The following is a 54,749-nucleotide window of genomic DNA, read 5'->3' on the forward strand; positions in this document are numbered from 1 at the left end:
CGCTGGGGGCGAGGAAGCGGCGGTCTCCCTCCAGCCTCAGGAGGACCCAGCCCTGGCTTGTGAGCCTTCCCGCGGACTGCGCTCCTGAGGCCACCTCCAGCAGCCAGCGGTAGTGCTGCTCAGCTGGGCGCAATACTTTTGAAAACTCCAGCCAGGGAGTCGGTGAAGTGTCTGACTCTTTATTTCGGCTCAGGTCCTAATTTCAGGGTTGTGAGATGGAGCTCCCAGCCGGCCTCCACACAGGAGGAGCCTGTTTAAGATTCTCTCCCACTGACCCACCCCGCCTCTCACTTGCATGCTCTCTCTCTCTCTTTCTCTCTCAAAAACATAAATAAATTAAATAAATAAAAACTCCAGCAGGCTCCTTTCTGCAATTTGACAAAAGATTTAAAAGTGACATGGAAATGCAACAGCCGAGAGCCATCAAAGTACTCGTGAGGAAACAGGCGGGAGGGTGTGCGGCCCGGATGGAGGCTGGACTACATGCCTCCAGTAACTAAGATGGGGGTTATGGCCACAAGCCCAGACCCACAGACAGACCCAGGCCCATGGGGACGGGCGACACTAGGAGGCCGATGATATTGCAAGTCAGGGAAAAGACCTTTCCTCTAAGTTTCCAAATGGGTTTTCAATCAGCGGTGCTCAGATGATGGTTATCCAGAGACAGGAAAATTAAATCAAATCCTGACATTAAAAGCACACACAAGTCAGTATCAGTAGATTAAAGACCTAAGTGTGAGGCAAAAACATAAAACTTCTGGACACTATCTTCTAACAGAAGACACTATCTTCATGATTTTGAAGCAGGAAAGGAGTTCTTAAATTCATCCATGTTAAAAGAGTTGTAGTAGCAACATAAAAACCAGAAGAAGAGATTCTTAGCTCTTGTCTGAGAAAAGTAATAACACCTTAAGCAATAACAAACTCCCACAAATCCGTAAGAAACAGAAAAACAACCCAAAGCCACCAGCTACCGATACACACAAACCAAACCCAGAAGCGTGCTTTCAGGCTGGCCTCACCCATTGTCTGGGAACAGGGTCCACCGGGCTTTGAGGGGTCATGTTTCGAGAGTCTCTGGGCATCAGGCACTGTGTGGGTACTGGCGTGTACAAAGAAGAGATCCTCACCTCTGCCCTCAGGAGCCCACATTGTGAGGACCAAGACCAATGGGAAATGGAGGCCGAAGGGCAGGGCTCGGCCAGGAGGAGACGCTCTGGGCTTCACAGAGACGCAGCGAGGAGCCGCGCATCTCAGTGGTAGGAGGAAGAGTCAATCAAAGAAGGCTTCCCGGGGAGGGCGACCTTGCAGGCACCTTGAAGGACAGCCCGGTTTATACTGAGGATGAAGGGGGAGCCTCCGGGGAAAAGGACTCTGAGACCCAGGCGCTCAGGACAGCACCACATCCCCCGTGCCTTCCCAGGGGAAGCCCTGCTAAGGCGGCCGCCTTGTCGGGAGACATCCCGGGCCCCCGGCTCCTCAGTGGCGGATTTCGGCGTGATTCTTGGGCACCGCCACGTAGCGCAGTTTCTTGAGGAAAGGCGGCCTCTGCAGCATCTGTTCGTCCCACAGGTACTCCGGGGACAGCACCTTGGTGGGCTTGTGGTAGAGAAGGTACCTGTTCAGGTGGCTCTCGTCATGCCACACGGCCTCGATCCCATTGGCCTGATCGACCACCATCGCCTGGTGACAGGCCGAGGTCAGCCGGAGAACCTCGGCCACTGATCCCCCAAAAAAGCCTCCTGCGTAGTAGAAGTCACCCTCGTCTCTGGGAATGTAGGCCTGGGACTGCGGCCGGCGCTCGTAGGTGAAGGACTCGCGGGCCGCCCTGAAGAAGCCGGGGTGCAGGGTGCTGAAGAGGGGGGACAGGATCTCCACGCCCACCTGGTCGCTGAACTTCATGTCCACGTCCATGCACACCAGGTAGTCCACCTCGCGGAGGAAGCGCTGCTGCGAGAAATTGCTGATCATCTCCATGCGGTGCATGGACACCTCCTGCCAGCGCGCATAATTCCGGACCTTGAGGACCACCAGCTGCCTCCCTTCGGCGAGGGGCACGTTGGGCACATCGGCTGGCCGGTCAGTGAAGATGTAGTAGGTGACCCTGTGTCCCACCATGAAGTACCTCTCCGCCGTCTGCAGGAACAGCTCCAGGAAGACCACGTACCTAAGAGCAACAACAGCACCGCAGAAAGAGATGGTGGGCATCACACAGACCAAACAGCCACCGAAGAACAGGCGAGCGTGAGCAGCTTATGGCACCACAGCCGCACCTCAAGGGCACCCTGCTCAGTGAAATCAGCCGGTGGCGCTGTTCAGGCACTTCCTGATCGCACTTGCACGGGCATCTAGAATGGGCAGATTCATAGAAACACGCAGCAGGAGGCGGGTGCCAGAGGCTGGGGGCGGGGACACAGGGAGCCAGAGTGTAAGGGTACAGAGCTTCATTCTTCCCAGAGGAAAATGCTTGTGAAGGTGGGCGGCCCACGGAGGCACAACCATGCGAATCGTGTGTCAGCTGTAGAGTAAGAGGAGGCACGCAGGTCCTTTCCTATTGATCACGTAGCCTCAACCATAAGGTATTTTCTTAATCCATGAGATTGGCAAAAATTCAAAGGATGGGTAACATCTAATGACCAGTCTCTCCCGACTAAGGACCCACCAATGGCTTCTCCTTAAAAAAGAAAATGAGAATCGGGCGCCTGGGTGGCTTAGTGGTTTAAGCCTCTGCCTTCGGCTCAGGTCATGATCTCAGGGTCCTGGGATCGAGCCCCACATCGGGCTCTCTGCTCGGCGGGGAGCCTGCTTCCCCCCCTCTCTCTGCCTGCCTCTCTGCCTACTTGTGATCTCTCTCTGTCTATCAAATAAATAAATAAAAATCTTAAAAAAAATAAAAAAGAAAATGCGAATCAAGATCCTACAGTGGTCTACCAGACCACACAAGGTCTGCCCCTGACCTCGGCTCCTTCCCCACTCGCCTCCCTCTTGCTATCGGGGCAGGCGTGTCTTGCGCCTGGCACAGGGCCGGGCCTGCTTCTCTGAGCCCTGGCACTTCCTGCTCCCTCCGGCTGTCCTGCAGTGCTCACCCCTGCCGCACCTTGCACCCTCTGACTGGTGCCCGGAGCCGTCCGTGCCCCACAGCTCCTCCTGCTGGCAGCAGCACAGGTGCAAGCCGACGGGAAAACGCAGCGGGCTGTGCACCGGACCCGTACATTTTTCCAGGTGGAAATCAGAACTCAATAAAAAGGAGCGAAGAAGTCCACAAAGAAATGTGCAAACAAACCTCTCTCCACCCCTGACCCAGCCTGACCTGTCTTAGAGCCCAAATGACCATGGAGCATATTTTATATTTGTGTTTTACTGCCTTATCCCTAGAGTCCACACACAGGAAGTTTGCAGGAAAGACCTTTGTAACAGATGAGAAAGTGGCTACTTCGCTGTGTGGTTGAGGGCAAGGGAAGGCAGGTATTCTCGTATGCCACTAATGAAAATACCAATTTTTATAATCCTTTCAGAGGGCATACGAGAAAATATATCAACACTTTAAAGATTTATTTATTGAGAAAGAGTTTGTGGGGGTGGGGAGGAGCAGACTCCCCGCTGAGCACAGAGCCCAACGTGGGGCTTGATCCCACAACGTTAGGTCATGACCCGAGCCAAAATCGAGAGGTGGACGCCCTACTGACTGAGAGCCACCAATATACCAAAGCTTTAAATGTGCCCATTCTCCCCCAGATTCACTTCCAGGACTCCTCTCCACAGATCGGCTCATATGTCAGAACAAAGACCCAAGTATAAAGGTTTACAGGCGACTCACATCACAAAATTCTGTGGCACATGCGGAGTGGTCAGAACCTCCCTAGATGGTGGATGGGGATATAAAATAGTACAACCAATATGCGAAAATATTGGGAATGTTTTACCATACTATACATGATTTTGACCTAGGACTGAGCAATTCCACTCCTGGATGTTCGATCAAGGAAAACTATAATGTACGTCCACAAAAGATCTGTCCGACTATCCATATTTATTCATAATGTCCAAAACCTGGAAACGGGGTGTCGGGCAAAAGAAAAATGGGTTAACCAACTACAGTACACCCACGTGATGGATGGAGTGCTGCGCAACAAAACAGAGCTGCTGATTCATGCAAAACTGCGGTAAACCCCCAAGGGATGATTCTGAGTGAGGAAAGACAACACTGAACAGTATGTACTTTACAATTCCATCTTAAAGAGTGGGGAAAAAAGTCAAAACACTCATGCGGGGGAGGTAGGAGAGGGAGGCATTGGCTGGGAAGGGGCCCGAGGGAACTTTATGAGGGCTGGTGGGAATGGCGTATGAGTAGAAAGGATTCTGGTTACACAACTATATGCATTTGCCAAAACTCAGCAAACCTTTGTGTATACAATTTACCTGGAAAGAAGGAAAGCCATCAACGCATCTCGAGTTCTAGTTGATGATCACTGCTGATGTCCCAGATTTACCTTCCGTGTATATCACAAGCAGTAAGAACTGACAGGTGGACAGAAGGGTGACAGGTGGGCAGATGAGCGATCATGCCAGCATAATAAAATGTTCCTCGCAAAGCTTACAGATTTATGGGAAACCATGAAAAGAAAGAGTGTATGCAATATGGGAATCCCAAAAGGAGAAAAGAACGAGAAAGGGACAGAAAATACATTTAAAGCAATAATGGCTGAAAACTTCCCAAATGAGCCAGGGACATCCAGATTCATGAGGCTCAAAGGACCCCAAAAAATCTGAACCTGAAAGGAATTAGAGAGAGATACATTAGAATTAAATTGCCAGAAGTCAAAGACAAGGAGGGCGCCTGGCTGGCTCAGTTGGAAGGCCGTGAGGCTCTTGATCTTGGGGTCGTGAATTCGAGCCCCACATTGGGTATAGCCATTACTAAAAAAATGAATAAACTTTAAAAAGTCAAAGACAAGGAGAAACATGTCAAAGTAGCAAGAGAAAAATAAAGTCACCATGTATAAGGTAACCCTTCTCTGAAGACTACGGGAAGCTTTCTCAACAAAACACTGCAGGCCAGGCGAGAGTGAGAAGACGTATTCAGAATACTGGGGCACCTGGGTGGCTCAGTCGGTTGGGTGTCGAAATGACTCTTGATTTCAACTCAGGTCGTGATCTCAGGGCTGTGGGATCAAGCCCCTCGTCAGGAGCCTGCTTAAGATTCTCTCCCTCTGCCCCCCCTTCCCACTCCCATGCTCTCTCCTTCTCCAAAAAACAAAAACAAAAGTAAAAATATTGACAGAATCCTACCCCAGCAAAGCTGCTTTTCAGAAACAGAGAGATAAAGCCTTTCCCCAAAAAAGCTGAGGGGGTCCATCAGCCCCAGCCACGCCTTACAAGAAATGTCCCAGGGCATCCCACTCTTCCAGCAGAAAGAAACCGGTTCCAGTGACTTCCTATGAGCCTACTGATGCATGTAGACAACTCATTGGTAACGGTAAGCGTCAATCAAAGTAAGACGCCCTAGTGTCACAGCAGTGCATACGTCACTTGCAACTCTTCCTCGAAAGTTAAAAAAAAAAAAAAAAAAAACCATAAAAACAAATCGTAACCACAATAATTTTTTCACGGAAACACCATATTTAAAAATGCACAAATTGCAGCATCAATCACCAAACATGCGAGGGGCAGAGGATGAAAACCAGAGCTTACGGAGGCTATTGAAGTCAGGTTGTTATCAGCTGGTTATTGGGAGAAGATATTTTATGTAACCCGACAACCACAGCAGGAAAGCCGGTCACAGACGCCCAAAAGATTATGGTGAGGGCGTCAAAGCTAAAGAGAAACGAGCAACGAAGGTCCACAGGTAGAAAACCGTGAGCAAACCGGTGAAAGTAAGTCTTTCCCTCTCGATAATTACTTTAGACGTTTCTAAATGTAAAAGGATTCTGCAATTAAGAGACACTGAGTGGTAAATGGATATATATATATATATATATATATATATATATATATATATTTTTTTTTTTTTTTCCCCAAAGATCCAACGATATTCTGCCTGGAAGAGACTTACTCTAGCTTTAGACACACAGAGCAAGAGCAAAAAAAACCAAAAAAGCTGTTTCAAGCCAACAGTGTCTCCAAAACGGGGGTAGCTATCCTGACATCAAAGTGGGCTTCGAACTAAAAATGATCAAACAAGACAAAGAATGTTATGATCTGATGATAAAGTGCTCGATCCCGGACGAAGAAATGACAACTGTAAACTCTTATGCACCCGACATGGGCGCACCCAAACCCATAAGGCAAATACTCACAAAACTAGAAGAGAAATAAGCAGCAATACCGCATTGATTGGGGACTTTAGTAACCCTACTCCCAAGCATGGACACATCATCCAGACAGAGACGCAGTGAGGAAACAGCGTCTTTGAACAATGCTGCAGACCCAGCGGACCTCCCGCACACACACAGAATGTTCTATCCAACAGCAGCAGAACACACGTTCTTCTCAAGGGCGCATGGGACACTTTCTGGGTAGACCATATGTTGGGCCACGAAACAGATGTTAGCAAACTCAAGAAGTTGAAATCAGACCAAAGAAAATGTTCAAATGGCCAGGAGGTCCATGAAAATGCTCAACGTCACTCATCCCCAGAGAAATCCAGTTCAAAACCACAACAAGATGTCACCTCACACCTGTTGAAAGGCGAGTGTCTGCAAGACGGGAGATAACACGTGTTGGTGAGCACGTGGGAGAAAGGGAACCCGCGTGCTCCGTTGGGAGGGAAGGCAAACCTGTGTGGCCACCGTGGGAGGCAGGAGGGAAGCTCCTCCACAGTTACAGAGAGAAGGGCCCTGGGGCGTCCGGGGGCTCAGTTGGTTCTGAGTTGGACTCTTGGTTTGGGCTCAGGTCCTGCTCTCAGGGTGGTGAGACTGAGCCTGCATCGGGGTGTCCGTCGGGCCCTGTGCTGAGCCAGGATCCTGCTTGGGTTTCTCGTTAGCTCTGACTCTCCTCTGCTCACAATCTTTGTCTCTCTCAAATAAATAAAATCTTTTTTTAAAAAAAGATTTTATTTATTTATGTGACAGATGGAGATCACAAGTAGGCAGAGAGACAGAGAGAGAGAGGAGGAAGCAGGCTTGATCCCAGGACCCCAGGATCATGACCTGAGCTGAAGGCTTAACCCACTGAGCCACCCAGGTGCCCCAAATAAAATCTTTAAAAAAAAAAAAAAAAGAACTACCAGAGGATCCAACAATCCCACTTCTAGAGGCATAGAGGTAGGTGACAGAGACAGGGATCGGGACAGAAGATCAAAGCCGTATCTCCAAGCGACGACTTCTCTCCCACGTGTGCTGTGTCATCGCTTACCAGAGCCAAGACACGGAAGGTACCGAAGTGCCCATCAGCAGCTGACCGGACACACAAGGCGTGTGCGCATGACATGCGTCACTCCACCACGATAAAGAAAACAGCCCTGCCAAGTGCAGCAACAGGCTTGAAACCTGAGGCCACGAGGCTCTATAACATGGGTCAGACAGACGGACGAACACCGTACAACCTCACCCGCATGCGGAACCTAAGAAAACCTGACCCACGGCAACAGAGAACAGGCGAGCGGCTAACCAGAGGCAGGACAGCAGGACTGGGAAGTGGTGGAGGGGCTGCACTGTAGAATCTTCCAGACAGAAGGCGGGTGGGACGCCTGGGTGGCTCAGCTGGTTAAGCAGACAGAAGGCGGGTAAGTTCTAGGAACGAGACACGCAGCGGCGACGGCAGCTAACGTGCTGTGCCCACGCCCGTCAAATCACCGTGCCGTTGGCTCACTCTGCACCTGCTCGAAGTGACGTGTCCGTTATAGGCCAATGACACTCTAGGGAGAGTGTCATTGGCCTATAACGTCGGGGTGTCGGCGGCCGGACGTGCACACGCTCCCGGGACACTTCCTGCCACTCGGCCGCACGGTTAGGTGTCTCGTGCCGCGGTGTTGTTTGTCACAGCGCCGCGTGGGCCTCTGCAAAGCAGCCGGAGCCGGGCAGGGCACCCGGGCTGGAGAGCGGGCTGCCCACCAAAGGAATGAGGATGGTCCCCCGGCGTCCGAGGGCAAAGGCGCCCGAGCAGCGGCGCGTGAGGGTGAAGATGTGCTTCGTGAGACACGAGGCGGTTTGCAGAGCAAACCAGCCATCCTGAAGCCCTGCCTGCAGCCTGGAGGGCTTGGATCCAGCTCGGCCCCCGCCCCCCCCCCGGTAAACCCGCTGAGGCCAACTAGGAGACGAAGCCTCGGGTGGCGTGTCTGGGACGGGGTTGGGGCGACAGAGCAGCTGCTGAGGGGCTGGGGGGGTTCGGCTCCCGGCCCGGCGGCTGGCCCCCGCGGGCGGTCAGTGGAGGCTACCAGCCCTCAAAGGCCGGCGCTCTGAGCTCTGGGGCGGGTGACTCTCGGGTGTGCGGCTGCTAATTCGAGCAGGGGTGTGCCTAGAGGCCCCTGCAAGTCCCACGGAGTTCACCTGCACCCCAAGCCACCCCTGCCTTCCTGCCCCCCAAGAGCATCTCATCCTGGAAAAGAGCGACACCTGGTGACACGCGCCTCTCTTCAGCACGGCTGCCCAGACCTTCCTTACTTTTTGATGGCGAACACGGTCAGCCCGATGGTGGTGTTTCTGAACTGCGCATCCAGCACGGTAGAGTCGAAGACCCCGTCCCAGACGATGGGAGCAAACCAGGGGGTCATGACCAGCACGTCCGCCCTCCTGGGGGAAGAGAGCCGCACGGGTTAGAGCCGGGCGTGGACAAGCGTGGCGGAAGGGAAGGGTTTGTCCAGAGGGTCACCGTGTGGGAGCAGCAGAACGAGAAGCAACAGGACCCCAACCTGCAGCCCTGCGCCGTGACACTCCCGCCCCTCACTGCCCTTGCTTGGAGTGTGTCCTGTGCACCCGCCGGGGGCCGGGTCCCACGGGACACTCCTGCTGGGAGGCTGCCACCCTGATTCTGGGGAGGAGCTGCATCTCCGTGAGGCAAGAACTAAGCCCCTTTCCCAGCAGACGGCAGAGTTTACATCCTGGAGGAGGTTTTAAGTCTGGGGGTGCCGAGTGCTTCAAACCCAGCGTGTTCCCCTACAGCCCATCTCTCTCCAGAGCGGTCACGTGTCACGTGCTCGTGGCCTCACGGGGCTGGTGGCTCCAGAATGTCCGGGAGAGGCGGGTGCCGCTTCCAGAAGGGCAGCGTGTGTCTCCAGCTCTCCCGGCGGGGAGGAACCGCGGCGGGGCTGGATCCCGCCTGCCTCTCCCCAGCTGCGGGGCCTCGGCGTGTACCTTCACCTCTCTGAGCCTCAGTTTCCCTGCTTGTACGGCGAGGGCTGACCAGGGAGGCCTCTGGGTGACCTTCCTGTCTGAGGCCCCCGTGACGGGCTGCCGCGCTGTCTTGGGCAGAACAAGCAGGGGCCGTGGGCGCCGGCTCCGGAGGCCTGGCTGTGGGGACTGGCCCGGAACTGTGGTCCCTGTGACACCGGCAGCCTCGGAAAGACCTCAGGGCCCAGCCTGCGCAGGCCCCTGTCCCCCGTCCCCATGAAGAAATAAGAGGACACGCATGGCTCCCGGGACCAAGGACGAGAGGAGCCTTCCCTGGCCCCGGACCCAGGATCCATGAACCCGGCCCCCGTGAGACAGTGCGAGGAGGGAAGGAAAGGCCAGGAGAGGCCGCGGCCCCGGAGAGGAGCCAGGGACCTGCGAGCCCGCGGCGGCGGTGACGGGAACCGAGGGCCGGGCCACGGCAGGGACTCGCTCACTTACGTGGGATTGAGGACCTGGGCCTTGGGGTAAGCCAGCCTGCGGAGAAATTGTGCGTCAGGGACAAGGGACGGGCGCACCGAGACACTGCGCGGAGCCCGTCAGTCTGTGCCCGCAGCTGCAGGGTGCCGGCCTCCCCGTCCAGCTGGCCTGCTCGGGGGCAGCCGGCATCCAGCCCCAGGCCCCCACCCCCTCCTGCGGGCCTGCCTCCCTGCTCCCTCCCCCTTCCTCCCCTGTTCACTCCCAGACCCCCACGGCGCTGCCCACCCAGCCATAAGGATGCTGCAGGCTTCCCAGGGATACAGGGATGAAGCTAAAGCCCCAGCAAAGGGAGGGGCCGCCCCTCACGGTCTGTGAGGGCTGCTGAGGCTCTAGACCCCCGCACCTCCTCCTCTCCCTGGGCGCTCTAAGTTCTCACACGGGTCCGCCTCATTGCGGCTGAAGTCCCGGGTCCTGCTCTTACCTGCGGGCTGGGAGCATGAGGGCCGGCCCGGCCCACCCCATCCACCCCTACACTGCTGGCATCTCCCTCACCGCCCCACCCAACACCCACCCACTGGCAGCCTCCTTGGTCCCCCAGACCCCGATGACCACAGCCTCCAGTTTTCCCCTGAGCTGAGTCCCCCACAAGTGCCACACCTGAGCTGGGGCGGCCACAAGGCCTGAGGTCAAGAAGAGACTCCCGTGACTCCCACCGTCGAACGTCTCCCCTTGTTTTGCTTTGACCCTCATTCTCCTGCTCTGCCCGGGTCCCCTGTCCTTCCTTCCCTGTGAACCAGCCTTGGGAGGGGCTGACGGGTGACGGAGGGGACAGAGGCTCCTGCTCCCTTACTTGGAAAGAGACACAGAAACAGCTGAAAGAAGTGTCCCCCTACCTGGGTACCTCAGGGACTCTGCAGGTGTCCCGGTGGCAGTCGCTTTCGCTGAGAGAAGAAAACAGTACTCAGAGCCCAGGGCCAGGTCCCGGGAGAAACGCTGCCGAGCCAGACGGGCAGGACTCCTGCAGGGGCCCCCACGCGTGGCCCCTGCAGAGGAAAGCTCCCGTGTGAGGCAAAGCTTAGGCCGTGTGGCCAGGCGAGAAGAGTAGGCATCCGCCACAGGACAGAGGGACCCTGGACACGCTGGCCTTGTCTGGGAGCTGGGGCGCAGCTCCGCCCAAGGGGCCTTCCCACCGGAGGGGGACAGCAGCCCGGGGAGAGCCCCTCTCTGCAGGGAGGCGGTGCGGAGACCAGAGGGTAGAAGCTGGGGTGCCCGGGGGGCCCCTGGAATCCCCAGGAACCTGGCAACAACCCCCAGGACCTCCCGACCCTGGGAGCCCCGCTCCCCGCCCCTCACCTGGATGGCTTCGGCTGTGGGACCCCAGGGTGGTCATCCTGGCTGCGGAGAGGAAAGGCGTCAGCTCACGAACAGCAGCGACCGCGAACACCGTTCCTTAAGGGGGGGCACCCCGGGCGAAGGGGAGGAGCACACCCCTGCCCCAATCCCTGCGGACCCCAGCCAGCCCTGGGAAGGGTGGCGGGCGGAAGGCTGAGGGAGGCGCATCTCAGCGAGTAGAGAGGAGGGACGGAGAGGGGCCATCCCTTAGCGGCGGCTCTCCCTCGGGGGGCCTGCTGCAGAGAGCCGTTGTGGCAGCTCGGCCCCAAGAGCCCCCCGTCCATCCATCCTGCCTTCCTCAGACAGAGGGGGAAGAGCTGGGGTGGGGACTTGGCTTCCTCGCGCTGCGGGCTGGGAGCACCAGCCAGGAGAAATCAGCTCCGGAGAGGACAGCGGGGCCTCCCCTGCCTGGGCCCTTGTGGGGTCAGAGGGTGCCCCATCCCCGGTTGGCCTCACTGACGCAGCTGGAGGGAGGCCGGAACCAGCGCGCAGTCCCTCCCGGATTCCCGTGCATCCGCTGGGCCGCGAGTTAACTCCGTGACCGCGACCGCTCCCACGGAGCCCCGCCCTGTCCTTTGTCACGGTTTGAGAAAACACGGTGGAGGGAGGAGCTCGGAGTCACTCTGGGAACCGAGGGCCTCTTTGGCTATAATTACCTCGAGTTTGATACATACGTGTATTTCTACTTCGGTTCTAGATCTTTCTAGAAGGAACCACCCTGACTCCAAAGACTCCGCCATTACCTTTGAGATGCTCCTCTCTGCCCCCATCCGGGAATCAGCCTGAAAACATTGCTGGGGACAAACAAAGGCGAGAAGCTGAGTCTTCTCCGGGCCGGGCACAGACCGGGCTGAGACTTGCACACACGTACTCTGAGCCTTTCGGCCTCTGGCTCCTGAGGGAATGGACGTGGGGCCCAAGCAGAGCCCTGCTGACCTCCCCCCCGCCCTGCCAGGCGACCGGGCCATTATAACCCTATCCTATCACCACAGTCACCCATAGCTTGGACGGGGACCCCGGCATCAGATTCACCTAGATGCGACCCCAGGCCCCGCACAGCCCTGAGCAGTGAGGAGGGCCTGGGTAGAAACCTCTCTTGCGAACCAGCCCCCGGGGGCTCTGCAGGCGCTCTGAACTCAGAGCCCCACCTCCTCCGTTTTCTAACAAGTCACATAGAGGGCGGAAGCCGAAGGGCAGGTCACCAGCTCTGTGGCTCACCAGCTGAGCGACAGGGCAGGGAGGAAACCTGGGGACGCAGCGGGGGTGTGCCATGTAGCACTCGTAACCCCAGTCTTGGCGTGACTCGCTCTCCTGCCCTCCCCTCCTCTGCCCTGGCTTCCCCCATCCAAGCACAGCTGGTTCCTCCTCCAAGAAGTTTCTGTGCGTCCCTGTGAAGGGGCCTCCCCCTGCACTGTGGGTGGGATTTGGGTTAGGGTGCGAGGGCCTAACCTCGGCCCCTCCACATGGCCGCTTGGGGGGGCAGGGACAGGGCCTGAACCGCCTTGGGGTCCCAGGTACCCAGGCTGGAGCCCCACAGGAGTGGAGGGAGAGAACATGTGAGCAAGACAGGGGTGACCGCACGGAGGCAGCTGAGCTGATGATGGCAGCTGAAGACGCCGCACGGGGAGAACAGGGGGTCTCTATCCCCCGCGACCTTGCCCACCTCGTGACCTCATCTGCTTTCGGACAGCAGCACCCACCGGTGCGGACAGACCGATCGCTGGAGGTCCGCAGCCTCCTCAAACTCAAAGCGGGCAAAACAGAATTCCCGTCACGCCCTCTCCCCGACTGGACCCCCTGCAGGAACTACGTCCCCTGGTGACACCGCGCTCCAGCGGAACTGCAGAGGAAGGGGGGCTCCGATGGGCACAGACCAGACGGGAGAGGTCACGACCCCCCCCAGGAGCCTGGGGGCAGACCCCTGGGGAGTCAGAAAGGAGACCTGGCTCCCTCTGAGGCTCTGTCCGTGTGAGACTTTCTTCCTGCTGCCAAATTAGATGGTAATTTTCCCGTCGAAGAATTCTGTCCTAGGATTTATCCTGGTTTGTGTTAATTAAAAAGAAAAAAAAAAAAGACGTCGAAAGATTTTAAAATCACTCTTTGCATATTGAGGTCATCTTTTAAAAATGTAAGTCTTCATTTGAAGAAAGAGCTCTTATTGTGAGCTCTTGAAAAGTGCCCTAAAGTATGTTATTTATATCCAGAAGGAAATAATCAGATGAATCTTTTGGTTTCTAAACTTTTACCAGTCTAAAAAAATTAACAAGGCAATGCAGGGTATGTCAAAATGAGGGGAACAGAAGATAAAATGAAATGTAAACATGGAACAATGCAGAGGGAGAGGGAGCTGGACGACTAAGTCAAATGAACCCCTGCATCTAGGTCAAGAAGAGAGGCCAGACCCCTGACCCAGGGTCCCAACCCAGAGCCATCGGGCCACCGTTCTGGGCACCTGGCTGTCACATCCATTGTGAACAGCAAGGCCAGAGCGGGTGAGGGGTTCAGAGCTGGGTCACAGCAGGAAGCTGCAGGCCACAGGGACACGGGGCTCCAAATTCTTAAAGGCGCGACCCGGGAGGCACCACGGGCTCTCTGCGCTCCCCGGGGTCCTTATGTTATGGGAAGAACAGGTTCTCACAGTGAGAGGACGCGCTCCAAATCCGACTGCGGGACGGGCTGCTTCCCGAGGGCGCGCCTCTCCTGCTGCATGAAGCTCCAGGGGGACCCGGCTCACCTGCGGGACAGGCCGTGGAGCCAGTTCAGCCCCCGTGACCCCAGCACGACACAGGCAAGCCCCGAGTGGGGGCCAGGGCCCCCGGGAGGACAGCACGGCAGCTCAGGAGGTCCCCCTGCAGCTGGGCAGCCCCCACATAGTGGGCAGAGGCCCCCTGGAATGTCACGAGCCCCGTCTCTGTTCCACATGTAGCGGCTGCCCTTGTTGCTTAGGCCAGACTCGCTCTAGGAAGCCCCAGCAAGTCTCCAGCTCTGGCAGGTCAAGGGGTGTCTCCCGCCCTGGCCAGGAGATCGCTCACGTGACAACCTATCTCTGTCCACTCGCCCTGCCAGACCTGACGTTGTTCAGCACGGGGATCTGGCCACTTCCCGCCTTGGAACCTGGGTGTCACCGGAACCTCTGGGGCCTCGGTTTCTCGGGAGTAAAATGGGGACAATGATGCATGTCACCCTCTGGGTTGCCAGAGAAGGCACAAGAGTGTCCATCAGCGTTTTGCTCAGAGCCTCGCACAGAATGAAGGTCCGGCAGATGGAAGCTCCCTCGAACAGATAGATTCCTTTTCTTTTTTGGAGAGAACATAGGCGTTGTGGGGAGGGGCAGAGGGAGAGGGAGAGACGCTCAAGCAGACACCCCTACTGAGCGCGGATCCCAACATGAGGCTCGATCTCACGATCCCGAGGTCACGACCTGAGCCAAAACCAAGAGTCGGACCCATAACCGTTGGAGCCGCTCAGGCGCCCCAGTAACCGATTTCTTTACGGAAGTCATCAGTGACGACGTGTAGAGCTCTGAAGCTGAAGCCCGAAACGCGAGCGCCTGCTTATGGTCTGAACTCCACCTGTCAGCGTTCAGCATCTGCCGCAAATGGGGGCGGGGACAGTGTCACCTCGCGGGTAAGGACAGTGAACAGAAGAAGGATCCACCAGATCCTGTTTTTCTAAGGGGATGCAAGTTACTAAGTTTGATTTAAAACATAAAATTTACTGTTTCTTTTAAGCTAATAAAATGCGGTTTTAAAAAGAAAGTCTTGTCCGTCGTCCACAGGTGTACGTCAAGCGTCATGGGAGTTCCGTGCGCTGATGTTAGAAACGGGGGTTTCTAACAGGCTCTCCAGCTCGGCTGTCGAAGCCCTCCACACCCCTGGCTCCTACACGAGCCCGTAAGTCATCGGGGAGCCGAGCAGGGTGCCAGCTGCGAGCCGGTGCCCCGCCGAGTGGAGGGACCTGAGGTGCTGGTCACGCCTTCTCCAGGGTCATTGCTGTGGGCCAACCCTAGCTGGTTTCGGGAACTTCAGTCAAATACGCCATCATAAATCCCCACCTGGGAGCGCCTGGGTGGCTCAGCGGGTTAAAGCCTCTGCCTTCAGCTCAGGTCATGATCCCAGGGTCCTGGGATCGAGTCCTGCATCGGGCTCTCTGCTCAGCACGGAGCCTGCTTCTTCCTCCCTCTCTCTCTGCCTGCCTCTCTGCCTACTTGTGATCTCTGTCAAATAAATAAATAAAACCTTTAAAAAATTTATTTAAAAAAATTGATAAATCCCCAGCGGCCATTGGGGCCCCAGCCCCGCGCCCCCCTCCATCCCTGTTACCTGTAGAAGCCCAGGAGAGCGGCGAAGAGCAGGAGCCCGCACAGCCAGAGGTTGGCGCTCTTTCCCCAGGAGCCTGTGGAGGGAAAGCCTCAGTTACTCGGGGCTGGGTCACCTCAGTCACTTTGTTGAGGCCAAAACTGGGTCCTGGCCAGGGATGGGCTCAGGACGGCTCCAGCTGGAAGCCCTCCTCTTTGGGATTCCCAGGGAAGGGGGGGTCATCTCTCCTAGAGGCACTGAGCCTTGCCCTGCAGCCCCCCAGCCCCTGCCCCGGTGCCCCTCCTTGCTGACAAGCCCCCAGGGGATGGGTCCCCTCTTACTGCTTTATTCTAAAGAGGGAGAGTGAACAAGCAAGAGCACAGGGGCTGGGGGGAGGGGCAGAGGGAGAAGCAGACTGTCCGCTGAGCAGGGAGCCCGGTGCGTCTCCATCCCGGAACCCCAGGACCATGACCTGGGCTGAAGCCAGAGGCTCAACTGACAGCCAGCCAGGGGCCCCGGGGCCACTCTTTATGCTCCAAACGGTGGGGGTGAGGGGGAACGCAGCGTTAACTGACTGATGACAAGACACATGAGGTCGGACAGACAGGGTGCACCAACCCAGCAGCATCGAGGGCCTTCCAGACCCCACGGGCTCCTCCCAGGCCTGACGTGGTGGGAGTTCTCGCTAGAGTCCCACGTAGGACGCCCCGGCCAGAGAGCCCCCTGCAGCGAGACCCCTGCCGGAAAGACGCACGTCGGAGGGAAGCCACTGCATGCGTTGGTTAAATCTCAGCTGAGGGCAGTGGGTGTGGCAAGACCCTCGAGGGAGGAGTCTCCTCCTCCACGGCCCCCTACTGTTGGTCTCACAGCACCCAAGTCCCCGGTCCCAGCAGCCAGAGTCTCCTTGAGCACTAACGTGTCAGGGGTCCCAGGTCATGCGCTGAGAAATAAAACACTGTGACCACGGACGGCTGGGGGCAGCCCGGAAACCATCACCAAAGAATTCCACTCGGTCCAAGACAGATGTGTCTGTCTCCTCTGAACAGGAAAATGTGAAAACCCAGGGACGTATCCCAGTGGGGGATCTCAGAGACGTACGCACAAATAAGAGTAGGTTTCGTGGCCTTGGATGAGTCCAGGGTTTTAAAACTGTGACACCAAGGGGCGCCGGCTGGCTCTGTCGGTGGAGCGTGTGACTCCAGATCTTGGGGTCTTGGGTTCGAGCCCCACGAAGAGTGTGGAGATGACTTAAATAAATAAATAAATAAATGAGCTTTCAAAAAGAGAAAAATATAATACCCAAAGCAATACCCATAAGAGAAAAACGCATATGTGGGGCTGGATGAAAATGAACAAGCTCTGTGCTTTGAGTGACACAGTTAAGAAAATAAAAAGCCAAGCTGGGCCAGGAAAAAAACTATTGCCAAATCCCATATAGGGGAAATGAGGTATATCTCAAAACTCAATTCCATGAAAACACACTCCACCCCTCTACGGTACACATCTCATGGGTATGTAAGTTCTGACCACGCGCTTCACTGAAGACGATCTGCAGATGCCCTGAGCAGGTTTCACGGGAAGCATCCTGCGCCGGCAGGCACGAGGCACTGCACGTGCAGACCACAGTGACTTCCAACGACCTAACTCCTGGAATCAGACAGAGTGACCACACAGAACGCCGACGAAGATGTGGCCCAGCGAGTTCTCAGATGCTTGTGTGGGGACACACGCCGTGCAGCTGCTTTGAAGAACAGCCGGTCATTTCCCACGGTACAACCCAGTCGTTGCAGGAGAAACAAAACCGTGTCCACGCAGAGACGTGCACACACGTGTCCACCAGCAGCCTTATGGGTCAAAGCCCCAAACAGCAAACCACCCAGATGCCCACCACCTGAAGAGTGGGTCACCCAGTGGGTCACCCCCTTGAGATGCGACCACAGGACAGCCAAAGGAAGGGACTGGGGATACGCCCCCCCTCCGCGCAGAGGGATCGCAAGACAGGGCCGCCGAGAGACGGGGGGATGAAACGAGTAGTCACTGTCCAATTCCTTTTGCGTCAGATTCTAGAAAATAGAAACTAGTGAGCAGGGATGGAAAGCCAGCAGTTGCTTGGTACGGCAGGGGTGAGGCAGAGTTGGATGGATTGCGGAAGGGCAGGAGGGAGTGTCTGGGGGTCTGGTTATATCTTGATTTGGGTAATGACTTCATGTATGTACGCGAATGTTAAAATTTATCTAACGGCACACTTTATGCGTTGTTTGTTATAAGTCAATTAATCCCGGAGCTGGCAAAAAAAAAAAAAAAAAAAAAAAAAAAAAAAGCCACAGTGAGGTAGGATCTCTCACCACTGAAAGGCGACAACATGAAAGCCCTGTCCCGGGCTCTCTGGGGGCTCCTGGGATCATGGCCTGCCTGCACCGGGGGTAGCTCTAGCCTTCTCCAGGCAGGAACAGGGCATAGGGAGCAAGGTCAGCGGATGCCACCCCTGAGGAGCTGAACATTGGTTCTTGGGAACACAACAGCAAAATCTTACTCCTTAGTACTGCTCCTTTTAGGGACTTTATTTTTTTTTTAAGTAGGCTCTGCACCCAACATGACCCCAAGATCGAGAGTCCCGAGTTCCTCCCACCGAGCCAGGCGGGTGCCTCTCTCTCCTCAGGGGCAACTTAAATTCAATTTTGTCTTCCTCCTTACAGTGCCGTCGCCCAGGAAGGGTGAGGCTTGGAGACGCCGCGGGAGGGCGCGGAAGGAGGCCGGGCCGGTCTCCACAGGGAGGGACACCTGGCCGTGTTTGCCCAGAGCCAGACTCACTCCACATCTGACCCGGCGAACCCACTTGTGGGGCGCGACACTCCCGAGACCCCTGCCCGCGTGAGAAGCCACTGCTGCTCAGAACGGCTGTTTGCAGAGCGGAAGCCGGGAAGCGGCCGCTGTTCCTCGCGAGGGGCTGACTGAAGTCGCCAGCGGGCGGCCACCGAGGCGAGGCCGTGTGGCTCTAAGGAGGGGCGGGCGGCCTTGGCACAGGCGCGGTGGGGAGAATGCGAAGTCCAGAACAGCAGGAGCAGCACCAGCGCGCTGCCTCTTGGGTGTTATTCATGCTCACCTGGAAACCCCAGAGTGTGCACCGGCGTAGCCAGAAGCAGTTAGCTACGAGGGGGAGACCCTTTCTGAGTTTGGCCCCGGATTTTTTTTAACAGTCCCAAACGAAGACAAATGAATATGACCCAGTGAAAATAAAAATTGGAAGCAAGGTTGAAAAAAAAAAATCGTGGAGACAAATTAAAAAAAAAAAACAGTTTCGAACTCTACCCCCAAAACACTACACCCTTCACAACAGCAGCTCCTATGATTTAATCAGTAACAGCAGCTGGTGAATTGGGTTTTATTTTTAAGATGTTTACCTCTAAGTCATGTCTACACCTAAGGTAGGGCTTGAACCTACAACCTTGGATCAAGAGCCTCATGTTCCACCCACGGAACCACCCAGAGGCCCCATGAGCTGTTTTCAAGGGCAAGTGCCACGGGGCGACAACTCACATTAAAGGCATTCCAGCTCCCCACAGTGAGAGCAACACAATGGAGACAGTCCTGAGAAGCCAGGTGTCCCCCGTCAGGTGTGCCCGGGGCACCGGCCAGCCAGCCCAGGTAAGGTGTGTGCCAGCAGGTGAGCCGGGAGACCAGTGAGCAGAGCAGGGCCCGAATGGCCCAGCCGCACGTCTGAGAAGCATTTGCTTCCCTCCTGACCTTCCCTCCCGGGGCCCTCCCCGTGCTCCCTCTCCCCGCAGAGGACAGCTTGAAACGTCATCCCCAGGCCCTCCGTCCCTCCTCCCAGTCTCCCTAACCAGCCTGTCACGCCAGCCTCCCGCTGGGACTCCTCTGTCTCTGGCTGGTTCCGCGCCACCTGCAGTCCTAACCCCGCACTCTCCCCTCTGCCCCCGGCCAACTTGACTCATCAACGCCATTGCACTCTGCTCCCTTGGTCTGCCCTCTGGACACACCTGTCCGGCCACCTCTGCCCCTCCTCCACGGGAGCACAGTTGTTGGAGGCTCCGTGCGTGGTCCCAGCCTTCCTTCTGTCCCCACCGTGCAACAGAGCAGTATCTGTCCCATCTGGGCTGCTGTCCCCCTCCCGCTATTCCCCAGCCTCCACCTGTCTGCGGACCTTGGACTTGGAGACCTAAGCACTCATGGGCGTTCCCCGCAGAAGGGACCTCAGCCCTTTCACGGACAAACAGGCCTGTGGGTCCCCATCACCCCGTGGGGAGCGCTTCCTGTTTCAGGGCACGGGAACCCACGGAAAGCTCGGGGCCATCTTTCCACCTTGTTTCCTTCTACCCCGAACTCAGCCCCGCGGCGCACTGAGTCAGCCACACCTTCAGAGCGCGGGGGCAGCTGCTGGGGCGCGCGGCCAACGGCGGAGAAAGTGCGGCAACCCTCCACGATGGAGCACGGGATTACCTCACCACCCGGCAGTCCCACGGCCGGCTCTCTGCTACTTGCCCCCGGGGTCCTGCGTGGTCTCCACCCTGCCCCGGGCACCAGTGCCGTGGGCTCTCACGCTTCTCTTGTCCCCTCTCTGGACAGTGCCAGCCCACAGTCTGAGCTCAACAGACGGCTGTGGGTGGGACACGTCCAGCCCACACCTGGAACAGCCCAGCGGCCCATGGCTCAGAGCAGGGTCCGGGGTGTCCTGGCCCTTTCCAGCTGACTTTCTGCCTGCCCCTTCTGACACAGAGCAGGCCGGCCCAGGTGAACCTGAAGGCCCATCAGCTCACTGGTCGGGTTGGCCGCACGCAGGGGGCTCTCCTGTGATCCCGGATGCAAGGCACACACGTCCCGCGCACTCCGGAAGAAAGGAGGGAGCGCTGAGGCGGCTGCCCTGCTGGGGTCTAGCGAGCCACCCGGGGAGAACACAAGGAGAGGCAGGAGGGGCGCAGGGGCGGGGGCAAGGTCAAGGGAAGGGACCGACAAAACCACAGCAGCAGAAAGTACCTGGTGTCCAAGGACCTGGGGGTTGGGGTGGAACAGAGGCCCTCCCCAGAGGGACTGGAAGCCAGAACCCCGGGCCCCAGGGGGGGGCCTGCAGCACTTCGACCAGGGCAGGTCTGAGCAATCGGGGATGAACTGGGCGCCCCACCAGGTCCTGACTTTCAGACCAGAGTCCCCTCCTGTGAGGCTCTAAGGAGAGGTAGCCCTGGGCGAGGGACGGCAAGTCGGAGGCTGCCAGCCTTGTCTCCTTTGAGAAGCTCGGCATCAGAGCCAACGCCTGCCCCTAGTGGACTCCACCAGGGCGTGACTGTCCCCAGAGCTGTGGTCCCCGCCTTCCAAGGAACCAGGAAGCCCTTGGATGCTGCCCAGGGGCTCATGCCTTCCGGCCATGGGATTCGGCCGGCTCTAGGATGTGCCCTTCCCACCACCGACCGCCCACACCAGGTCTCTGCGTTGGTCATGGAGAGCAGACACACTCTAGAGCGAGGACGGGAGTAAACAGTGACGGCCCAGCACGTCCCCCCCTGCTAGCCCGGGGGAGGGCATCTTCAGGGAGCCTGGCTCCAGGCCCAGCCCCCGCCTGGCCGCGTCTGGCTGCCTCCTATCCACAAAAGAATTCTGATGACTAAATATCAGGAAATGCAGTGGCTTTTGTCTCTGGTTTTCTCTTCTGGGAAGACATGTGCAGTCCTGCCCCGGCTGCACCGTGACTCCCGCAGGGGCCGGAGAAGCCCATCCCACTCTGCGCCTCCTCCCAGGCTCTGGGGGGCACCCAGCCAGCCAGCCTGTCCCAGGAGGCTGGGGGGAACAGAGGGAGGACCCCAGGGCTCTGTCCTTGCCCCCCTGGATGTCTCTCCAAAGCCCCTTCCTCCTGCTCTCAGGGGAGAGGGCTGCTGAGCAGAGCGTGGGGAGCCTTCCTAGAGGCCACCAGGATGTCCTCTCTCTCCTCGGGCCGAAGGAGGGGTGACTGCAGGGCCTGGGGTTCGTCCCCAGCTGTGGGAGGCACCTGAGAGATCTGGTTATACAAGGCCCAGTCACTTCCATTAAGCTGGGCTTCGGACGGCTGTTCTGGGAGGTTCACTGAGACCACACTGTGTGCCAGGCCCCTGCAAAGGGCCACGGATGAGAGGCTGAATACAGAGCCAGGTCCTGGGCATTCACAGATGCCCACAAACAAAGGTCAGACCCTTGCCCTCCTGGTCACTGAGGAGAGGCAGCTGGGAACAGGGTGGCCCCGGGCAGAGCTCAGAGCTCTGGACCTGGCGCTCTCCATGCTGCCGTAAGAGTCCCTGAGGGGGCTCACTACTGTTCCCATCGGGTGGGGGACTTCAGATGCCCAGCCCTCCAGCAGGGCTGCCCCTTCTACGGCCACAGGGGCTGGGCCCCAGGGCCTGCTGGTCCTGCTGAAAGGAACCAGAGTTGTTGATCTGACTTGAGTCCGGGGAACAGCAGAGGTGGCAGGGACAGAGGGCTGAGAGCCAGAGAGAAGCCTCCCTACCTCAGCCAGAGAGGCAGAGGCCACCGTCGGGAAAGGGCAGCAGACCTCACCATCCTGGCCAGTGTGGAAGGGGAGGGGTCCGGGCCAGAAGGGGCCTTCCTCCTGGCTCTCCAGTCCCCTCCCCTCCATGTTCCTTCCTTTCCTCCCCTCTGTCCTTAGATGACAGCCTCACGAGGTGACCTTGGGCCAGTTCCTGGCCGTGTATCTGACATCGGGAGCCTGCCCGTACCCACAGGAGACTCCTGTTCCCTCAGCCTACTTCCTCACCCCCCTCTCCCGGCCCCCTTCCCCCTACCCCACCCCAACCCCACCCAGCAGGTGCCCCCCCATCCCCACTCCAAGCCCTGGCTGTGTCTGGGATCTGAACTCTTGGGAGGGACTCTGGGCCCCCTCTCTCACGGGCAGGCTTCACAGCAGGAGGAGGTACCCTCCCGGCTACCTGCTTCACCCCTAGGACTCTGACAAATACAGAAAGGAGAGCCCAGGGGAGGGCTGGGCAGGACTCCTGGGCGGGGAGCTTTGCATGTCAAATCAAGACATTTCCCCCAAGGGTCTGCCTCCAACCCCAACACTGCTCTTGCCACACTGTCTGTGATACTTCCCTGGGCACCACCGTCACCCCTGCCCAAGGGCACAGCCACTCCCACGCACAGAAGCAAATGTAGCTCCCAGACCCTCCCTGCTCCCACTGCTGCCAGCTGTCCCCACCGAGGCCAGGTCTGGACTCCAGATCCTTGCCGCTGAGAAGATGGTCAGAGGCCCATGGAGGCAGCCTTCACCCCATGCTGGAGGCCTGGTTCCTCCCCCCTCACCTCTGGGGTCCATGGCTCCTCTGAGGACCCACGGGCCAGGTGCCCTGGAGGCGGAGGCTGGGGTCGGAGGTGGAGAGCTCCTGGGCAGAAGCTAAGCGCAGCTCAGACCTTAGGCTCAGATCCAGACCAACCCGAGGAACAAAGTCCCAGCTCCCTTCTGGGTGGGAGGAACCTCAGCAGGTTTCCGGTTTGCCCAGACCTGGCAGAGAGAGGCAGCTAGGTCAGTCCCATGACAAAAACCAGACTTTTCAGCTAGATGCCCATGGCTAGCTGCCCAGCTGGCACAGAGGCGGAAATAGCCCCCTATCTCCGATTACCGAAGGGCCCAGCTGGGGGGTTCCCCGCGCTCTCAGGGCCAAGGTGCCTATATTATGGACGCTCTGCACACACATTCACAGCAGCAGGATCTCAGGGGCTGACGGGTGGAAACAGCCCAAACGCCCATCAACAAACAAATGAGACGCCGTCTGTCCACACAATGGAATATGATTCAGCCATAAAAAGGAATGAAGTCCTGCTACAGGGAAGGAATCGCAAAAAACCGGGCTCGGTGAGAGAAATGAGACCGAAGGTCCGCATTCTGTAGTCCCACTGGGGAGGAGCGCAGGCTGGTGGGTGCTGGGGTGGGAGGGAGGAGGGAGGGGGAGGGGCTGCTTAATGGGCTCAGGGTCTTTCTGGGGGTCACAAGAGCGTCCTGCAGCAAGAGAAGGATGGCAACCACGCGACAGCGTCAACGCGCTCGAAGCCATGGAGTCAGGTGCTTCAAAACGTTCGGTTTTCTGTTACATGAATTCCATCCTAACAATTTTTTTTTTTTTTAAAGATTTTATTTATTTATTTGTCAGAGAGAGAGTGAGAGCGAGCACAGGCAGAGTGGAAGGCAGAGTCAGAGGGAGAAGCAGGCTCCCCGTGGAGCAAGGAGCCCGATGTGGGACTCGATCCCAGGACGCTGGGATCATGACCTGAGCCGAAGGCAGCTGCTTAACCAACTGAGCCACCCAGGCGTCCCATCCTAACAATTTTTATTAATTTTTTAAAGATTGTATATTAGAGAGAGCACAGGTGGGGGAGGGGCAGAGGCAGAGGGAGAAGCAGGCTCCCTGCTGAGCAGAGTGTGGCGCCCCACGCAGAGACTCGCCCCAGGAGCCTGAGACCATCACCTGAGCCACAGGCAGACGCTTCACCAACCGATCCACGCAGCTACCCAGGCACCCCCTCCTAATAATATTTTAAAAAATCAGCTGTGTTGGGACGCCCGGGGCGCTCAGTCGGTTTAGCCACTGCCCTCGGCTCAGGTCATGATTCCATATGGTCCTGGGAGTGAGCTCCTCATGGGACTCCATGCTTGGCGGGGAACCTGCTTCTCCCTCTGCCTGCTCTGCCTGCCACTCCCACGGCTTGTGCGCGCGCTCTCTCTTTCTCTCTGACAGATAAATGAATAAAATCTTTTTAAAAAAATCAGCTGTGTTGTATTTTCTACCGTTGGCTCACAATGAACCAAAATGACGTTGTGTTTTCCCTGCCAGCCCAGCCCCTGGGTCTCCTCGCTCCTCGTTGGGCTCCCCCGGCCCTGGGGGGGAGTGCTGGCCTCCGATGCTTCAGGGGCCGAGGGAGAAGGCGGGTCCCCACTCCCACACCGAGTCTGAGAGGGCTGAACGTGCGACGGAGAGGCTGCGTGAGAACCAGCGGGGGCTGGTCACTGACACGGGCCTGGGCAGCCCGGCAAGGGCCCCCAATGTTCCAGCCTGAGGTTGGGGTCTCAGAACCACCATGTGGTACCATGAGGCTGAAATAGTGGTCCAGACCAGGAGAAACAAAAGAGCACCTAAATGTCAACAACACAGACTGGGCCAAAGTCCCCAGTGCAGTGCCCGCAGGTGGGGCAGAGCCAGATCAACAGGAACTAAGGTGGACCAGGGGTGATGCGGCCCATGCACAGCTGGCAAGGAGCCCTTCCCTGCGGTTACAACGGCTTAACAGCTCATCCCATTACGGTTTCTTCCCTCAAAACCTTCTCCCGACGCTGCTGGCCTGAGAGACGTTACATTCACCCGGTTTTCTCGGGGAAGTTTTCTTCTGGTTGCGAGCTCACCTGCGTCACATCTTTATAAACCGTGTTCCTTCCACACGTTACTGAGTTCAAGCTGGCTCTGCGGTGCAAGTGGAAACTCCTTCCCTCTGATAAGGGAACAGGATGGATTATCAGTGATGACTGCTGTGTTTACTCTCTGCCCGTGACGTTCTTCCTGTTTGCTTTGCTTTTTATAGCTTGGAAGGACCGTTTTCTTTTCTTTGTGCTCTTTGTTGGGCTCTTTCCTTGAGTCCCGATACTTTGGCGTTTCTCTTTGCACCTACTGAATGCTTCCCCTTCTTTTATTTCTTGTGTGTTTTGTCTCTGCCTCTCTGTGTCTTCATGGGGGAAATTGGAGGAGTGTGTAGTCTTTCTTATGCTGCTTCAGTTCTACTGCTGTGATGACCTACCTTTCTCCCATTCTGACCTTGTCTGACATATTTTAGAATTTTTTGTATTTTTTAATATTTTACTTATTCATTTGACACAGATCACAAGTAGGCAGAGAGGCAGGCAGAGAGAGAGGGGGGAAGCAGGCTCCCCGCTGAGCAGAGAGCCCCACATGGGGCTCGATCCCAGAATCCTGAGATCATGACCTGAACCAAAGGCAGAAGCTTAACCCACTGAGCCAACCAGATGCCCCTAGAATTATATTATTTTTACGTGACTTCCACACCCAGTGTAGGGCTCGAACTCACAACCCTGAGATCAGGAGTCACATGTTCCACGCACTGAGCCAGCTGGGTGTCCCTTGCCTGATATTTTTTAATCCTTCTGTTGACTCACTATTGCCTCTACAAGGTCATTTTTCTACTTTGGGCTTCCTTTAGAGAGGTGATTGGCTTTTGCGTGTTTTTTTTTTTTTTAATTCCTAAAGAAATATTTGAGAAAATTCACTGGCACATGTTCTTCAAGTGCACCTGTCCCTGGCTCTCTCTTTTGCACCGGGTGGTATTTCTACACAGATCTCACGCAAATTCCCACGTGGAAACTCATGACAGAGTAAGGTTCTTCCCCGCACGGGTCACGGAAGCAGGATGAGACAGGATTATCTTTCAGAGCAACAGGATTTTCCTTATAACCGAGGGCTGGGTGTGTAGCTTCAGCTTTTACACCCCCGAGTCGGAGAGAACAGGAAGATGTGAGTCTCGGAGCAATGTCGCTGTCACCCCACCCCCACAGAGGTGCTCCAGCCAGGTGGTTGAGTCTTTGTCCCCATGCCGCACTCCGCTTCCCAGGCCCAAACTCCCACACGGGCTCCAGCTGCCATTCTGCCCCTCATATTCCCAGAGCTGACACAGGCTTTGCATCTGCCTCTCGGAGCGGGGACTTACGGATCCTCCCAGAGAGCGACGACCAAGGACATCCGCTCCTCACTGCATTTTGCTCCTGTTCGATTCCTGCTGGCTTCTGCGCCGTCAGGGGCTGTGTGGGTCGGGACGCCAATGCCTCCTACTTACAACAAGATCGTCTAGTTTTCTGCTTTTATTTTCCTCACTGGCTTTGGTGCCTTCAGAAAGAAGAAATACCAGCTTCGTGCTGACTTCTTCAGGATGGACGTGCCCTAATCTCTTAATCCCCTTACCGCTCAGCCCCACAGACTTGTCATCCACAGCTTGCCGCGGAGAGCCAAGCCTGATGTAGAAATGTGTGCCAAGGGCGCTGGCCGCCAGCCTCTGCTCAGGAGGCATCAGCCTCTTCAAAGCATCCTGGCCCTCCCCCCGGGCCCTGAGTAGGTTGCATTTCGGTGCCCACTGGAAGTTGGGTGCAGCCGCGGGACTGGTTTGGGCCAGTGAAATGGGAGAACATGTGGCGCTTGCAGACAAAAGCTTTCAGATCCCACGTGGAGTCTGCCTGTTTTCTTAACTGGTGAACTTTACCAGTTGAGCATACCAGTTTCAGGTTCCCTGCAAAAGCGCGAGGAGCCGGCTTCCTCATCGCTACATCCATCTCGCCTTCCTATCTCTAGACCTGCAAGCGGAGTCGGACCCCAGCAGGCCCCGAGTACCCAATTACAAGGTCAAAACAGGAAGGTCGAACTCACTAAGGGAACAGAAACATTTGCTACTTTATACTGGGAAAAAAAAAATCAGCGAAGTATGTGGGAACTGATCCTGGAAGTGCTTGGCCAGGAGGAGGGACGCAACCCCAGACTGGCTGGCGCGTGCGACCCGACCAAGGTCCGATGCGCTAGCTAGGGAACTAGGACGGATTCAGTGCTCGCCTCTGCTGCCCACACAAAGCCTGGAGTCCACTGAGGTCTGCACTAAGGTAAGTGAAGCTCCCAGACATCCCCGGGAACAACAGAAAGGTCAGATCCCCATGGAGAGGTAGATGCGGAGGAGCCTGGTCGTGTCACCTGCTCACCCACCCAACAGATGGTCACGGGAGGATCAGGAAGACACACCTTTGCCACATGCAGAGCTCAGACGCCTTGGAAAAGCAGCATGGTGGTTCCTCTCTGAAGCTGGAACGCTGCTGTGAGGCCATAACTCAGCTCCCAGGGCCAACGCAGGTGTCTGTCACGATCCAACAGCAGAAAACATGCAGCGAACTTTTATTTCCACAGGCCACGTATGCAAGGTTCCCATGACTTCCTGCCAGACTAGAGCGGTGAGCTGGATGAGACGACCCACTGGGGTCTGCGGATCCTCGGTCCCCCATCCCCAGGTCTAGCAAAACAGACGCCTCACTTGGGCTATCTGATTGGTCACAGCCCCTCTCTGAATTTCTGAACATGCATTAGTTCAAGTCCTGGGGCCCCAAATAGGAGGGACGGCCGGCTTCCTTCTTCCCAGCCTCACCCAAAGAACCAGTGCCAACGGGAGACTCCTGCTGACCTAAAAACCACCAGTACTTTGCCCCCAAAATGGCTTTATTCAGGAATAGCAGAGAACTATAATTTGGGACATGCAAGCTATAACAAAGCCACCGTGAAACCCAACAAAGAAAGGAGAGTTATTTAATGAGGACGCTAGAAGGGGCTGTCCTGACCCGAAGTCCCCTGGGCGGGAGCAGGACTTCAGGGCGAGGGCAGGTCCTCACCGGCTGAGCCGCTGGGCTGGTGGATTTCTCGTCAGAGATGCAATGTCCCTCCTTCCCTGTTGGGTCCGTCCTCGTGATTCCCTCTTGAGGTTACATCTCCTGGGGTTTGTGACGCGGTTCTCCCTGGAACAGACTCTGGCCGGCACAGTGCCCAAGAGCTCCTCTTCCTCCCCTCCTGACTCCACTTCAGCGAGCTCTCCCCTTACTACTTGTCATCCTACCACGACGTTTGGGACTGTTGGAGCCCCAGTGCCCATGCAGGAGGGGTTCGGAATAGGGCAATCTTCATCCACTTCCCTCTGCCCCAGGAGAGTGGGCTACCTTCGAAACTGGGGACTACCACCATTTGGTTCTGGAAATGTTTCTGACCTTTGGTCCTTGGATGATTTCTCCCACGATGCTACACGCAGGTGTGTCACCCCTGAGGCACACAACACCCGGCTTTGTCTCTCAGGCCTCCGAGAACCCCTTGTGATTTTCTGACCCTTTCTTCTCTATTGTCCACGTGCCATCGTCCACTAAGGCCCCCGAATGAGCTGCTCCTGTTGCCACCTGGCCCAGGACACATCACGGGCTGCCCTGCCCCGCACACCAGCAGCCCCGAAGCTCTGGGCCAGGGAGGGACGTGACTGGCCAGGCCTGGGGAGGCCGAGAAGGTGAATCAGGGTATTTTCAGGGTTGACACTTGGGGTTAGGTTCCAAGACCTGCAAGTAACTTAGAAGTACGTTTTCAACTTCTAAACGTGGAACTTAGGCAATCACCTCTTGACTCTAACAACTAAACCCTGCTACATACAGCCAGACATCATGCTTGGGAGGGCGCCGGTTCCTTGATACGGAGCTTGCTTCATGGACCAGGCGGTGAGTTCTCGTTGCTGTCCTAGATGTGGGTGGCCAGCCGGCCGCTTGTGTCCAGACACAGCGCTCTGGGTCCTTAGATCAAGCTCCCAGCCCGCATCTAGATCTCCCCGATCCACTGGAGTTCCACTGGTGTTTCTCGGCCTGAGAGAGGCACCACATAGCCTCTGCCTTTGTTTGTGGGCAGATTTCCCCTGGGGGACTCGCAGCTCCGTCACTGGGGGCGTCAGCACCCCCGATGGAGGCGTCAGAGCCCCTCCATCCTGCCCTGACCTACCTTAGCCTCTGCGGGGCTGTGGATCCTCAAGTCCGCTCTGGCCAGGATGGCCACGCCAGCCTTTCCGTTACCGTCGATGTACTGGAGCTCCGCCAAACAGTTACGAACGGCTTTACTGAGGAATGACTCATGAGCCATGAACCCCCCGTCTTGCGTGTCTGCAGTGGCTCTGCTCCCCTGCAGGGGTGTGTGGAATCCCTCCGCCTCCGTGGGCGGCGCGCATCGCCCCGCCGAGTCCTGGCTCCCAGCGGTCCTTGTCTGCTGCCTGCTCCGGCAAGACACCCTCCACCCGCCCGGCCCCCCCTTCCTCCCGGACGGCGCACGCCCCGCTCGTCCTCCGGCCACCAGCGTTCTCTCCACCGAACACTTATTTATTTCAGAGAAACAGCACGGGCAGGGAGAACCGAGCGAGAGCACGAGAGATTGCGAGCAGACTCCACGCTGACGGGGGAGCCTGATGGGGCCTTGATCCGAGAGCCCTGAGGTCCGGACCTGAGCCCAACCGAGAGTCCGGCACCCCTGAGTGACGGAGCCACCCAGGGGGCCCCCAGCGGGCATCACGGTCTTAACACTTCCCGTGTGGCTGTTCGCCTTTAGCTCTGACTTCGCTGCTCTTGCAGAGACTCAGGACGGCGCCCTCCCAGTCCCAGCCACGCCGGTCCCACCCTCTGCCCGTGGCGAGGCCGGTGCCAGCCTGGACTTGGGCTGCAGCAGCTCTGAGCTTCCTCCCTTCCAGGGGGGCTTTGGACGGACACGGACAGTCCCCAAGGCCACACTTTCCCGGCTCCTGTCCACACGGCAGGGGAAGGAGGAGCCAGGGAAGAGCCCCTCAACGCTCGCACCCTCCACACCTCGCCACCCTCCAGACTTGCGGGCAGCTTTGCGGCCTCCCAAGAGAAGGCGGGAACCCGACCCGGTCAGCCCCTTGCAGGCTCGGAAGGACCCGGGTCTCCGTTTTCAGTAACTCCCCCTATCCTTCCCCCGGGGGCGCTGAGCCTTCCCAACCAGCTTGGGGGGGAGCCCACGGAGCCCCCGGCCGCCGAGGAGCGCAGACCGAGCTTCCCCCGGCCCACGAGCTGGGAGGGCAGCCCCCGGGCCGCAGACTCATGCCAGGCCGGCCCGTTCCAGGTCCTGGGGCAGGATCCGGCCCTTCCCGCGGGCCTTGGCCAGGCGCCCAACCCCACCCCCGACGCGGAGCCAGCGCGGGCTCCCACCGCAGGGCTGGGGCTGGGGGGCTGTGCGGGCTAGACCAGATCCAGCCCCGGCTCCAGGGCCAGAGCCCGCACCGGCCCCACCGCCGCTCCCGCTGCGGAGCCACACCCGGTGCCAGGTCCAGGACCAGCGTCTTCCTGTCCTCTCCGGGGAACGCGCTCCTTTTCCTTCGGGTTTTGCTTTTTTTCTCTTTTCATGATTCAGGTATGTTATGTTTCAAACCTAATATAAAATAAACGGTATCTTTTTAACCATTTCCAAGTGTGCAATTCCCTGATATTAACTACCTTCCCCAGGCTGTGAACCATCTCCACCATCCAGGCCCAGAACGTTTCATGCCCTGGAGAAAACCCCTGCGCCCACGGAGCGGTCCGTCACTGGCCATCCCCCCTGCCCCCTGGTCCCGGTCAACCACGAGTCTGGCACTGGGCCCACTCATTTACCTGTGATGAATTTTTCATACAAGCAGTATCAGGCAGTATATACTCTGAGTATATACTCAGTGTTCCACTGAGTGTAATGTTTTCCAAGGGACCGCGAGTACCAACACTTGGTCCTGCTCTGGCTGAATGAACCCCCCGTAGGAACACGCCGAGACATGTTGATCCACTCACCCGTGGACGCGCACGGGGGCTGCTTTCCTCTTTCGGGTCTTGTCAGCAGGGCTGCTGGGAATACTTCTGTGCCGGCTTTGTTAGAGCGCCTGCGTTCAAGTCCTTGGTTTGGACGACCCGCGGAATGGGCTCAGTGAGGACACCATGCCTACCAGCTTGTGGACCTGCCACCCCTCGGCTCCTGTAGCTCCACCATGTTACGTCTCCCCCAGAGACGGTCCAGGGCTCCTGTTTCCCAGACTCCTCTGCAACACCGGTTCCTCCTGCTTGGTCCGGCTCGCCCCCCCGGGGTGGGGAAACGTGTGTCCCGGTGGTGTCGGCTTGCGTTTCTGCACCATCTGGTGAGGGTCCCCCTCCCGTGTGCCTGCGGGCTGTCTGGCTGTCTTCTTTGGGGAAATTATTTTGAGTGGGATTGTTCATGTTCTTAAATTGTAGGAATTCTCGTACATTCTAGAGGCAAGGCCCTTGTGAGACTTAGGGTTTGCAAACATTCTACCACGCTTTGGGCTTCCTCACGTTCTCTTGAGAGCGTCCTTTCATTCACGAAGCCCCATGTACCTGTTTTCTCTGTTGTTCTGCTTTGGCTGCCGTATTAGAGACACCGCTGCCAGGTCCAAAGGAATGAAGACGTGCCCCTAAGTGCTCTTAGTTTACTTCTGAAGTGCTAAGAGTTTCTGCTCTTAAGTTTGTTCCTTGATCCCTTTGGAGTTCACTTTTTTACACGGTGTGAGGTCATGCTCTGACTTCATCTTTGCATGTGGACGTCTGGTTTCCTCCCACTGGTTGTCGCAAACAGTGTTCTTGCCTCCTTGAATGACCCTGGTATCCATGTGCGGAAACAACTGGCCGCACACGGCTGTATTCCTGGATTCTCACTGGTCTTCCAGTGGCCCATACGTGTCTGTCTTCTCTGCTCACACCTTCTCAGAAAATGTTATAATCTCACATAGAGGTGTTTTTTTTTTTTTTAATTCTTTGGAGTTTTTGCAAATAAGATGATGTCATTTATAAATAAACAGTTTTTCGTCCTTTCCATTTTAATAATTCACCTTGTATATTTTCTCTGACCAAATTTCAGTGACCCTATTGACATGAAGTGGTGGGAGTGGGCATCGCTGATTAATTTTGGATCTTAAGGAGAAAACTTTGAGCCTTTCACCACTGAGAATAATAGACATATGAGCTTTTAAAATAAATATCCTTTATCATAATTTTTAAAGACTATTTATTTGAGAGGTAGGGGGGAAGAGAGAGAGAGAGAACGTGAAAGAAGAGGGGGGGAGAGGGAGAGAATCCGCAGCAGACCCCCTGCTGAGGGCAGAACCTGCCGTGGGCTGGACCGCAGGACGCATGACATCATGACCTGAGCCCAAACCAGAAGTCAGACACTCACCCCGTGGAGCGACCCCGGCACCCTCCTTTATCACAACGTAATCTTCTGTTTCTATTTTACCGTGAGCACCGATCATGAAGAGGTTTGCATTTTGTCCGAGCTTATCCTAATCAATCGAGATGATCACGTTTCTTACCGATGTCGTTACGACATTAACTAGCGACGTTGAACAGCCTTGGCACTCCCGGTGTGTGTCACCCTTGGTCATGATGCATCGTCCTTCGATGTGCTGCTAGATTCTGTCTGCTGGAGTTCTACTGAGGATTTTTTCTCTGTCTTCAGAGTGGATTTTCACTAGCAGTTGTCTCTTCCTGCAACGTCTTTGTCAGTCCGGAGAAAGGACGATCTGGCGTTCTAGGGTCACGGGAAGTGTTCCCTCCTCTGGTACTTTGGTCAGCTTCAGAAGGACGGCTCTGACCTCTTCCCGAAATGCACGGACAGATCACCGGTGAAAGCCTCCGGTTCTGGACTTTTATTGCTGTGAAGTTCTCGCCGCTGCTGCTGAGGGAATTTACTCCCTGGAGGTCTACGTGGGGTTTCCATTTCCCCGGAGTCACTTGGGTAGTTTGCGTCCTTCTCAGAATTGCCAGCTTCATCTCAGTGAGCCAGTACGTTGGTCTAAAATGGTTCCATTTTGGCCTCTTTTGTGAATTTGGTAAATCTCTAAAAGAGAACCGATTTTTCGCTGATTTTCTTGAGTGCTCTTCTCTTCCAATTATCTCTGTTCTAACCTTCCTCATTTTTTTGCTCTACTCACATTAGGTTTCCTTAGATCTTCTTCTACTGACCCAGAGGAAACTAATAACCACAAATACAAGTCAGCCTCAGGGCCACTGTCCAGGTCTGGGTTGTTGGGTGGAGAAGCAGTTACAGACCCCGTGGATCAGGCTACCTGGGCAATTTCTACCTCAGCTGGCAATCCAGGCCACCCCCAGACCATCACGTCAGCCTGATCCGCCCCTGCTGCCGGGCATGACGCCCAGCAACAGACTGCCCTGCTTCCCATGAACCATGCACGACCTTAGCACCTTCTGTGCTCGATGAACAAGAAGACTGGCTGAATTTTGCCAAGGAGCACTGCCCACAGTGCCCAGGGCACTGTCTTCTGTGCACTTCCTCACACCTTCCTGCGTGTGGGCCACTGCCACCCAAGAGCACCCACTCACCAAGGGCGTCTGTTCAGTGCAATGTCAGCCCGTCGACTCCACCACCACACAGCAGCCAAGACCGAAAGGAGCCCCTACTCCACGTCCTGTGAGCAGCTCAGACGCAGCCCCTCCCCACCCAGCAGGGACACTACCTCCCTACTTGGGTGCACTCAGGCAGCTCCTCCAGCCCAACGTGGATGTGGAGGAGATCCACATGGGCCCCATCGCAGAGTCCCTGACGGCCAGGAAAAGAAGGTGACTGTCCCACCCTTTCCCCCTGACAGATCGCTTCCTGGAGCCCGGGTCCCCACTGCACACCCACCAGGACCCAAGAAGCCTCAGTCTCCAGGAGCCTCTGGGCGAGATGCTGCATGGAGTGCCCGGCACGATCCAGTGTTTCTGACAGTCCTGCAACTCCTCTCATTCCGGTCGTCCCTGGAGACCTCAGGCCCCATCGCAGCCTCGGGCAGCAGCACCTCCCCCTCCTCAGCCTCCTCCCAATCGGTGGCAGCCTCGGGCTCCCACGAGCTCTGTGGCTCAGGATCTGCAACCACAGCTCCTCACTGCCACTGACCACCCAGCTGGGGGGCGAAGCTGCTCCCCATCGGCCTGGACTTGCGGACTGGCACCACGCCCAAGAGTGTCCTGCTCAGCTGGGCAGAAGGGGCGTCCCTTTGGTCCTCTCACTCAGACCTCCTTGGTACTGGCCGCTCTGGAACAGCTACTGACCAGGAGCCATCTCTGGACCTTCCGGGCAGCACACCCAGGCCTGGGAGGAGGCAGGCGACCCCCAGGGACCCCACTCTACACAGGCGGAAACTGAGGCAGCCTCCTCAGCCCTGGCTGGTGCTTGGTGATCCACGCTTGAGTGAGGGCAGTAACATGCCCACCAACCTCCCTCCAAATCTTGGATGAGTGGCTCTGATAAGACTGCCCGGATTGTGTCCCTTGAACCCCACATCCTGCAGGGACCCCGCCTCCTTCCCCAACATCCAGAGAGCCCTGCGTGATGGGGTCCAGATGCCCTCCCCAGTGTGCACCCTTCACCCCACGCCAGCCTCTACAGGGCGTTGCCCCCAGGGAGCCCGTCAGGAATGTGCCGCTCAGAGCCCCCTGCCGCCCCTCCCCACGGCCCCATCCCACATGGCCTCACCTCCAAGGCTGCACTCAGAGGCTACTTCCACCGGCTCCTGTGTACACTCACGCTTTGGGTCAGATGGATCTGGTTTCAAACCCACAGCAGGGCCATGCCACAGCCCCGTTCCAGGCAAGCTCCTGTGGTAACGTTGGGGACCCCAGGTTTCTACTTTGAAAATGGGGTCAGGGACTCCCACCTCACTAGGGCGTGTTGGGGATTAAGGCGGGAGATGAAGGTGTTCGGCGTGCTGGACTTGGGGAGAGGGGGATGCTGCCAGGAAGACAGGAGGAAAAGGCGGCCTGGCCTCCTGCCTGCCCAGACGGGTCCCCTCCAGCTCCCCTCCCCTGACCCCGCCCTGCACTGCGAGGAACAGGGCAGAGGAACTTGGGGTCAGGACAGCAGGGTGGGGGTATGTGTCATTTCTCTCTAGTGCCCCGGTCTCCACGTCCACTCAGTCATCGCCCCCGCCTAAGAGGGGGGGAGGGTCCCCGAGCAGGCAGTGGAGACGGGGACACAGGGACCCGCCCCGTAGGAGCCCCCCTGCCGCGCACGCCCTCGGGAGCCGGGGTCCCGCGCATGCGCCGTCTGCGGGTCCCTGCGCGCGCCCGCAAGGATCCACCTGCCACCGCCGACCGTTGGCGGGGGCGCCCTGCCCGCCCCTAACGGTCCTGCGCCGCGCCCGCCCCGAAGGTGGCATCCTCCAGTCCCGCGGAGCCCACTCGTCGAGTTCCTCGTCCAGCCCCTCCTGGGACAGGGGCAGACTGAGGGCAGCAGCGGCGGGGACTGGCCCGGACCCGACAGGTGAGCAGAGGCTCGGGGAACAGGGTGGGTTTCGGCCCCCCAGGCCCGGGCTGCCCCTTCCCGAGGGGTTTCCTTGAAAATGCGCCCCTGAGATCCTGGGGGACCCTGCCCGCCGTTCCCATGTGGGGCCCGTTCCTCTGGGCATCTCCGTGTGGGCACAGGTGCCCGCGCGCGCCCCCGCCGACGCACACAGACTCCCTCCGCAGGTGGGGTCAAGGGAGAGCGGACCCCAGAGGTGACGAGGGGAAAGAAGGCCGAGGTTGGAGGCGGCCGGGCTGTGGGGTGTGGGCGTTGTCTCTTGGGAACATACCCAGGGCCACGGTCTTGGGGGTGGGGGACATGCCAGGCTGATGGCCAGGGGTCCCCAAGATACCCAAGGGGCTGCCACGGGCACCCCCAGTCTACAGGCAGCCCCCATCCAGTTCACTAGGCTGAGATGCTCCGATGGACAACCTGTTGTCCTGCTTTATCCTGATGTCCGTAGGTCGTGGTCTCAGGGAGCCGGCAGCGAGGGCCGTTTCCTACACTGCAGACTGTGGGTCAGGTCTCACCCGGCTATTCTGGCCGTTTGCCTGGAGGGCCCCGAAGGTAAGACAGGGAGGCCCAGAGCCAGCCCGTCCCGCCAGACGCTGCTGTGATCCGACTGTGCAGCCGCAGTTCCCCTGCCCGCGTGTGTGCGTGTGTGAGTGTGTTTAAGACGGATTGGGGGGGGGGCAGCAGGGGGCTCAGCCCGAGCAGGAGCAGGATGCTGAGGGGTCAGATGCCTGCTGGGTGGGTCATGTTCACAGCCCAGGTCAAGGCTGACTGGGTGGGCTGGGGTGCAGGCTTCCCATCCGTCTCCCCAGGATTTATCCCGAGCGCTATAGGTGTACATGCCTGCATCCCAGGGGCAGGGCTGTGATCCGGGAACAGCAGGGGACTAGGTGAAGGACAGCAGGGATGGCGGGGCAGGGCTGCGATACCTCCGGGGCAGCTAGGGTCCCTTTCAGAGCCCCGCGGAAGCTGCACTGTTTTCTGCTTCTGCACCTGCTCCTAGTGGCCTTCGGAGGCATCTCCTCCGTCCAGAGCTGCTGCTCAACTTGGAGCCGGCCTTAGCTCCTCAGACAGAGCCGCTGGGAGAGGAGAAAGGTCTCCCGCGGGCCTGCCTCTGCGTGTGCTTTTGCACGGACAGGACCCAGACTGGGGCCTGCCAGAGAAGCCACAGCCAGGAAGGAACCCTCACTGGGACATCTCCCCGATCGCAGTCCACCTGCTGGGTGCTCTAACCCAGTCCTTGCTCCTGATCCCAGCCCAGCCTGTGGAAGCTCCTCTGCGGGGGGGGCCCAGCACCGATCCATCCCCACAATCCCACAGGCACGCAGCCCCGACCTTCTCACCCTCGGGCTTGGCCTCCGCAGCTTCCAGTTTCGGAACTGCTGTCCAACCTACTACCAGTAGGGACAGTGACCTGAGCAGTGTCACAGGTTTTCCCAGGCAGTTCCTAGCACCTGCTCCTGGAGAGCCCCGTGTGCACACTCCCTGCACCCGGGAGAAGGAGCCGGGATCCGCTGGCCTCCTCCCAATCTTCCTGAAGGACTCCTACAACTGCAGAGACCAGTAGCCAGTCTGGAGGCATCACACAGTGCCATCGGCTCCCCCCAGGGACCTGGGGCAAAGGAGGGGTCCGCAGGCTGTGTGGACCATGCACAGCACCTCCGACATGCCCGCGGCCATCCCTCGAGAGCCCAGCTGAACACACTTGAGTCCTGGCGACACTCACCTTGGGGTCACCCACGCAACAGTCCCCAACTAACAAGGACACACTGAGGCTGCCTGGCCTCTGGCCGCCCACACCCTAGGGGTCCTCGTAATTTTCAGTGCAAAGGGGAGTGGAAACAGAACCCAGCCCCTCCAGCTCCTGACCTGGCCTCGGGATGCCCCAGCCCATCGGCCCCATGGCCATTTTGCAGACCCCCTGGCCATCAGCTTGGCAAGACTTCCCTCCTAGTATTCTGCATGCTGAGCATGTTGCCAGGACAGACAGAGAACAGAGACACATAGACACACAGAGAATGAAGGAATCCATGAGAGGGAACCAGGAGAAGTCCCAGACTTGCCTCCATCGGCCGGGAAATGACATCCCATCATTTCGCCCCATTCTCTTCCAGAGAGCGCAATCACACGGGCCGTCCAGCCTGGGGGGAGGGAGTCCACAGGGACGTGTGCGCAGGACTCGGGAATGCCCGGGACCACTGTGGGGATGGCCCAGCCTATGGCACACGCGAGACCCTGGGACCGGGACATACCCCTAATAGGAGCCCCTGGAAGTCTGTGTCACCAGGGGACAAGGTCAGAAAGTAAATGGCAGCCTTCCCCATTGGGTCCGGGACACGGGCAGCAGGGGAGTGGCTTTGCCTGGACCCCAGAGCAGACCCGGGGCCCTCTGAGCTGTGTTGCGTACCCAGCCCAGCCCCTGCTCCCCCTTGCATTGCCAAGTATGTGCACCAGCCTCCTGTGATAGCAGGGACGGGTCGTCTGTAGAGTCCTTCGCCAGATGGCGTCCCGAGAAGTAGAAGCCAGAAAACCCCACTGCGCAGATAGAGAGCCTGGGGAGGCCCTGGGAGGCACAGGTCTGTTCAGGGTCACAGTCCCGGGTAGAAGCAGGACCCCGGACTGAACCCAGCTCTCTGTCCTCAAAGCGAGGACAATGGTTGCATCAGGACTCACGGGGGACGTGGGTGGGCTGTGTGGGTGCCATTGTATGGACGGGGCATGGGGTGGAGGGTGAGCCCCGAGCAGCTGGGGGAGGGGCCCTCGGGGGCTTTGCTGGGAGGAGGAAGTCGGGGAAGGGGTCCCAGGAGCGGTGACCTCACTTCCCTGACCACAGAGCCCAACAGAATTGGAACCCGTGTCACCAGACACTCACCTACCAGACACAGCCCCCTCCCAGCTCATCGCTTCGGACATCGTCCAACAAACAAGATGTTTGCGTGTTGCATCCCCAACTCGGAACGGTGCAGGCAGAGGACTGCGCGCCCGGCAAGCACTTCCCCTCGCTCAGGAGGTCGTTTCAGGACTGCCGGACGCCTCTGGGCATTGTCAGGAAGGACCAAACAGTGACACCAGGAGGCCAGAGCGGGTCACCCAACCCCAAACGCTTTGTTCGATCTGAGTAGCCCCAGGTATCCCACCCCCACGTGAGTCTGTGTGTGTGCATGTGCGTGTGCATGCATGTGTGTGGAAGGAAGACTCACATGGGGTGGGGCCTTCCCGAACAGGAGCAGGTGGATGACGGGTCAGATGCCTGTTGGGAGGGTCATGTTCAAGGTCAAGGCTGGCTGGGTGGGACAAGGTGTGGGGGCTACGCACTTCTGCCCAGGGTTTATCCTGAGAGCCTTACAGGTGTGGGTCACTGTCCTTGGTGTAGGGCTGGGCTCCAAAGGTCTGTGTCTGATGTGGGAGCAGCAGGGGGACCGGGCAGGAGCACAGTGAGGTCGGCAGGGTGGGGCTGTGATGCATCCAGGCCGGCGACCGGTCCCTGTCTTTGCAGAAGGCCACGGATGACAAGAGGAGGCTGGCGGACATGACGTCTTCCCTGACAGAGGGACTTAGCACTCAGGGCTCCTCTGGAGCAGGAATGGGGGACAGCCTGGGAAAGCCTTCTCCACCTCCGAGGCCACTGTCCCCAGTGGTAGGATGTTGGACAGCGGTCCAGGCCCGGAGCCCACGGAAGCTGAGCCCGAGGGTGAGAAGGCCAGGGCTGGGTGCCTGGGGTTGTGTGGGGATGGGTCGGTGCTGGACCCCGCAGGAAGGACCCCCGGAGGCTGGTATGGAGGCAGCACGGGTCCCCCTCAGACTGGCAGGTGTCTGGCCTGAGCACCAGCAGCCCTGGGGAGAACATGAGGACACAGGCCCAAAGCAGGTCCCCCAGAGAGAAGGGGGACGGGCACCCCTGTCTGGGACAACGGTGGGCAGCGCCCATCCCAAGCTGCAGGGGCACCCAGCACCTAGCAGCGCTCATCCTGGGACTCACCCTGGAAACTGGCGCGGTTCTTCACAAATGTATGGTCAGGAGAGCTCAGCCCAGCGGCGGTGGGGACAGCAGGGAACGGAACGGTGCTAATGCCCGAGGAGAAGGACGGATCCACGGCCGCCTCCGGACACAGCCGCCCCCACCACCACATTCTTTCTTTCTGGGAGCCACACCCTTAAGGACAGCCTCTGGCCGCAAGGTCCTCCATCTGCCCTGGTGATAGGTGGTGACACACACCTGTCTGCCCATATCCTCCTCCTGGGGCTCTGAGAACAGGCGTCACCGGACACGGGCTTGTGGCGAAGGACTGTGTCTGCTGGTGTCTGCTGTGTCTGTCCTCATGTCCCTGGAATAAACCACTTCTTGTCCATGGGACTTGTGTCCTTTCCTTCAGTCTCTGGGCTCCTTCGGCCTTTGGGGGTCACTGTGCACGCAGCCCCTTCTGGGAAGAAGGCGGACATGCCTGGGGCTCTGGAGCAGGCTTTGGGGCTCTCGCTGCTTCTCCCACCGCATCTGCCCAGGAGTGTTTGCCAGCCCTGGGCCAACGGCCAGTTCTGCATCCTGAGACGATGCTGAAGCAGCAGGAGGAGAGAAGGTCGCCAGCCTGACCGCCTGGCCCTGTGCCTTCGCGAAGGGAACAGCCACGGCCTTCCGGTCGGCGTTGAGCGGGCTGGAGAACTGGCTCCCACTCTCGGGCTCTGACGCGGGCGCTGGAGCCGCGCTGGCGGCGGGAACGGGTGCGCAGCGGGCTGTCCTCAGGAAGGGACGCCGGCGCTCACTTTCCCTCTGGGGTGTCCGCGGGCCGGAGCCGGAGCGGCTCTCGTCTGTGGGGACCCGGCTCGGCCTCTAGAGCTGCTTCCACGGCTGGCTCGAGTCCCGCTCCAGGACAAGTTCTAGGGCGGGACGTGGTTCTAGATCTTGACTGACTGCAGGCAGAGCTCGCCGACCCTCTTCCCTGGGGTCAGCGAGAGCGGGTCACAATCCTTCACGCTTGACATCCTCACAGGAGGTTGGGGTGCCAGCCCCAGGACGCTGGATGACAGAGACTGTAACCACATGTGCACAATCTCACGTAACATTTTGACTCCCGTGAATTTCTTATCCAAAATTGAGGATTGCACCTAAAATCCTGGAATTTGGATTTCTCTTTAAAATCAAATCGGGGTGGGGGGGGCGCCTGGGTGGCTCAGTGGGTTAAGCTGCTGCCTTCGGCTCAGGTCATGATCTCAGGGTCTGGGGATTAAGCCCGCATTGGGCTTTCTGCTCAGTGGGGAGCCTGCTACCCCCTCTCTCTCTGTCTGCCTCACTGTCTACTTGTGATTCCTTGCTCTCTGTCAAACAGAGAAAGAAAATATTAAATAAATCAAGTCTGGTGCGGTGCCAGGGTGGCTCAGTCAGTGAAGCGTCTGCCTTCGGCTGAGGTCCTGATCTCAGAGTCCCCGGATCCTGCCACGCATCGGATCCCTGCACAGCGGGGAATCTGCTTCTCCCTCTGCCCCTCCCCCATGTCATTCCCTCCCTCTAAATTAAATAAATAAATGCATTTTCAAAAGAAAGAAATAAAAAATAACATAAAATCACGTCTGGCCACGGGGAGCTGGCCCTCCCAGGCCGCACCGCTGCCAGGAGCTGAGTCCGGACTGGTCTGCACGCTCCCCACAGTCTCAGGCCTCCTTTGGAGGACACACTGTGCACCTTGGAAGGTGGGACCCCTGCTCAGAGAGCATTCTCTGGGCCCGAGCCCCTGCAGAAGCACAGGAAAGGCGCCCTTGGCAGGTGGCGAGTCTGGGCTGAAGGTGTTCTGTGCCCTTGCCCGTGTGTGTGCTCCTGGGAGGGCCTCTGTCCCACTCGACAAGGGTGTGCCTGTAGCGTGGCTCTGGGCCCTTGTGTGCCCCCGTCCCACCCAGAGAGTGGGGCGAGACAAGGAATGCAGGGGCCAGGAGTGCCCGTGGGCTCAGGTGATCTGGACCGAGCAGTGCCATCAGCTTCGCGAGGGGCCCGGGGCAAAGGAGGGGGCTGCAGGCTGTGTGGACCATGCACAGACCCTCCGACGTGCCCGCAGCCAACCCTTGAGAGCCCAACTGAACACACGTGAGTCCTGGCGACGCTCACCTTGGGGTCACCCACGCAACAGTCCCCGACTGACGAGGACACACTGAGGCTGTCTGGTCTCTGGCCGCCCAAACCCTAGGGGTCCTCCTAATTTTCAGTGCAAAGGGGGGTGGAAACAGAACCCAGCCCCTCCAGCTCCTGACCTGGCCTCGGGATGCCCCAGCCCATCAGCCCCATGGCCATTTTGCGGACCCCCCAGCCATCAGCTTGGCAAGACGCCCCTCCTCGTATTGTGTGCGCTGAGCATGTTGCCGGGTCCTGAGGGCCACTGGCCCGTGGCCTGGCTGCCTCCAACCTCTTTCTTCTGACCCTTTGTCACCTTCCCCATATGCACTCCCCTTCTGCTCCCAAACTGGGCAGAGAGAGAGAAACAAAGAGAATGAGACAGACAGACGGACTCTGTGTGTGTGTGTGTGTGTGTGTGTGTGTGTGTGTGTGTGTGTGTTGTGTTCTGGTTTTCCTGTGGGGCTGCCATGCTGGTGCTGACCACCAGGGGTCAGGCTGTGCCCACTGTGCTCAGGGAAGCCACCAGAGCAGGGAGGGGACACCAGGGGTCATGCTGGGCGTCCCCTGCATCTCCCCCAACAGGCTCCTCGGGTTGGAGCCTCCACGTCCACCACGTGAGCTGCTCAGAGGCAGGAGGGGCTCTGACACCCTCTCGTGGACACATTCAGCTACCGTGCCCCTCACACTCACCCTAGCAGGGGCTGTGCGAGGCCTGGGGGGGGAGGCTGGAAGGTCCCCAGGAGGGACCCTGTGCTCCAGGAGGTCCCAGCCCAGAGAGGGGGATGGACCAAAGCGCCAGAACAAATCCAGGTGAAAGGGAGGGGCGGGGCCTGCAGGGACGTGAGGCAGGGGGGAGGGGGGCAGGCAGGAGCCCCTGGCGGGGGTCTCACAGCCTCCAGGGTGAGCGTGATGCTGGGAGCAGGGTGGGAGGAGCGGTCCTGCCCCGTCTGCGAGCAGTGTGCTGCGGGGGAGCCTCGGGGGCACAGAGGGTTTGGCCGAGAGGAGCTGGGAGAGAGCTGGACATCGCTCTGGAGGTAGGGGTGGGAGCCAGACCCCAGCCTGCAGGGAGGGCCTCCTGGCTGTCTGTGCCGTGGGACCCACGGGCCTCCCAGGCACCTGCTCACCCTCCGAGAGCCAGAATCCCGACTCGGTGAGGAGCCCCTGCCTCCTGGTCCCCCAGAGGCCAGGGCTGCAGTCCCCACTCAGGCCCGACTGGGGCGGGCTCCGTCTCTAGGACCGTTGGCGGGTGTTGGCGGGAAGCAGTTCAGAATGGGGGTGGCAGGACTTGCCTGTCGGTCGTCCTGGGCCCTCGGTAGGTTCTCTGCACTGGGGTCTCCCAGGGCGGCTCAACCGTATGGACTTGCGTCTCCAAAGCCCTGGATCAAAGAGAGACACAAGGACAGACAGAGAACAGAGACCAGAGACATACACGGAGAAGGAACCCGTGAGCGGGAACCAGAAGTCCCAGACTTCCCTCCATCGGCTGGGAAATGATATCCCATGGTTTCGCCCCATTCTCCTCCTGAGAGCGCAGTCACACGGGCTGTCCAGCCTGGGGGGAGGGAGTCCAGAGGGACGTGTGCGCAGGACTCGGGAATGCCCGGGAACCACTGTGGGGACGGCCCAGCCCACGGGCGCACGCGAGGCCCTGGGACCGGGGCCTACAGCTAATGGAGCCCCTGGAAGTCTGTGTCACCAGGGGACAAGGTCAGAAAGTAAATGGCAGCCTTCCCTTGGGGGCTGGGACACGGGCAGCAGGGGAGTGGCTTCGCCTGGACCCCAGAGCACACCCAGGGCCCTCTGAGCTGTGTTGTGCGCCCCACCCAGCTCCCCCTCGCATTGCCAAGTGTGTGCACCAGCCTCTTGTGATAGCAGGGACGGATCGTCTGTAGAGTCCTTCCCCGGATGGCATCCTGAGAAGTAGAAGCCAGAAGACCCTGCTGGGTAAATGGAGAGCCGGGGAGACCCTGAGAGGCACAGGTCTGTCGGGGGTCACGGTCCCGGGTAGAAGCAGGAACCTGGACCAAACCCAACTCTGTCCTCCCCAGGGAGCCCTCCGCAGAGAGGAGGGGGCAGGAGCTCCCCCAGCAGCAGGTTAGCTGGGGAGCCCGAGGGCACAACACCTTCCTCTGACCAAGAAGCTCTCAAGTGGAGGCCTGGGTCCTCCAGGCTCTGAGCAGGAAACTGACCTTTCCAGATCCGTCCTGGGATGGATGTACCAGCCCAGGATCACCGGCCCAGTGGGCACAAGGCTCTTCCTTCCCAGAGGCCCTCCATTGGGGCCGGTTCACCTTCCCCTGAGCAGGGATGACCAGGCCCTGGCATATCTCGGTCCCCTCCCCCGACGCACACCAGACACACCCTGGTTGGTGCACGGTCAGGAACCACATTCCCATCAGACCAGTGCACGCACACACCCACGCACAGACACACCCACGCGCGCAGCCCACGAAACCCTTGACCCTTCCTGGGAAGCTGCTCTCTTATGTTCTCTATTTTGATTCAAAACCGTAGCCTCTCCTCCAAGGGAGCTCACGGACCACTAAGCCATGGGATCTGTAGGGACCCCAGGCCCCCTCACCCCACCGCCACTGCACACCCTCGTGCTATCTCCTGCAGGGCTCTCAGACACAGACGTACAAGGCCAGGTGCGCACCAGCCTGGCACTACATGTGTCCAGGTCTTTCCTCCGGTTTTTTGAAGGAGACAAGCTGGGTAAAAGGAGTGGGCATCTCACACCAGGAGTCACACAGCAGGAGGAGAGCAGACCCCTCCCTGCGCTGTGGAGGGGGTGTCCACTCTGCCAGCCACCTGAAGGGCTTCAGGTGTCAGGGTTTGGGGAGGACACTGTGTGGGTGTGGGCTCCCTGCCCAGCCAGATAGCTCCTCTCCTGGATGTAGGGTGTGGGGGGCTCAGATCCATTCCTTTGGAGGTACTCTCCTCTCCCTGGGTCTGCTCCAGGGGTCCAGGCATGGTGACCTCAGAAGGGCTTGGCAGATCTGCTCCCCGTGACCAGGCTAGTGCCAGAAACAGGCGCTCAGTGGGCTCTGCCCCTGGGCAGGCCTGGCTCAGCCAGTGCGGGATAACGGGACTCCGACTGAAGAGTGCCTGGCCCTCAGACTCGGCGGGCTCTCAGGCGGACCAAACAGCCAGCTTGCTCCCCTACTTGTTCTCCCGAACACACAGGACAACAAGGATCACAGGAGCAGGGTCCCCGAGGGTCAGGGCTGGCCCAGTGCTCATCAGCCCTGACGTTTATTAAGCCCCACTTTTTGGGGGGGTCGGTGTATATTGTTCTGATGATGCTGAATGCAGAAGCCCAGTTTCACAAACGGGGTGAAGCTGGGATGAGACTCGGACTCCCCCCAACCCCAATACGCTCCCCAGGGACCCGGCTCCCTGCGCTCCAGCCCCTGGGTTCCAAGAGGCCCAGCTTGACAAGCACAGAGGAAACTCATTGCCTCCTTTTATACCAGGAAAAACAGGTTTTGTGAGACTGGAGGTCTGTCCTCAGGGACACATCTCCTGTTGCTGCCCACACCCTCCCCCCCCCCCCCCCCCGGGACCAGGGCCCAGCAGATAGGCTCTGCTGGGCTCCCAAGAAAATGCTGGCCCTTGTTCCAAACAGAAGTTTCTTCCTCACGGTAAGAAAAGGGAAGCCCTGGGCTGGAAGCCCTGTCTCCACCCAGGTAGACCCTCCACCTGCCCCGGGAGATTAGGGTCTAGGGAATCCTGCTACTCCTGATCATTCTAGGGTTCTAAGACACGCCCCTTCTTCCTGAGAGACGCTCTGAGGCACTTTTGAGGATCCAGGTGGGTAGGTCAGAGCAGGGGACCAATTGTGAAGGTCTGTGGGTGGTGGGGGATCTGAGGACAATCTTTTTTTTTTTTTTTTTTTAAAGATTTTATTTATTTATTCGACAGAGAGAGATCACAAGTAGGCAGAGAGGAAGGCAGAGAGAGAGGACGAAGCAGGCTCCCCGCTGAGCAGAGAGCCCGATGCGGGACTCGATCCCAGGACCCTGAGATCATGACCCGAGCCGAAGGCAGCGGCTTAACCCACTGAGCCACCCAGGCGCCCCTGAGGACAATCTTTGAAGAGCCTCCATCCCAGCTTGGCCACTAACCAGAAGAAGAACCCTAACCATCCCCCTGGGACGTTGCCCAATCCCCTTGGGGAACTCAAACCCAGGGACCCCTTCCCCTGGAGTTACCAGTGGGGAGACAGACCAAGGGGAAGCTCTTCCTTATCAGTCTGGGAGAGTCAAGTTCAACTTCATGGAAAAACCTAGAGATGGATTTCCTTACACCCCCCTTTTATAGATGAGTAATCAGAGGACAGGTGAGGGGGGGAATAGACACGTGATTCTCGAGGGTAACACGGACATGACCCCTCCACAGCAGGCCTCCCCTGGATTGGTCCTAAGCTGCTGGACAAGGTGGCTGATCCCAGCAGCAAGACCACACATCTGGGACCAGAATTCCCCATTTAACCCCTGCTCCGGTCAGCTCCATGCGAGCAGGAACGACGTCACATCATTGCTGTAAGCCCAAGGCCCGAGAACAGTGCCTGACCTCTAGCAGACCCTTACATTTTCTTGACTCAATAGACAAACAAATCCACGTACGGGGCCGCTATGTTACAGAGGAGAAGCCACTGCGTCTCTGTCCGTATGTGGATGCATTCGTGTGTGGACTCGGGGCCCCGGACGCTCCCTGCCGTCCGCAGGCACCTGGTGTCTGACAGTGACCCCAGCGCCGTCTGACAGTGACCCCAGCGCCGCCTGACAGCCCCACCCACCGTCAGGAAGGGTGCAGGCAGCCCTCGTGGCCTTCCTCATCCTAAAAAGATATTTAAGGAATACTTAATAAAAGGTTTTTCTAATTACATATATAGGGGCAGAGCAAGTTGGGAGGAAGCAGCTGAATGCAAACCAGGGCACCAGTCCCGCCCGCGGCTCCCTCTGCCCCTACACTTTCCTCCGTGTGGCTCTTGTTCTTTCGGGTTCTCCTCGGGGCTCCCTTGAACGCTTCAGGTCTCCGCCTGGATTCCTAGCTTAGCCGCCTACACTCTCGGATTAGGACGCCATCCAAATGCGTGCCCTGCGCTGGGTCTGTCTTCCTGTCCCTCCCAGTTCTTAGTCGCCGTAGTTTAAGGTCACAAACACCGAACATGCCTTCAGTCTTCCTTCACCTTTCCGTCCACCTAGCTCCTCTCAGGCCAGCCCTGAGGCTGTCCTAGGTTGGATTTGTCTCCTCCTGTGAGATGGGGGGGTGGGGTGAGTAGGGTCATCGGACAGCGCTGGTTGGGTCAGGAAAGGGCCGTGGCCGGCTGGCAGAGGGCTGGCCCATCTGCCAGGGCCACAGGGCCGGGTGAGCCCTGTCTGCATCACCTCTTTATTCCCAGGGAGGAATCACTGTTTGCAAGCCAGCTTGAGCCTGGCTTCCCAGTGGCATAGACCCTTCCAGTCCCGACAGGTCCCTGTGGTTGCGATAACAGTGATTCCTGAGCCTCAGCCTGGATGGAGGCTGCTGGAAAATCTCCGGGCTACGCCCTGGTTACACAATTGTAACCAGAGTCAGCAAAAAACAGTCAAGAGTGGATAAAGCATGTGATTCTTGATCTCAAGGTCTTGAGTTCAAGCCCTACATTCAGGGTAGAGCTTGCTTAAGAAAAAAATAGATTCATGGGACGCCTGGGTGGCTCAGTTGGTTGGACGACTGCCTTCGGCTCAGGTCATGATCCTGGATTCCTGGGATCGAGTCCCGCATCGGGCTCCCAGCTCCATGGGGAGTCTGCTTCTCTCTCTGACCTTCTCCTCGCTCATGCTCTCTCTCACTGTCTCTCTCTCAAATAAATAAATAAAATATTTTAAAATTAAAAAAAAAATAGATTCAGTCCCAGACTGGGTCCCAGAAACCCAGTGTTTGCTGCTAAAAATGGAAGCAGGACCTTTCAACCAGCACCCATCAGCGCCCCCAGGCCTGTGCCAGGCCCCTGCATCCTCTGGGGACAAAATCCCTGCCTTACAGGACCCTCTGGTCCTCAAGGGAAACCCCAGGGACACAGTGACACCCCTGCAGGACGTGAGAGGCTGTGCCCAGGAGCCAAGAAGACCTGGGTCTACAATTTCATGCTGCATCACTGTGACCTTAAAAAACCTGTAACCTCTCCGAGCCTGATTGACCTTATTTCTTTCCCCTGCGATTTCTCTGTACCCAAACCGTTTGGGCGCCTCCCTTTTTGTCCTTCTGTATGCCTCTCCCTCAACAGCACCCAGCAAAGGCCTCTGCCTCCCAGGCCTTCTGGCTCTTGGAGAGCCGCAAGAGGGTGCCCCCGGCCCCAGGAATCAGGAATCACCGGTGTGAACTAGGGTGTCAATGCTGCCTGGCAACCCCTTTTGGGGGAGGAGGGAAGGCTCTGGGAGATTTGGGAGGCCCTGAGCTAAACGGCGTTTTGCTGGGTTTTCCTTCTTGGGATTGTTTCGAAATTCTTCTAAAAACAAAGTTTTTCTGATTTCTCAGGTCCCCACCCTCGCCCTGAGTTCCCGGACCGACTCTTCTCGCTGCGGGGGTGGGCCGCCTGCGTGAGAGGCGAGGACCTCGGGGACGGGTACCGTGGCCGACGGGCGGGGCGCGAGCTGCAGGTGGGCAGGGGCTGGGACTGGCGGCCCGGTACGCGGGTGGGCGGCGCGCGCCTGCTGGTGGGCGGGGGAGGGGGCGGGGCGCGCACGCTGGTGGGCGGGGCACGCAGCTCCTTTCCTCTCGCGGGCCCCGCCCCCCATTCCCGGGCCGGAGACCGAGCGCCCAGCCGCCCGCCCTGCCCCAGGGTCAGCCCCGGTCGCGGCTACAGGCGCGGCGCGGACCCCGGGTATCGCCGGAGCCCTGGCGAGCTGAGTTCCTGGCTTCCGGGCCGGGGTGCGCCCCTCCGTCCGTCCTAAACCCCGTCCGGTCGCAAGGGGTGAGTCTCCAGCCGGCGGGGACAGTCGCGCTCCCCCCGTCCCGCGTCGCGGGGCAGTAGCGGGCGAAGTGCGCTGTGCGTCTGGGCCCCAGGCCACCGGGTGCGGACACGTTTGGCCGAGGAGGACACCGAGGCTGGGGTGGAGGGAGAGGAGGGTGACTTGCCCGAGGTTCCCGAGCCCGAGAGAGTGGACGCGCGTTCCCGCCGTCCCCTGGAGAACCCAGGCACGGCCCTTCCGGTGGAAGACACGGCTGCCGGCGCCCGCACCCCATCCCTACTCCACCGCACCGGCAGCACGGCCGCCCCTCTCGGCGCAGCCCCCGCCCCGGCCTGGTGTGTCCCCACTGGGCCGGCTCAGGGCTCGATTTCCGGTGTCCCCCTGTTACCCCCTGGAGTCCTCCAAGCCCCGCCCGGGCGCCCCGCCCTGCGCTGCGAGGGCGGGGATTGAGGGGGAGGACCTGAGAGTCCAGACGGGGGGGACGCTTGGCCTCTCCAAGGCACAGCTGCAGGATTCAGCTGAGCACGGAGCCACTGTCCCTCTGTCCCCCTACCAGAGCTGTCAGAGCTCGGGCCACCCAGGGGAAGGCAGGGAGCAAGGAGGGATCCCCTATCCCCTATCCGAGCGTTCCTTTGCAGGTGTTCCTTGAATCCCGGAGATACAGGCTCAGAGCCTGACAGCCCTTGGGAGAGGTGGACTGACTCCAAGCCCCCTCAGTCTCTCCTAGTGCCCAGGTTCAAAAGCTTGACCCAGCAATGCGCTGCCGCAGATTGGCCCTGGGCCTAGGATTCTGCCTGCTATTGGGCACCGCCCTCTGCTTTCTGTGGTGAGCATGTCCCCCATGGAGCCCTCCCTTCACCCCAAACTCCTCCATTTCTTGGCATCTCAACACCCACATCGTGACCCCTTTATGGATTCCTAGGTCCCCCCCAACCTCTCTTGGAACTCCAGTCCCCCAACTGCAATCCCAGTAAGACCAAACTAGTTTTGCTTTCTGGATTTTGATTAGCAATGGCCTCAGGGCCTCTGCACCCCCTCTTTCCTCGGCTTGGACCATTCTTCTAAGATCTCCTGTACACACACCACAATTCACCCCATGTGTTCCCTCTGTGAAGCCCTCCCAACACGGCCACTACCACCCACTTCACTCCCTCGTGGGTAGGGCCTGGCATCAAGAACATTCCCGTCCCTGGAACGAAGACCGCATGGGTGGATAATGGCCACATGGCAGGAGACCAGGAGGCTTTGACCTCTGAAGTCAACCAGACCCAGGGAGTGGTGGGGGATCCCATCAACGTGCACCAAGTGGGTTTTCAGCCTCATGAGAGTCAACAGGTGTTTTTCCTTCCCAGGGTGTATGTGGAGAATTGGCTGCCCTTTTCCTATGTCCCCTATTACCTCCCCTGCCCAGAGATCTTGTAAGTACGGGGCGGGGAGAATTGGGGCCCTGTGGGTTGCCTGGAGTGGGGCCACTGGGAAAGTTTTTGGGTCACTCTGCAGGTTATGAGGTCCTAAGCTCATGATTCTGATCAGTTTGATAAGTGCTGGGTCATGTGTGGGCCGTGGAATAAAAGTCCCAGGTCAGTCCTCCCGAGGCCCTGCAGCGCCCCCTCTGTGCTTTGACCTTGAGCATGCCACAGTGCTCTGAGCCTCACTTGCCTCCTCTGAAGAATGGGATGATGGCGGTGCCCTCCGGGGCCACCTGGAGCACGGAGCACGAGGACAGCTGTAAGCCCTCATGTAGCACGCGCCCCATAGCAGGTGATCAGGAAACAGTGCTCTTAGGTCATGTGTTCGGTGTCGATCCAAGGAACAAATGAGCATGGGACCAGACTTCCACCGCACACTGAAGCTGACTTTTTGACAGTTAAGTGACAAAATGTGCTCCAGGGGGATCTCCACAATAGCAAAAGGCAGGTTTCAAATTTGGATCATGGACTGCTCAGGAGCCGCGAGGCATGGGTCGCCGTCCTAAGCACAGAGTATAGTCCGTCAAGAAGCTGGCCTGGCCTGGAGGAAGCAGTGGGTGTTCCAAAAAGCAAAAACCAGAACACCTTGCTCGTTCGAGACACGGGGTGGGAGAACACTATCTCCTGAGTTTCAATTTTCATTTCCTTGATTGCTGCGGAGGATCTCCCCTCCCCCAGCCCTCCCCACGAACTGAGCTCCTTCCTCCCTGACGCCCCCTGCCGTATGCCTTTGCTCCCCGACCCCCCCGCCTGCTCACAGGGGCTCAAGCACTACCTTGGGCCCAAAGTATTCGCCACATTCTTTTTCTTCCCGGTTTGTCTCTCGTTGGGGTCCACTTAGCTCTTTTTTTAACAGATCGAAGTTGGAGAATGTTTGCGAGTGTAAATGGTCACCTTTGTCTTTTCATGTGGATTTCTTCACTTCTAGTTTTCCGGCCTACGGGTGCGAACATGTGAAGTTGGCTTTTGTTTTATTTAGCTTTGGGTTTTTTTTTTGTTTTTTGTTTTTTGTTTTTTGGTTTTTGTTCTTGTTTTTTGGCTCCAGCTGATGGCTGTCGAGCTCTCCAGTGAGGCTGTAGCGTAGCTGGGCTTGGGGGGAGGTGGGAGCCCACTGCCCTCTCCCTCCTCACTTCCTGCCTTCACCGCCGCCATCACTTTCTGAGTGGGGACCTGAGCGCTTGTTGGGGTGGAAACTAGGCAGACAACCAAGGGGATGGACTGACTCTTAGAAACTGTTGATTCAAGAGTTTAAACTGATCACGGAGGACAAGCACGTATTGCAGGATCCCACTTATATGAGTTCTCTAGAATAATCAAATTCGTAGAAGCAGGGAGGGGTGCCTGGGTGGCTCAGTGGGTTGGGCCGCTGCCTTCAGGTCGGGTCGTGATCTCAGGGTCCTGGGATCGAGTCCCGCATCGGGCTCTCTGCTCAGCGGGGAGCCTGTTTCCTCCTCTCTCTCTCTCTGCCTGCCTCTGCCTGCTTGTGATCTCTCTCTGTCAAATAAATAAATAAAATCTTTAAAAAAAAAAAATTCATAGAAGCAGAAGTAGAATAACGGTTACCAGGAGAGTCGGAGGGGAGCCAGTGTTTCATGAGGACAGAGTTTCAGTTTGGGAAGATGAGAATGTTCTGGAGAGGAATGGTGGGGACAGTGGCACAACAGTGTCCATGTGCTTCAGGACCCTTAACTGTGTACTTCAAACTGGTTAAAATGGGGACACCTGGATGGCTCAATGGGTAAGACTGTTGGACTCTTGGTTCCAGCTCAAGTCACGATCTCAGGGTCATGAGATCAAGCCTCACGTCAGGCCCCAAGTTCAGCAGGGAATCTGCTTGAGATTCTCTCTCTCTCCCTCTGCCCCAACCCTTTCTTTCTGTCCTTTGGACGAAAAGTTGGTAGGAAAACTTAAGGAGGCTTAAGCTATCCCGTTAAAGATGCCACATTGAAAATTCCTCAGGGAGGGGCAGGCACGGTATGCTCAGGTGGTCTGGCCGGACAGCTGACCTCGGGCCTCTCCCGCAGCTGCTGCCCTCCCCGGGTGGCCTCGGGCAGACCTCCCTCTGGGGAAGGACATTATTGGGGGGACTTTCAAGCCTGAGGAGTCCAAAGTCTGGCCCCGGGTCCTTCCAGCCGGCTGGTGGCAGGACCAGGGGCTCCGTGCAACCCACAGGGTCCTCCCCCTTACTTCTCCCCTGAGGCTGCCCTCAGCTGCAGCTAGTGGAGGCTGGCCACACAGCCTGCCTGCCAGGAAGGGGACAGGCTGCCTTCACAAGCGTTCACTCAGTGCTGGGCATGGGCGCATCCCTTTGTCCTCGGGCCAGCTCGGAGGGTGAAGGATGGTTACCCATTTTACAGATGAGGAAGAGTGGGGGCCCGAGCCAGGGTTCCACGACAGACACAGAATGGAGGAGGGACGGGGAAAGGGAGCTCGACTGGTAGAGCTGAGCCAGCCTGGAATCCGGGAAGCAGGCCCCGGGGAGGGCAGGCTGGGGCTCGGGCAGGTGCCGAGGCTGGCGGAATGTCTTCACGGAAACCTCAGCTCTGCTCTTTGGGCCTTTCCACCTGGGTCAAGCGCACCCAGGCCCTGCAGGCTCCTCTTTACCCACGGCCGGCCGGTGTAGGTGGTGATCACGCCCACCAAATGCTGTCGAAGCGACGCCCTGAGTGGAGGCTGTGTAACTGGGTCCTGCAGGTGACCGTCCCGTGGGCTCCAGGGACTCAGCCCAGGTCCCCAGGCCAGAAGGGGGCAGAAACTCAGGTCACCGGCTCTTTGCAGCTTCTCAGAACCTCTACCCACTGCCAGGCCCCTACAGAGCGATATGTTTGAAAGAGCCTCAGCTTTGCAGACAGAGGACACTGGGTATCAAGCACCGCCCTCCCACTTAGCGATCTGGAGGGACTGCTTCTGTAGGAGCCCAGCCCCCCTGGGGGGGCGGGGGGGGAGCAGTGGGGAAGGAGTCGGGGGCGGGGGGGGGGTGCTGCTTCTCCACTCTGTCCTTCCCTGAGTAGCTCTGTCCCCAGCCCTGGCACTAACAGTTCTCTCTCACCTCTGCCCCCAGCAACATGCAACTGCAGTATAAGGGGGAGAAGCCGTTCCAGCCCGTGACCCGGTAAGTGACTGCCAGTTCCCCCTTTGTGGCCCCAGGAACCTGGGGGCTGCCTCCCCTCACCACTGGCCCTTCTCGGTTACAGGTCTCTGTACCCTCAGCCCAAGCTGCTGGAGCAGAGGTGGGTGTTGGGTGGGGCCTGGGTGCAGAATGGAGAGTTTGGGGGGACGATGGGGGGCCTGGAGGGGGTGGGGGGTGCAGGTATAGCGCTCCGACTTATAAGCTGGGGTGGTGGGGGTGTCAGGTGGCCTTGGGGCCCAGGTAGTCTGGAACCTGGCTTCTGGTCCTGTTCGGTCACTAGCTCTTCACCTTGGGCAGACTGCCCGGAGCCTTTTGTGTACAAGTGGGTAAGAATACCCGCTTCGTGGCCGACTGGACGGAGAACTAGATGAGATGGTGTTTGCAAAAGGCGTAGCTCCAGGCGCCCGAGTGGCTCAGTTCATGTGAGTGTCCGACTCTTGATCTCAGGGTGGTGAGTTCAAGCCCCACGTGGGGCTCTACACTGGGCATGAGCCTACTTAAAAAAAAAAAAAAAAAAAAAAGCAGCAGCACTGCATAGTAGGTGCTCAATCTGGGGTTCCTTGCTACCCCGTTTGGATTAGGCACTTAGCAGGTGCCCGAAGTGCCAGGGTCCCTTACACAGTGGATGTGCGTTCACTCCTGGTCCTCTTGACCACGCCAGGGAGGAGCCATCGTCTCCACTTCCCATAGGAGGATCCGGGGCCCAGAGACAGGGATGAAGCGTGGGAGGCAGGACCAGGATGAGGCTGTGGCTCTCCCGAGGGAAGGGCCTCAGCCCCTACGGCCTCCCCTGCTGCCAGGCCTGCGGAGCTGCTGGCGCTTACACCCTGGTTGGCACCCATCGTGTCCGAGGGAACCTTCAACCCCGAGCTGCTGCACCACATCTACCAGCCTCTGAACCTGACCATCGGGGTCACGGTGTTTGCCGTAGGGAAGTGAGTAGTGGGCCGGGTTGGGGGTTGTCACTGAGCCCTCAGAGCTTACAGCCTGGGAAGGAACAGGACCAGGACACGGGTTCCCGCCTGGACACCAGGGAAGACCTGAGCCAGGCACTGTGCACGTGGGAAGGTCGGGAGCAGAGGGTGATGAGGGGAGGGCTTCCTGGAGGAGGGGGTCTGGCCCTGGCATGGAAGCAGGAGAAGGCCCAGGTGAGGGAGCAGCAGGAGCCTTTGTGAGGACACCCCGTGGGCCTCCTCACCCCTCTCCGCTTCCCCAGAACCGTCGAGGCAGGCATGAAGGACTGGAAACACTTAAGACCACCTCACATAACTGGGGGTCCGTGGTCAGGCTGCAGGCAGGTCAAGCCCCCCACCCAGGTCCCTCTCCCCTCTCCTACTCTGGGCCCGCCACTCTCTGGATACCTCCTGGTTTCCTCTCCTCCCCCTCACCCTGCCTGGCCTTGCCTTTAGCCACCACCAGCCTCCCCTTGCGTCTCATTTTCTGATTTCCTGAGGGAGAAATCACTACGGGGCCCCAATACCTCAAGTGCTGGCCAGGTGACAGGTGGCCCGCCTGGGGTCAGGTTCTATCGGCTTCAACCTGGGGGGGCACAGCCCCAAGCCCCCAGCACCACTCACCCCGCCCTGACGCAGCCACTTAACCCGCCAAGTGGTCACTTTCCTCTCTCTGAGCCTCGGTGTCTCTGCCTGTAAAATGCAGATTATTGGGGGACCCCGGGCTGGCTCAGTCATTGGAACGAACGACTGTTGATCTTGGGGTTGTGAGTTCAAGCCCCACATTGAGTGTAGAGATTACTTTAAAAATAAAAA

The 54,749-nt window shown here is 58.3% G+C and overlaps 2 protein-coding genes and 1 long non-coding RNA gene across 15 annotated transcripts in view; 2 read left to right on the plus strand and 1 right to left on the minus strand.

Moving 5' to 3' along the window:
- Nucleotides 1-365: 365 nt before the first annotated feature.
- ABO (ABO, alpha 1-3-N-acetylgalactosaminyltransferase and alpha 1-3-galactosyltransferase) lies at nucleotides 366-35,059 on the minus strand. 8 transcript variants are annotated; one of them, XM_059141574.1, is made up of 9 exons: nucleotides 24,828-24,946; nucleotides 22,736-22,934; nucleotides 15,461-15,533; nucleotides 11,882-13,872; nucleotides 11,100-11,137; nucleotides 10,640-10,687; nucleotides 9,768-9,803; nucleotides 8,601-8,729; nucleotides 366-2,167 (listed from the first exon to the last, which is right to left on the minus strand). In XM_059141574.1, exons 4-9 carry the CDS (start codon nucleotides 12,104-12,106, stop codon nucleotides 1,480-1,482), a joined length of 1,164 nt encoding a protein of 387 aa, XP_058997557.1. In that variant the 5' UTR covers nucleotides 12,107-13,872; nucleotides 15,461-15,533; nucleotides 22,736-22,934; nucleotides 24,828-24,946; the 3' UTR covers nucleotides 366-1,479. The 8 variants fall into 8 exon arrangements, with proteins under 8 accessions (XP_058997557.1, XP_058997561.1, XP_058997558.1 ...); XM_059141578.1 differs by lacking the exons at nucleotides 22,736-22,934; nucleotides 24,828-24,946 and adding an exon at nucleotides 34,507-35,059; XM_059141575.1 differs by lacking the exon at nucleotides 22,736-22,934 and having other exon boundaries at nucleotides 24,828-24,919.
- Nucleotides 35,060-35,109: 50 nt separating this feature from the next.
- LOC131812276 (uncharacterized) lies at nucleotides 35,110-39,673 on the plus strand. Its single transcript, XR_009346298.1, has 4 exons — nucleotides 35,110-35,292; nucleotides 35,777-35,880; nucleotides 38,159-38,453; nucleotides 38,822-39,673. It is a non-coding gene; the product is annotated as an uncharacterized LOC131812276 (long non-coding RNA).
- An 8,508-nt stretch (nucleotides 39,674-48,181) lies between these two features.
- GBGT1 (globoside alpha-1,3-N-acetylgalactosaminyltransferase 1 (FORS blood group)) overlaps nucleotides 48,182-54,749 on the plus strand; it is an 8,173-nt gene continuing 1,605 nt past the window's right edge. Inside the window, exons 1-6 of one of the 6 annotated variants that reach the window (XM_059143415.1) lie at nucleotides 48,182-48,383; nucleotides 49,020-49,207; nucleotides 49,734-49,799; nucleotides 52,912-52,962; nucleotides 53,045-53,080; nucleotides 53,781-53,915. In XM_059143415.1, the coding sequence (XP_058999398.1) occupies nucleotides 49,137-49,207; nucleotides 49,734-49,799; nucleotides 52,912-52,962; nucleotides 53,045-53,080; nucleotides 53,781-53,915 (359 nt within the window). In that variant the 5' untranslated portion in view covers nucleotides 48,182-48,383; nucleotides 49,020-49,136. Of the gene's footprint in view, nucleotides 48,384-49,019; nucleotides 49,208-49,733; nucleotides 49,800-52,911; nucleotides 52,963-53,044; nucleotides 53,081-53,281; nucleotides 53,403-53,780; nucleotides 53,916-54,749 lie in introns of those variants that run through there. The other 5 variants (XM_059143411.1, XM_059143412.1, XM_059143413.1 and 2 more) reach the window with 5 other exon arrangements.

This window comes from Mustela lutreola, chromosome 12 (genome assembly GCF_030435805.1).
Source record: "Mustela lutreola isolate mMusLut2 chromosome 12, mMusLut2.pri, whole genome shotgun sequence".
NCBI classification, from domain to species: domain Eukaryota; kingdom Metazoa; phylum Chordata; class Mammalia; order Carnivora; family Mustelidae; genus Mustela; species Mustela lutreola.

What these genes read in the sequence shown, in the direction of transcription:
- ABO (XM_059141572.1), bottom strand. Translation starts at nt 14,060, where the DNA reads ATGTGGAACAGAGACGGGGCTCGTGACATTCCAGGGGGCCTCTGCCCA. An exon ending in CCACAGCCGAAGCCATCCAG is followed by an intron (nt 10,688 to 11,099) that starts GTGAGGGGCGGG and finishes TTCTTCTCTCAG; the next exon opens with CGAAAGCGACTGCCACCGGG. An exon ending in AGAGTCCCTGAGGTACCCAG is followed by an intron (nt 9,804 to 10,639) that starts GTAGGGGGACAC and finishes ATTTCTCCGCAG; the next exon opens with GCTGGCTTACCCCAAGGCCC.